The sequence below is a fragment of the Dreissena polymorpha genome, chromosome 12, assembly GCF_020536995.1.
Source record: "Dreissena polymorpha isolate Duluth1 chromosome 12, UMN_Dpol_1.0, whole genome shotgun sequence".
Lineage (NCBI taxonomy): Eukaryota > Metazoa > Mollusca > Bivalvia > Myida > Dreissenidae > Dreissena > Dreissena polymorpha.
The window spans coordinates 55,797,224-55,869,312 of record NC_068366.1 but is presented as its reverse complement, the minus strand read 5'-3'; the positions used below and the strand labels follow the sequence as shown (position 1 = coordinate 55,869,312).

General features: G+C 34.4%; 5 protein-coding genes across 7 annotated transcripts in view; 3 read left to right on the top strand and 2 right to left on the bottom strand.

Moving 5' to 3' along the window:
* LOC127853191 (testis-expressed protein 11-like) overlaps positions 1–25,076 on the bottom strand; it is a 199,511-nt gene extending 174,435 nt beyond the window's left edge. The window contains exon 1 of the mRNA XM_052387464.1: positions 24,998–25,076. Coding sequence (XP_052243424.1) covers positions 24,998–25,037 — 40 coding nt within the window. The 5' untranslated portion in view covers positions 25,038–25,076. The remainder of the gene's footprint in view (positions 1–24,997) is intronic.
* Positions 4,358–7,400, top strand: LOC127853205 (gastrula zinc finger protein XlCGF26.1-like). Of its 2 annotated transcripts, XR_008036525.1 has the most exons (3): positions 4,358–4,446; positions 5,255–5,401; positions 5,936–7,400. XR_008036525.1 is itself a non-coding variant. In XM_052387493.1 (2 exons), exons 1-2 carry the CDS (start codon positions 5,259–5,261, stop codon positions 6,210–6,212), a joined length of 420 nt encoding a protein of 139 aa, XP_052243453.1. In that variant the 5' UTR covers positions 4,513–5,258; the 3' UTR covers positions 6,213–7,400. The 2 variants fall into 2 exon arrangements, 1 of the variants encoding a protein (XP_052243453.1); XM_052387493.1 differs by lacking the exon at positions 4,358–4,446 and having other exon boundaries at positions 4,513–5,401.
* On the bottom strand, positions 7,827–15,896 carry LOC127853201 (uncharacterized). Of its 2 annotated transcripts, none has more exons than XR_008036522.1 (3): positions 15,865–15,896; positions 8,935–9,072; positions 7,827–8,381 (listed from the first exon to the last, which is right to left on the bottom strand). XR_008036522.1 is itself a non-coding variant. In XM_052387482.1 (3 exons), the coding sequence occupies exons 1-3, from the start codon at positions 10,350–10,352 to the stop codon at positions 8,207–8,209; spliced, it is 1,230 nt and encodes a 409-aa protein (XP_052243442.1). In that variant the 5' UTR covers positions 10,353–10,359; the 3' UTR covers positions 7,827–8,206. The 2 variants fall into 2 exon arrangements, 1 of the variants encoding a protein (XP_052243442.1); XM_052387482.1 differs by lacking the exon at positions 15,865–15,896 and adding an exon at positions 9,436–10,359.
* Positions 25,077–37,270: 12,194 nt separating the features above from the next.
* LOC127853193 (hormonally up-regulated neu tumor-associated kinase homolog A-like) lies at positions 37,271–54,988 on the top strand. The gene is made up of 10 exons (XM_052387470.1): positions 37,271–37,474; positions 42,003–42,295; positions 43,051–43,106; positions 43,892–44,045; positions 45,181–45,308; positions 47,467–47,559; positions 49,353–49,642; positions 49,909–50,095; positions 51,211–51,255; positions 52,249–54,988. The coding sequence occupies exons 1-10, from the start codon at positions 37,286–37,288 to the stop codon at positions 53,193–53,195; spliced, it is 2,382 nt and encodes a 793-aa protein (XP_052243430.1). The 5' UTR covers positions 37,271–37,285; the 3' UTR covers positions 53,196–54,988.
* A 4,946-nt stretch (positions 54,989–59,934) lies between these two features.
* On the top strand, positions 59,935–65,813 carry LOC127853196 (baculoviral IAP repeat-containing protein 3-like). The gene is made up of 8 exons (XM_052387472.1): positions 59,935–61,837; positions 61,974–62,125; positions 62,340–62,418; positions 62,536–62,664; positions 63,192–63,373; positions 63,619–63,769; positions 63,867–63,959; positions 64,731–65,813. The coding sequence occupies exons 1-8, from the start codon at positions 60,772–60,774 to the stop codon at positions 64,919–64,921; spliced, it is 2,043 nt and encodes a 680-aa protein (XP_052243432.1). The 5' UTR covers positions 59,935–60,771; the 3' UTR covers positions 64,922–65,813.
* Positions 65,814–72,089: the final 6,276 nt, after the last annotated feature.

Here is a 72,089-nt window from a genome sequence, read left to right as displayed (position 1 = left end):
TTTCCAATGCGGCATTGGTCTTAAGGATGTCAGTCCTGAAGACGATCCAATGACAGAGCACATACGAAATGCTGAATCATGTCTGTACTTAGATGCTATGTTTGGTCCCGAAGGATTGAACAAAAAGCGGGTATGTAATTGCATTTTAATGTTGTATTGCCTTCGTTGTGATTGTTTTGTTAGTTTAGCAATATAATTTGATTAACTTGATAAATAATTATATTATTTATGTCGGTTAACAGACAACATCACTTCAAAGTTGAAATCAAGTCGGCTGTACGTATTTTTAAATCATTATCTTGAAGTACGTCTACATCACCTAATTTTCAGAAAGAGCTAGATCGATCCAACCCAGAGAACAATCGTCAAAGACAATATGCAGAATTGCAGAGGAACCTTGGAGCAACATGTATGCATCATGAATCTTTAAGTAAATACATTATCCAGTACTCTGAATCGTCTTGTACTTAATTATTTTAGTGCCATGATTTTGGTACGTCAACCCTTTGAATAAACTTTCAGCAAGCAGTCATTCTTCAAGAAGTCCCCATTATTCAACATTCGAGTCTCGCCTACTAAGTTACGAAAGTGATAACTTTCGAAGCATAAAAAGTCCAGAAGAGTTAGCTGCAGCAGGATTGTTCTACACAGGTTTGTGTACAAAATAGAAAATATTGTCTAGCGAAGACAAAAAAACTGCTTACAAATAAAAGTACTATTCATTCTATCAGTTTATGAATACAAACAACATGAACGTCCGCAACATAAACACTTTAACACACTCCATAATTGCAATAGTTTTATTAGTCGGTATAATATTAATTCAATATCAGCGCTAATATTCGAGACTTTGATTTAAACGCCCACTTTTTTTGCATTTACCGTCCCAAGGCGACGATTCCACTTTAGATCATTTTTAGTTTATAGTTGATGTTCTGTTATATAAGCATCGGAAGAGAACAATCCTTTCTCGCCTGATAGAGGTTCTGGAGTTCATTTTTTGCTGTATTAAACATTTGGAAAAATCTTGATTGTGATTGGTAGTTCGCGATTTCAATTTTCTCCCCAGAAAACATGTTGCGACAAATGGAAGAGATGACCATGTCTTTATGCATAGGTTTTACAAATTTTGCAAGGTGTAGGAGACGAAGTTCGATGTTTTTCGTGTAACGGAGGTTTAAGGAACTGGGAGGGACATGATGACCCATGGATAGAGCATTGCAAGTGGTTTCCCGCATGTACATTTGCAAGAGAAACAAAAGGGGATGCATTCATTGAACAAATACAACACAGTGCAAACGCGCCGACAACTATGCTGGTAATGACCGGTTCCATTACAAAGCAATATATCTTCATATATCACATTAGATTAATCAAAAATTGATACAGTAAATAACACTAATGATTCAATAAAGTTCAGCAATGTCAATTTTGTTTCGGGATTCTTATTCTTTTATCGTAGTTACACTCTATATAACTAGTCGATTAGTTGTATTAAATGAACGCAATTCACATGCTATATCCAATGAACCACATAACACTAGCTTTACATATCATTTTTATTATATTTCACACAGAATAACGCATCTTATCCTCCGGCAGAAGTTCATCATCATAATGACCTTGATCTTGATATGGATCTTGTGACGATGAAATCTATATGCATGAATGAAATGGGGTTCACTACGGAGATCTTTGACGAAGCAGTTTATCACCTAAAGCTTGATGGTAATACCATGAAGAAATTCGGTTAAATGTGCTAAAACATACAGTTATGTCGCGTCATTTCCAGGTTTCTTTGTTTTCTCTTGTCAGGTAATCACCATCCGAATATTGAGGACATCATTAACCGTATAGACCATATACAAAAGGAAACAGCCGTTCAATATACATCGGCTAAGATATCAGGTAATATAATTTCTTTGCACAAGTAAATGTATATATCCAAACATTAACACATTATATGCTAATGTTATATATATAAATATATATATGTGAGGAAGATTGTTATGTTTATAAACAAACATTTATCCCGCAGTTGAAATAATTAAAACAAACTATTGGTTTATACAATGAGATTATATCTTTATATTATAACCATATCCGAATTAGGTCTAATATTCTTTGTAACGATGTGTTAGTACTTTTGCAAATAAGATAATAACGCGATAGGAAATGAAATGTCCATTCGAAGGTGCACGCGCAGCATCGAGGCTGTCTCAGATCATCGATCTAGCCAGTCAGTGCATTGTATCATATTTTATGTAGTGGGTTTGCATTTTAGCATATCATTATTTTGAGAATGTGATAACAGTATCTGCAATGGTGGCAAAAAGTACCGTGCTTTTCCTTTCGTTTGTTGATACATGTATAACGTCTAGATTCAACGTCTTATATAGGGCTATAAGTAAATATACTAGCGTGTGTTCTTTTGCGGAAAATTTTACCAATCAAGAACAGTTACTAATTCCTTTCTATTATTATTATTATTATTATTGTTGAAAACGGATTGTTGTTATTAAAAAGCATATGGGTGTTTTGCAATGTTTGTAACTAAAATGTATAACCAAGGAAATCTAGCCGACTTAACAACAAGAAGTCTCATGGGTCATTGTTTTTGTTATATGAACGTGCCACACTTAAATTAACATAAATATTTTCTTCTTAAGAATCGTTTTACGAAGAGAACCAGCGTTTGAAGAGTATTGTGAAATGCTCAAGATGCAAAATCAACGATTCAAACGTGCTGTTCCTGCCTTGCGCCCACCACGTTATGTGTATCACCTGTGCATATGACACAAAGAGGTGCTCGGTCTGTAACAGAGGTGTCAGTGATGTTGTCAGGACTTTCATGGGATAGATAACATTTGAATATAGTTGGGAAAACGAAATTAAACTTAATCGGAACCTATATCCGCTCAAGAAGAGAAAATAAGGAATGTGATCTCAGCAAGTCACTTTTTGGAACATATTGTGTGTATTTCGTGAAATGTTGTGTGAAAGGTTGCTTTCATTCTTTTAACATATGGTTACGTTGACGACGCTAAATAAATGCATCTTGCTAGTGATATTGTTTCATTCTATGAATGCAAGTTGCATGACATGTAATATGAAAAATACTTTTGAACATGTAATGGTTATCAATGCATTTGTACAGAATCAACATGTGTATGTTTCAGAATACTGTGTGTATTTCACGAAGTGAGATAATACTGTTCTTATTCATATACATTTGTATACTTAACACAATAATATGTTTACCATATTTTATTAGATATATGTACTGTTTCGTTCAAGCAAATAAACAGTTTTCAAGACCTGGGATTAAATGATTTTGCTTGTGTCCATAATGTAGATCATGCACTTATTTGTTTCTGGGTTACTTGCTATTATTTGAAGAGTAGTTAAGGAAAGGATGACTAACATATCGAAAAATATTTCCTTAGTTCGAAAGCCGGACACGAATAGCTCACTTTGTAGAGAATTTGCCTGATAATCAGCTGTTTGAGAGTTCAATGTTTAGCAGGAGAACATACACTGCATTGGGGATGCGTTGAGACCTAATTTTTATAACCATTCTCTCGTTACCTTTGATTAAAGTTTTCCCCAATTTGAAATAGAATGCCAACAATACTAAACTGTCCATAAAAGCTTATCTTACCCAGGGCAAGTATGTGATTGGTTAGTAGATTAACTGATTTTCAACAACGAAAGAAAGTTCACGTACGTTTTGATGTATTTCTGATGGAAATCATGGATTAGCAAAATAATATCGATATATAATATAAACTTTGCTAACGTGCTCAATAAGAAGAGTACGAGCGACTTAAGGGAAATGAAAAGCCGGTTTTATTACTTGAAGCATTACGATATTTACTGTCATAGAATAACTAATTATGAAATAACTTAACCTTGAACTTATTTGAAATAAAATCTGAAAACCGCATCACACTAAAAATAGAATGAGGAGCCATTCCGCCAGAATGAAAATACGTATAACAATACTCTTATTGGACAATCTACCGGAATTTCATGCGATGTCCTTACAATCGTGTCCATTTTGTGACCTCGTTCAGTACATTCTCGCTTCTCCTTAAAGTATGGACTTTTGAAAGGCAGTGGTTTAAGTAAATTGAACCGAATTATTTATTCCATTAACAAAGCACTTTCTAGTACATTCGGGTAGATTACATTGCGTTGAAAGTACTTATCAAGTTTTTGAGCTGTATTCTTAGTAAATGAACGACAGTTTCATAGGAATTCAGCACGATTCTCGTGACGTTTCGACTGCTCTAGGATTTGAAAATACTATAGACATCGTCTGCCAAGACTTGAGACGATAATGCGACAGCAGTCGCTTGATACACCGGGGATGAACAACTTTTGTCACGTGACCGCAAAAGTCAACGCCGGTTGCAGAAACAGATTGTAATCTTGTACATTAAGGTAAGTTTTGTTGTTTTTTCATATAATCAAAATTTCAGTTTTTAACAAGTGATAGCCTATGACACAGTATACTAAATAAACTTTTATTTGAAATGATTCCATTGCCTTTACTGTTTCCACTTTCCGAGAACACTTCGACACAAAATTCTGAAATGCATTGCAAACGCTGTTTGTTTATGTGGTGTTGATGATTTTCTTTCAACAATATTGGTTTAACGACTGAATTAGTATGATTTTACACTTCATTTTAATATATTTAATAAGATTCATGACAAAAATAGCGGTGCAAATTGAAAAATATCTTATTTTTTTGTTTTGTTTTGTTTTGCAAACGCAGGTTGGTATTTCTTGAGCAATAGGAAATGGCAAACGCAGGTTGCGAGAATATTCAAAGGATAATGAAACGCACACTGTACACATTTTTGAAAGTCTTCTAAAATATGATATGGTTACAAATACGAAAATATTAACTATTCAACACAATATATGACTACGGAACTTCAATTGAGGACATTTAAACAGAGCGGAAATATGCTTATCAACACATTAAGTACTGTTACAAGTATATTGAACCACAACGTGCGTTGCCTCCTTTAAGCGGACCTCGAATGACGCTAAACGCGCCAAAACTCACGAAAATCCCGTGCATTAGTAAACACGCATGTTTATTGAACTGTGACGAAAAGAATAGCAGATAGTGTGTCACATCCAATCACTTGCGTTTCATATCTCTTTTGGTGTAGTCTTTAAAACTTTATAAAAACATTTTAGAAATATATTTTAACAAAAAGTAATTCTTTCATTACAGAAACATGACGCTCGTGTGTGAAATCTGTGGAAAGACATTTAAATCGAAGTGGGGGTTAAAGCTTCATGATAAGCGCCACAGAGGGACTGGACGATTCGCCTGTTGTGGAAAAACATTTTACACAAAACAGGCGTTCAACAGACACAGGTTTGTATTTTTTTGTTTTTAGTACAATGCTAGGTTCTGTCGGTTTAAAAATCAAGATACAATTCAACATAGGTCATTGCATTCTGAGCGAAAGTATGTTTTTATAACCTAGTTGCAAAGCACTATTTAAAATGTTTTGAATGGTGTTTTCGAAAAAAGCCGGCTTTAAAACACTTAACACATTATTACTAGTGTGGTGCATATTGGTGTGCTCATTATAGTATTTAGTTTTTAACGACCATAATTGTCCAGATAAATTTCAATGCAAATTGTCACTGAACAATTGGAATTTACACCGTATAAATCCAGAATGTACGCGTTCCGATACTTCACGTATGTAATTGGACCCTTAAACATATTATTTAATGCGTATTTTGGATTTTGAAATGCGTAAATACGCGTTAACGCGCCTTATCTGGAGCGCTTCTGACGACCATCATTTTGTTAAGTTCCACATTGTTATGGATAATATTCTGTGTGTATTTTTCTGTATTGAATAATAATTCAACAGTTCCATTTGTTTTTGTTATATAGATGCAGCATTCATGGTGTTGAAAAGCCGTTCCCCTGTGAACAATGCGGCAAAAAGTTTTCAACCAAAGATGACCTGAATCGTCACGTCCGGAGGGAGGTTGCTGCAAAGCAATTTACCTGCTCAATTTGCAATGCAACGCTCCGGGAGAAAATTGACCTTCAGGCCCACCTTGCCACCCACAATGGAGAGAAAAACTTTGCTTGTGATATGTGTGAAAAGAGGTACAGGCACCGCAGTAGTCTATCAAAGCACAGATCTGCAAAGCACCGGGCCTAGTCATCTGTTGCATGACGATGATAAGACCAAGAATTATTTTTAATTCTTACCAATGTGCCGTGGTTATTTTCTTAATTATTGAAAATACAGACTGTCATACAATAATATATAGTATTACGCGTGTTTTTGCGTCTTAAACATTGTGTTTCATATCGTTTATCTTGTGTTGTTTTGTTTGATATTCCTGTTTTTAATAAGATTATTGTTGTAATATTTATCATTCTAATTTAAAATGATTATGATAATGGTTGATCTCATACAAATTATTGTGTTCATTATTGCTCATCTGTGATTACTGTTGATATCAGCCCATGAATTGTGATTTATATTGATTATCTGTGATTATTGTTGATCTTATCAAAATAATTGTAATTTATGTTGATTATCTGTGAATTTTTTATCTTAACCTATTAATAGTGATTTATATTATCTGTGATTATTGTTGATCTTATCAAAATCATTGTGATTTATGTTGATTATCTGTGATTATTGTTGATCTCAACCGATTAATTGTGATTTATATAACCAGTGATTATTGTTGATCTTTTCAAAATCATTGTAATTTATGTTGATTATCTGTGATTATTGTTGATCTTTTCGAAATCATTGTAATTTATGTTGATTATCTGTGATTATTGTTGATCTTTTCAAAATCATTGTAATCTATGTTGATTATCTGTGATTATTGTTGATCTCACCATATCCGCTGGAATATACATTTGAGCCGCGCTCTGTGAAAAGGGGGTTTAATGCATGTGCGTAAAGTGCAGTCCACATAGGCTAATCAGGGACGGCACTTTCCGCTTTTATGATATGTTTTGTTAAAAGAAAGTCTCTTCTGAGCAAAAATCGAGTTTATCGGAAAGGTTTGTCCCTAATTAGCCTGTACGGAATGCACAGGCTAATATGTGACGACACCTTACGCACATGCATTAAACCCCCTTTTCACAGAGCGAGACTCATTTGTAATCTGCGATTTTTGTTTATCTATTTCGAATCAATATGATTAAAATATATTTTTGGTGAGTTAGCTTTTTGTCTCATTGGAATCATTGTGCGAATTGTCAACAATTACATGTAAATCTGTAATTCCTTCTCAAGTTGCACATAGGCCAGTTTAATGTTTTGCGTATAAGCTATTATTGCGATACGGGATATTCTTTGCAGCAATAAAACAATTAATCTGCATATGTTTGGTTCGTTTTGTTGTTAAAGACACTGATCTTGTTTGCGTTCAACCGCTGGGTTTTTCAATGTTTTTCACAGTATAGTTAGACTTATCTCGGTGAAGTGTACTTTGTCATGGATGTAGTATGCCTTCAGCTTTATTTTAAGTATTATCTCCAACAATCATATTGTAAGATTGTCAGGATTCTCACGTTACACATAAAGACATTATATTGTATGACCAATATGAAGACACTAGTGATTTGCAAGGCGCCCATGTAAAGGTCAATAGTTATTATTATATTTAAAGTTTCGGATCAAAAGATAATGGTATACACCTAAAATGAAAACTATGTCTTGCAGAATAAGAGGAATCGATTGTTTTATTTGCTTCATGATACCTCTCTCCTTATAGGTCCACATTATTTATCATTATGCAACTAAAAGAAAGATACCTTTTTTTTAATTAACAAGATACAAGATACATGGCATTTTTTAGAAACTGTAATTTTAAAACTTGAAACAAATAACAGCAAACAAAATAAAGTTAGATCCAATATGTCTGTTGTTGTTTCAAATCCCCCAAAAAGGTTGAATATACCGGTAGGCCTCGTTAAATGAAGCATCCCACAGCGTCAATATAGGCAGCATATTATACGGCCCCAATATTGGTAGCTCCTCAATGCATAAACATAGAAAGAGCAACACAAAATCAAATTCAGTAGCATTACACGGAATCAATATAGGTAACGTTGGTTAACGAATATCAAAAATGACAGCTGTCTTTTAAAGAACTACAAACTGTCGTATGATATTATGATTTCCTTTTACGGGTCAATGTCAATTCCCATTTTTGATGTTAGAAGCATTTTGCTGTCATTTCGTCTTGCCCTCTCCCATCGGACACCCAACGTTCCCTTCTGGAGAGCGTTTCTGCTTGTTGACACGGTGTCAAATTTTCGTTTAGGTTCCTTCCGTTTTGGAATGTCAAATTCGTGGTCCCTGAAACATGATATTTGTTATCGAAAACTATTTATTTTACAACATTTACCATCTTATTTACTGAGAGCGAGTTTTTCAGCTTGACATCATCCGAAGCAAAGACAATAAAATGTAATCACATTTTATGTCGAATCATGAATTATTAACAGTACTGAGTATCATTTTCAGGCAATTATGACCCCTGTACTCGTCGACGGTTCGAACCCGTGTCCTAGACTCTTAGTGAATACATGAAATTGATCTTCTTCAACTTGGCAATTAACCTTTTTGACGACAGATGCAAATTAATCCTGTTGAATATTACGTATTGATAAGTTTATATAACGAATTTCACATTTTAGGAAACATCTGCATTAGACACATATAATCCTCTTCATTACAATGCATTTTCTGAGCACGTGCCTCAGTGTACAAAGCATACCTTTAAAATAAAATAAATGTTGACTGTCTCCTGGCAATTAAATAATGATTCATTTTAAAAAGACTTTTGTTGTAGACATCTCTAAACCTAAAACATTTTTAAATAATTTTAAATCACAGGATCTTGGCTTACTTTAATCTTATTTTTCGAATGATGTCATTCTGCTGTTGCGTATTGCATCCGTCACTGTTGGTCGGCTGTGCAGTGCTGCTCTCAGTTGATCCAGTCAAGCCATACACATGGGAGCGACTAGTACGGTAAAAAAACTTCCTGAAATCATAAAATTTGATTTAGATTATTTTCTGAAAGCCAATGTGAACACAATCGGTTTGAATTATATCATACCTATATATTTTGGTATGCAATGTAAACGATATTCTTCAAATACCTGATTATTGATTGTAACAATTACCTACTTATTTGGTAAATTATTATATAGAATGGTGGTACGGTAGTCGAGTGGTAACACAATGGTCTACGAATTCAGTGGTCTGGTCCCGGTTCGATCCCTGGCCGGGGCAATCGAAATTTCAAAAATGGCAATAGTATTTCCAACCCAACTAGAGATGTACTGGTAAGAAACCACATACACATACTTATCTAGTCATTAAATGTTTTCAAATATAAACTTACCTGTCTGGGTCTTGACGCATATGCAGCTGCTCTGTTGCTGTTCCAATGAAACGTCCAAACTCGGCAGCAGAAACAGTGCCGCATCCGGTCTTGTCATGGAGAACAAGTTCAGAGAAAAATGTTTCTCCAATTAGACTACTAAACGCTCTAACGTTGTAACAGCCTCCATGGCAAAGTTCGTACAGCATGGTTTTGGCATCGATATGTGACAGTAGTGCCTCCCAGAGCTGTATTGGCCATCCTGCAACGTTCATTGTTGGTGGTGGAAATTTGCAGAACTCAACATGAGACAAGAGACGTTTTCGAAGACTCTCTCTCATTCTGAACCTTTCAAGCGCCGGGATTCCCGAACAGTCCTCTGCCTCCCACCACATTCGAATGTCTCTGCATAAATCTGCTGATTCGATCTCCCCCATTTGACGCATTTCTGATTCAACTTTGTCTGAGAAGTGGGTTGCAGCCATCGCAGATGACATAGGATCTGTAATGTCATCCACCATGATTGGAGTCAGCAATGTTTTCCCCGTTCTTGCAACTCTTTTCCAAGCACTATTGCTTAACCCATCAAGACCACCTTTACAACATTTCCTTCTTGTTCGTGTAAGCAAATGTGTGGCATCGATACACTTCACTTCCAGCTGATTTCTGGCTGTACTGAACTCTGGGTGGTAGAACCATTCTCTAGAAATGCCAGTCTCATTAATACTAATTTTGTCCAAAACTGGAGCTTCAGATTTCCACTTGATATACTGATCGTTCCAAATGATCTCTGCGTAAGCACAGTTTAATGCTTGCTTTGAAACTTTAGTTGTTAGTACTTTGACTGCTAAATCACGCAATGATTTGGTGTGATACTGTTTTTTCGAAGACCTTTTCGAAGATCCTTTTTCCGTTTCAGGCTTTGATAGTCCAAGCATTCCTGAAAGTTCTTCTAATTTTCGAGTTTTAGTTGCCGTTTCGTTCAGTGTCAAGTTTCGCGTCTTTCTAAAGTACCTTACAAGAACTTTAAGCTCTACATCTCGCATGCATTTAAGTTTCATTGACATAGACATACTTTCTTTAATGTGATCTTCTTCTTTGTCATCCCATTGACCTTTGTTGTTGCTTGCTTTGTCTGACTTTAATAAAGCAAGTAAGCAACGTGCATCTTTGTCGGTGACACTATATGGAGTTGTCAACATTTCATTCTCTACTACGTCTTCTTCCGTTGAGTTTGTTTGTATGTCCGAGTTATCTCTAACATCAATACATGCATTTGAATCTTCTCGAATTTCGTGTGTCCCTCCTATTGTATTTTCTTTTGTTGAAGGTTTGTTTCTTTCAAGTTTTATTTTTGGCACATCCGTTATGTAATTGCTCACAATTATTCGTTTGAACTTGTCATTTTGTGCGACAAACCAAGTTGGACAGGTATTGATTTCTCGAAACTTATTGATTATTGTCTGTTTTCGCATTTGCTCAACTTCTCGCCATACATCTTTCTGGAGTTGAAGTATTGTCAGAGGCTTATTGTCGATTGTTCTAGTAACAATATTGTGCCACTGGCCATCAAAGGATTGACATGGAATGTGTATACCAGCTGCATGACACTTCATATGTACTCCCTCTGATATTTGTCTCATTGTCTGTGTGTCGAGACTGTAACCCTTTGTTAACCACGCAACTGGAACATTATACCTTGTGTTTTTATCCCAACTTCTATTTAGGTCAGAACAAATAAACACAATCGATTCTGATGCCTTTTCTCTTTTAAGTTCATATCTTCTGGCGTGAAAGTCTTGTACTGATTCTAAAAGGCAAGTCATATCATATACAGTTCTTTCTTGGTCAGAGCATGTTTTAGGGTTTCCAACAACTGCAGATGGAAAGAGTCCAATCAATGGTATTGTCTTGCAACATGTATGCATTTCTTCTTTGAGAAGTTTTATTTGATCCGGCAACCTAGTTGGCATCTCTATCTTGGAACCACCAAATAATGAATTTGCGAGCTGCATCGCCTTAGCAAACAAAGATTTATTCCTGTCAACGATAAAGACAGAGGTAAATGTGTCGGTCCAGGACAAGTATATAAGTTTTCCGACATCAAGTGCCTCAATTTCAGATAAACATTGCAGCAGGTATCTTTCTGGCAACTCATAATGTACGTCACGTATTGGGCATTTTATTTCGACTGCATATTCTGAACTTTTCATCGATACGTCTCGTCGCAGACTTCCGTCTGGTGAAACAACTAAAAATGGGTTTAGACATTCGTCATGCACCACGACACAGCCTTCTTCACAGTAAACTAAATCAGGCAAAACGACAGGCAAAATCTTGCCAACAAGTGTTGCTACGGCATTGATTTCATTATCTTGACCATGCTTCATTGCATTAGCTATGTATTCAGATGGTGTTTTGCTGGGGACGCCACAGAACTGACCTTCAAAATAGTCTTTCTGATTTTTCAGACCATCAAACCCAAGCCCTTTGTACAGTGTGCTGCCGGTAATCTTGGCTGATGCACGCAATTCAAACCACCTTTCAGTTCTCTGCTTGATTAATCTTGTACTGTAGTTTTCGTCCACATTTTGAAGTTCATCAATAGCATAAAATGCACTGTTGTTTTCTAAGCTAACGTTCCTATCATCCACAAACAATTTTCCATTGAGTGAAGCCACACACACGCATATTTCTCGAATAACTTTCTCAGATTTCCCAACAAACGTGTCAATGTCATAGATGTATGCAATAATGGCACTTATCGCATAACCAAACTTCCCATTTCTCCAGTTAGTTTCATCACTTCGTTCCATTAACTTATCTTTGGCATACTCTTTTTTCCTTTTTATTTGCTCCATCTCATGTTTTCCTGTTGACACAGTTTTAAGCATATTCAAGAGAAAATGCTTGAGTTGTGCTTTCAGCTCATCTGGCAACCTTTTTAAAGGAACTTTCTTGTCAAATTGACTCCGGATTTGTGAGGATAATACACTTAAGTCTTCAGTAGTCTGCTGCAAAATTGATCTTTTTTCCATTAGTGTTGGTCCGTTTTCAAATCCAATTAGATCAACGTCGCCAAATTGTTGTGTTAAACCTTGTTTGAGTTTTTTGCCATCGAATGTAAGACAAAATGACATGTGACCTGCATTCTGTTCGAGCAATGAAATTACATCATCGTAAATCCCAGGGTCACGTTGGCTGTCACACTTAAAACGATCAAAAGAACGAAGCACTTTGATATCTGGAACAGCAAAGTTTATCTTTGAAGTTTTTGGACTATATTGACTTATCTCAGAAATACCCAGCGAATATTCAGACTGGTTTTTGAATCCAGCCATAAAATTTACAAATCGACAACCAAACAAACGCCACCCTATTTTCCAAAACAGTTTTGTGTCCTCACTGTATCGCATATGTGTTGTATTTGATGTATCAAACCATCGCACTACATCGGACCACAACAGTAAAGCAATATTATCAAGTGGAAATAAATCCATCACAATCAGTTTGAAGAAAGTTAACAGTGTTAAATGAAGTTTTGAATGTAATGATAACTTTTCAACAACAACGTCCACCATTTCCTTTAATTCTTTTGCGATGTTATTTGCTATATTAGGGTTGGTAAGTATATTTGATGCATAATCATTTTCCGTTTGTGTGCAATTTTCAACGGTAACATTCTGTGTTTGTGTTGCACTGCACTTATTGTTGTTCTCCTCTTTGTCAAAAATATCATTCATTGGATTTGGCGCGTTGTCACTTTGAATTTGAGAGTTCATATCAATAACCCAGTTAGTATCGCGATTATCATTGTCTTTAAATAGTTCTCGGTGCGATTTTCGTTTTGCTTTATACAAAGGAGATCGAAAGGGTTGCTGAATTGGAGACTTCATTGGTGTTAATTTTCGTTTCATTGCTGTTCGAAAAGGCGAGGTTGTTGGCGGTAGGAATTCAGAAGTGTGATGCAATCCAGTCCTTCGTTTGGTCCGCCCGAGGTGAGACTTTTTTCGTGTCATTCTGAAAAGGAAAATGATATCATAGGAATAAGTACAACATTCAAAATTGAAACAAAATGGTATTCAATATTCAATCAACCGGCGTATACCACTATCTTTTACGGAATCCGGATAGTGCCATCTATAATCTTGCCCTTCTTTCATCAAGGGGGACACACGAAGCGATACACGATATTTTGCGCGACAGTCGCGGCGACGCACGATATTTTGCGCGATACACGGAGCGACGAGCGAGAATGTACCAGGAAATATCGCCCTTGTGTAGGTAGCCCAAAAGGCGATATATCGTGTTAAATATATCGTGCGTCGCCGCGACTGTCGCGCAAAATATCGTGCGTCGCCGCGACTGTCCCGCAAAATATCGTGTATCGCTTCGTGTGTCGTGTCTCGCGTTCAAAGGACCACGCACGAAACACGAAGCGACGCACGATATTTTGCGCGACAGTCGCGGCGACACGCGATATTTGTACTGTTCAAGTTTCGCTATAATCATATCGCCTGTCGACTGTCGCGTTTTCAAAAAATCAGGGGAGACAAAAAGGGGCTATTTTTACTGCATTCATAATCCGAATGTCAATTTCAAATGCTTCGATTGGTTTTATTGCTCGTTTGTGTTTTCTAATTGCATAACAGTGCTTTCGAAACATTGATTTGGCGTGTTATTATTCTGATTTTATTTTTGGTTTTACAAATGGGCAACATTATTTGTGTTTTCAATTTATTCATTAAGAGAAATAAGATAACATTGGTTGTTATATTTATCCTCATCTGATGATGCGGATGGAATTAAATTATGTTCATATATTGTAATAAGTAGGTATGTCTCTTTTTATCATGGTTAGGTTAAAACAAACAAGCAAGTAAGTTTATCTGGACGAAGCGGGTACAGATTTTTTATTCGAATGAGTGGTGTTGCTCTCAGTAATTTTAATCAGGCTGACAATATATGAATGTGCTAATTAATATTAAGAATGGGTTTTAATATTCTGAAACTTTTTAGACTCGGAAAATTGGGCGTCGCTCTGCGAAAAATGGGTTTAATGCATGTGTGTAAAGTGTTGTCTCAGATTAGCCTGTGTAGTCCGCACAGGCTTATCAGGGACGACTCGTGCCGCTTGTATGATTCTTTTCGTTTCAGAAGTCTCTTCTTAGAAGAACGCCCAGTTTAGACGGAAAGTGGCGTACCTGATTAGCCTGTGCGGACTGCAAATGCTAATATGGGACAACACTTAACGCACATGCTTTCAACCCCCTTTTCACAGAGCGAGGCTCAGTTCAATTTTGCTATTATATTAAATTTATACTGGTACGTTGCTAACGGAGACGCCGTGCTACAACCTGTAACTCGAGCCCATTGTCGTAAAGTGTCTCAACATTCAGGTGTTCAATACGTTTTCCCAAACACCGTATATTTTGTTTTTATTAACTTTCAACATTTTAGTAAAATGCTCGTGTGCCGAAAATATAGTATTATGAATTGCGGAACAGTAGCAACACTGTAGAGATGATTCTCACAGTTCTTCTATAAATTGTTCCCTCAATCTTCACAGCTGAGCAAAACATATGCATACAATTGTGTTCATTCAAATTGCATTCTTTAACTACCAAATCTTAATATTAAGATAATATTTAATATTAAATATATTTGGACAACTAACAAAACAGCATGAGAAAAATAACATTCCGACAAATTATTTTTCAATTCTTTTGAGATCTTCATTTTACAATACTCCGCTCCGAATCGCGATTTATTTTATGATGATAATGGCGATGAAGATGGAGATGATGATGATGAAGATGTTGATGATGATTTGATTTGAACAGTACATATCGAGTATCGCTTCGTGTGTCGTGTGTCGCGGTCTGAAATTAGACCGCGTTACACGAAATTCGGATAATATGGGCGATATTTGAATAATAAAATATCGCGCGTCGCCGCGACTGTCGCGCAAAATATCGTGTATCGCTTCGTGTGTCGTGTGTCGCCCTTGATGAAAGAAGGGCAAGAATATAGATGTCACTATCCGGATTCCGTAATCTTAACCAACCTGCGTTTGCCATAATCCAGCTTCAGCAAACTGCGTTTGCTCAACCAACCCGCGTTTGTAAATTTTTGAAATAGCAAGAACTGCCCAAATTAAATATAACAACAACAACTTATATCGCAAATACAATAAATCATCAAAAATTAAGCATCGTGTGCTCTCATTTTTCTAGAAATATGATTTATTCGTGAATGGAAAGTAAAAAAATATAAAATCAAACTGCGTTTGCATCGAAAATCTAAAGTTTGTGTCGAAGTGTTCTTAAAAACTGCAAAGCTTCGAAACAAGTGCAATGCGTCTTAATATGCGAAAAGGTATGAAGCATGTCATAAGCTTTGTATTGTCCAGAAATTTTAACATATTCTCTATAAAAAGATGAAAATTACCTGACGGAGCGGGATTCCTGATGAAATTCAACAACCTGCGTTGACTTTTGTGGTCACGTGACAAAAGTTGTTCATCCCCGGTGTGATAGTTGATGTACACTCCATACATTTCTGCTGCATGCTAACAGCGTTCTCCACATTTCCTCCACGTGCTAGTTCCATGCGAATGATATTCAAAAGCGTATACATGTACATCTTGAAAAGAAAAGATCTATTGGAATACGAACAGCTTTATCCAAAAACATACTTTTTGTCCAGAATGAGGCACGGATTTTATCTTTTGTTCGGTCTTGCATGTACGAATTATTGCATGGTTTCAACAGCTTGATTTTATTCCAATTTAGTTCACGTGACATTTTGCTTAATTAATTTAAAATGTCAGTATCGGGTTAAAACTAGCACACCGACACTGTGCAAAGAATTGCACGCGTTGTTTTGTTCATAAACCTGAAATATAATCAGACTTGTACTATAACCCAGTTACATGCTGCGATTCTCTCAACCTAAAGTTAAACCGCTCGTTAGAGATATTGCTAAATATGTTTCGTACAATCACAAAAGCGTGCACAATGAGACATTTGTATAATGTGAGATTCGAAATATATTTTCCTTGTGTGATATAATTAATAGCTAATTCAAAATAAATTGTTTTGAAAGAAACGTTACGTATTGAGCTTCGAATATAGGACAGAATAGTGAAAAGTTGTGTCGCATTGTTTTGTATGAGTTGAATTTTCAAGTGACTGCAACTTAACAACACAACCTTTAAATGCATATTATATATATGGTATAAACTTGGCATGGTTTGCGCTTTGGATGTAGGGTAAATAAGAAAACAATAACAACAGCGATTCATTGGAACAGTTTTTAATCGACATTCAATATGGATCACACACAAACACATATTTAAAATTGGACATAATGCGGCTTACAATAATTAACGTTGATGCTGGACGAGTCGTTTTTTATTCGTGCCGAGCCTGACCCCGTGTTCAAAAATCGATTTTAACTGACATTGATTTTCATTTTTGCCTATCATCTACAATGGAATCCATTTTTAATGACAAGCAAAATTGATTTTCGATTGCAAAAACTGTTTTGTGAACACGGGACCTGATATATTATTAAAACATAGAGTAGTAAAAAGTGTTTCAGCTAATTATACCTACCCTTACCAAGTTTTAAAGGAATAATAATATATACTCGCTCGACTCTGCAGGAATGAATATGTTGCATGACATGTTTGAAGTGTTCATCATAACTTCATTAACTCATGCAATTGATGTTGTAAATAAACGTTTTTTTTTTCTGCTGTTGTTATAGCTTTTTTTGTCTAAATGTAAAACATTTGGTATTTGATTGTTGTTATGTTTACTCTGATTTATTTGTACAAAAACTGATAGCTCCATACGTGATTTCGAGTATTATGACGAATATCCAAAACATCGACTGATATAAACCCCAACTGAATTCATAAAACCATAATTCAGGACCCTTTGTGTCAGGTCGAATTAAGCGTTATGGTATGATAAATGATTGAGATCGAGACTCACATTTCAAGTTCCGATTTTCAAAGTTAAATTGATGTACAATTTGAAAACACGCTCAATTCAAATTAATGTGCATGCATGGCACTGATCTTAACCAATGTACAATATGCATAGGATATCTTGGCAGCACAACTGAATGCATTAGCATTTGTAATAAACTAGGTCAAGTAAACTGTGTTTCGATGTTGAAAGATACTTATACCGTGATTCATATCGATATAAAACGGAAGTTATTGAAAGTACTTCACTATATATTTGATAACAGTTTGCAAATACATATGTGCGTTTATAAATACGCCGACAGACAACGTGCATGACAATAAAAAGAACATCAACCCTTGTTGAAAAGATAAATATTCAGTTTAAATTTACTGCGCTTTACACGCGGATGAAGCGACATTTTACATGCATCATAATTTTCGCGCGGTTTTGAACTTATATTTTTACACGTATTATTTGCGCAAATTATATCGCAATCATTATTATAGAAGTACAAACTCATTTAAATCTTTTGATTTTGATCTTATTGCCGGATCTGTTGGATCAAGGAATAAGTTATTTTCTATCATTAACACACTTGTTTTCCTAATTCGATATTGCATTTGACTACGAACAAGTTGGCCGAAAGAATCGACTGATCCGATGCTTAATAACCCGTTTCGAACGAGTCGGGCATAGTTATTCCACAACACAGGGAAAGAAATTATGAAAGCTAAAACAGAAATTGATTTCAGGTGATTGCGATATGCTTAGATTTATTCAATGTGGTATTGGTCTGAAGGAATTAAGTCATGAAGAAAATCCAAGGGCAGAGCACATACGAAATACGGAATCAAGAAGCAACATAGAAGCCATGGATAGATCTATTGGCGGATATATGGTTGGATATTTTAGTAATTGCGTTGGGATTGCATTGTTTATGAATAGCTTGATTGTATAAATATGCACGAAATAAAAGATGTAAAATAATTTAATGTTACAACATAACTTCGAAATCGCAACCCAACGCCAGTGACATATTTTGCCGTGCCGATATATCATTATTTTTATGACCAACTATTAGATCAACTCAAAGAACAATAGCCGATTCCTGAGAAACCGTGCAGCAACATGTATGCATAATAAATATTTATCTAGTATATACATGATCTAAAGATATTTACTTCTATAAGATTTAAATCTGATTCGTCTTCTGTTTCGGTAATTTTTGGTTTATATTAACCAATTGAATTGCTTTCCAGCAATAATAATATAAACTGGTCACACTGCCAGCATTATCAAATATATTTGAAATGCGCGTTGGTGTAATTACGGGTCCTTTGTCTATCTTTCTACCGGACATCTTCTTATAGTGCCCTTGACGAGTCAAAGATTTTGCAGTAAACTGTCCTCTAAAGGTCCTTCCTTTTTCTTCAAATGTGATCTTCTGATACCTGCTGCTCTTGTCATTTTACCGTTTAAGGTCACCGTCAACGAGTCTGTGGTGTCTTTCTCCATTGTCAGATTTGATGTCATATTTATCCAGCTTGATCATTACGCACAGGGTCGTGCTGATTTTGTTCTCTTGGCTGCGGTTGTTATCTGACTCCTCTATGGCTCGGTCGGGTTGTAGAATGCTTTAAATAATTATTGCTTCCAGCATAAAGAGTTCTTTCCGACCCCCCAATATTTTGTTTTCGTTTATTACCCCCGTACTATGGTTTTGACGTTTCTTTTTTCTGTGACAAGGTTTTGTGTCAGTCCGGATGCTTAAGCAACCCATTGAGCCATATTTTGTTGAATGATGAGCTGGATGTGGTAATGCCACATGAGGTAAGTAGGACAGGCCAATGTTCACGAGGAAGTTCTCCAGTTTGAACAGATTTTTGAAATATCGATGTAAATGCTGGTGCATGATGCTTTAAATAGTTTTTGAGAATAACATTTGAGATGTTATCTGGTCCAACGGCTTTTAAAGTGTTCGATACAAGTTTTGTAACGCCGGGTACCGTGATATTTAAATTCGGTAAAGAATGTTTATAAATCTTTTCTAGCGATGGTAACTTGCGCTTAGAGCGTTTCGTGAACACAGAACTGAATTGATCAAATAGTATTTCTGCTTTGTCCTTAGCATCATTCAACAGTTTGCCCTTTTTCTTTAAAGGAGCTACACCAACACTGTCTTGTCGTTTAGATTTTACATAACGCCAGATGGGCTTGCTATTATAGTAGTAGCATTAGAAGTAGTAGTAGTAGTAGTAGTCGTGGTAGTAGTAGTAGTAGTAGTAGCAGTAGTAGTAGTAATAGTTATAGTAGTAGTAGTAGTAGCAGCAGCAACAGCAGCAGCAGAAGGAGTAGTAGTAGTAGTAGTAGTAGTAGTAGTATAATAAATTTAAATTAATATATGAATAATAATAATCTTTACATAAGTAAAGATGCTCAATTTTTACGTGTATTCAACTGACATATTTCATTCAAGCCGATGGTTAAGACCGAATGGTGAATAGTTTAGCGATATACTATAATAAATGCATCGCAGGTGTATAGACAACGCTGGCATCCTGTACAAAACGCAAATAAATAACCTTCAGGTAAACTCTTTCATTAATAATATCGACAAAGTACAACAGCTTGGCAGTAATCATATGTACAATACTTGTGTGTATATCCTTTAAACTTTGTTTTAAATCAAACACATTATTAAGCAGCAATGACCCGCGTCATGCGAACATGTGTTTTATGTTATTTACGGCCAGCGTACAGTGTAGCTCTATTCTAGCTTGTGTAGTTTCGTCAGGAGCTACGCTATCCGCTATTAAGTCACGCACTGTTTTCTGGACTAATAAGCGGACGTGGTAGCTCCTGACCATACCGTGCGGATGCGCCAGATGGGCTCAAGCTATTCTACGCTGGTCGTAGATGACATAAGACTCATTTTCGCATCATGCGGCTCATATGACTTTGGCTATTAATATTGTATTAACAATTTTATTACACTACCATCAAGTCGATACAATTGATAGGATATATATGATTTTTCGAAACACCTGTTTCTGTTTGTGTGAATATAGCTACGGTTTAGAAAATGCGGTAAACGGTTTACAAAAATCACAACAAAATGGGATACCCGGTAACAAATGTTGCATAAATTTGACATATGAAACATTTTATTAAGCGTGCTTTATGACTTGTTCACGCGATATCAATTAAATACGCAGTTGAAAGCTATGACGTTCTCACGCTATATCTATTTCGTGTTCATGCAATAGCTATGACGTACGCTCGCGATTGCTATGACGTTCGCGCGCGCTAGCTATACAGTGCGAACGGGATAGCTATGACGTGTGCACGCGATAGCTATGACGTGCAAATGCGATATCTATGACGTGCGCACGCGATAACTATGACACCAACACAATTTTCCTTGACTGACTATTATTTATTTGGCATAATAGCTAAATGCGATACACTGTGCGATTGGCTTAACACTGAAGATAATACGTGTTTACCAAATATCAGCAGTTTTTGAAGAATAGCGTGCGGCGACATGTTTCTAAAAATCAAACTTGGAAATCGAACACAACTGCTATTTATATATGAATGTAATCATCCCAAATCGTCTTAAGAGCGGAACTTAAGATTGACCTTTGACCTTAAAGTGTGACCTTAACCTTTGAGGTAAGGAGACAGTGTTACATCAGACACATTGTCTTATGCTCGTTGACAGTTGTATCAAGTTATTTTTACATCCATCAATATAAGGAACATTTGTGGCTGTAACAGGAAGTTTCAAACAGACTCACAGACAGTGTGAGTATGACTGCTATATGCCTCAAAGGGGGACACACAAATGATCATCAGAGGGGTTTGTACCAGTGTCTTTTGGATTATTGTTTTAACCACTGGTCCATTCTTAAAGTTATATTATAAGTTAAAAGCATTTATAATAAGTGATCCAGGTAACACAATTTAACAAAATAAGAATAAACATTCATAATTATTTACTATTTTTGAATTGTTAACACTTTATATACTGCATTACAGTAGTTTAAGTGATGATCATTCATAAGGGAACCTGTATTTTTCAATTCAAGTCTTCGTCCTTAGTGTTGTTTTACTCCCTGATTTTCAGTCTTCTATTATTTTTTAATTTGTGACAAAAAGTAATCAATCTGTGAACATGTCCTTTAAACCATGAGTAAATTATAAAAGAATCAGTACCTAACCAGGCCCTACCACTGTTAAGCCCCATCTTAAATATTGTAAGAAGATAATGTAAGTGTATGACACTCTTTAACAGCACCTTGTTTTCATTGCAAAATTGATATAAACAAAACCACCCTCAACTCAAACATAATGATAAGAACAGCGCAGAAAAATAATTCTTAAAGTAACTAAGGAACACAAGCCAATATATACTCTGTTAATTTTTTTTATACCGGTTAAGTTTTTATGAATGCTGTTATTTAGGAAATATAAACAATTCACGGCTTAATTAATCCTGAGACTCTGTTTTAATACAAAATTTAAGGATACAATCTTGTAAAAAGATTCTTCATATATCAACATAAATTTTGATATAACTTATAATATCAAAACCATAAATTATCATTAAAAAAGTAATTTTCCCTGCGAATAAGTTTGAATATGATATGTGTAATGTATAAGAGCTCACTTAGTGTTTTATATTACGGAACATCAGCTGTTTAGGCATAACAAATAATGTTTGTGTCATGTAACTTGACCAACTTATTTAGGCAGGTACTGCTTGGAAGAAAATGTAGAACGAAGCCAATTTTCAACTCGACAAACTTGGAAACGTATAAGTAACATACATTAATATTGTTTTTAAGAGGATTTTATAAAGACACACCACTTTCTAACTCAAAACCCATTTACAGCGGAATTGAAGCGCAAACAAAAGTTCAAATACAACATATGGCAACGGGTGTTTCTTGATACATTTTTTTGCATTGAATACATTTAGTCTTAACAATTTCACTATACACATGTATATCATTGATACTAGATACATTTATTCATATAGTGTGACTGTTATTAAGAGCCTTCTTAGAACAAGCAAGAACGAAAAAAACGTAATGGAAAAAAAGAAATGACAAACTCAATAGCATTTTGTAATGTTGGGGCATTTCTATGGTTACCCAAAACGATCCTATTTGCTGGGCCTAAATAGAATGAAGTATTTCTAGAACATAATTATTTAATAAAATAACAATATTTTAAAGAGGTAAAATTTAATAATTGAAAACTGACAATCATACACATAAAAAAGCTATAAATATGTAAATAATTTGTTCATAAAATGCAATAACAGAACAAAATTATAAAATATTTCACAAGTATCTTTATTTATTCTTTAACAATCAGCAAATTAAGAGCCAATAATTTTCTAAGAAAAAGCAATTTTTTTAACTTTGTAAATAATTTTATTTTTTATGCATATAACCAGGGTTGGAAATAAAGCAAAAACCCAGTACCATCCAATGAATCTTAAATGCTAATAGTCCAAAACTACCTTTATTACGTTCTTTAATAAACTCTCCTTAGGGCCTTTCATTTTCGGGAGATGGGGAGGGGGAGGACATTATTTTACATATATTACTGGCAGAAAATTATAGTAATTTGTCTGTAACACATTATTGAAACATTACTGTCAAAGAATTACAGTATATTTGCATTGACAAACAAAAGCATAAATTTGGCATGAAATTCTTTGGTGTTTTTTAAACATTTAAAAAGGGTAAGGTGATTGTGTACTAGGGTAGGGGCATGTTTAAAAAAAAAGGTCTGTCCACTGTACAATTAGTATTGAAAGAATAACTGTTTGCAAGTGCTATCACAATCCTAGGTCCTAACTCTGTGTTACCGCTACAGACTCTTGAAAAAGATAACAGCGTTATTATTTGAACTTTGTACTCAAAACTTCTGAAACTTATTTTTAAAAGCTATCTTACCATAATGAGGCTATTGCCATTGTGGTCACTGATATCCTTCTGTCCACAATATTCAAGGACCAAAAAGGCCACGTGGCGAACTTGAAAAATACACATTTATTATTGTTATGATTAAATTTATCTGAATAACATTGTTTTTAACTCATCCCGTTATTCTGTTTGCAAATATAGTAACTTAAGTATGGTGTTAACATGTTGCCCCTGCCAGACCTGTCTGGCTATCGGTTAATAAAGATTTGAACAATTTAATCGAAGTAATTGGAGTAAAATTACCGCATTTTGCGAGATTTATTCTTTCTCTAATTATAGCAATATAATTGATGAATCAAAGGTAAACGTTGCTTCCTGCGTTAAACCATGTTTCTTGGATTTAAGGATTTGTTAGAGTGAACAGATAAACAGATTTTTAAACCAACATTTCCTAAATTCAAAACGACTTTGAAGATATTAAAATTGTGTGATGCTTTAATAAAAGCAGCAGCTATTAAATAACTATTATACGTATTTACATATACACTATGCTATGATATTAAGAATAAGGAATATTGTATAATTTTTGAATTTGAAGAATTTGTGACAGCACCCTTGGTGTTTATTGCAACAGAGTAGTTCCATAACTCCACTGCAAGGCCTTCCAGCTGAAAAACAGACACATACAAATAGCTGTCCAATACAGCATTAAAGACCAGTATTTAATTATTAATAGGTAAATACATACTTTTACATGCACATATTTTTTTTCTTCCAAAAAAGGATGATGGATTCTGGGTTCTTTAAAACAGTACATTTAAGTCAGTTAAAACAAATGTGGACTTAAATTGCAGTTGCACATACACTTGCATGGTTTTAAAACCTTAGGGGATAATGATACAATGAATAACACAAAAGATAATGCATACTTCGCTTAAAACTTTGTTGTTTTCTGGTTGTGTTGCCTCTGGTAATGGTAGTGACTTGCCAGAGAGTTTGACACAGCTGTCCACACAAACAGACAGAAAGTTATGGTAAGCAGAACCACAGGATTTTTACAATATATATAATATGTATAATGGTTACGCGAAACTGAATGGTATACCTGGTTCTTATCGGTCCAGACCTTCGCATCAGTCTATGAGTTTTAGTAGTCCACTTTATATAGTTATAAGTTTTAGCCGTTTTAATTTTTTGCTGTTTATTAATGATTATTACGAAAAGCGTCCTAATGATTTCCAGTTTACATTGGAAAGAAGTTCATCTTTACCCCAAACTTATGTCATGATTATTTAAATCACATTGCACTTAATTGGAAGTGCTTTCTTCAGAAATTATTTGTGGGTTTAACAAATGCGCTTTGATTAATTCTTTAAATATATTTTAAGAACAAACCTTAGCAACCAAATTAAAGGGCACGACCAATGAGAAACATGGAATATATACATATTACCACAGGGGGCTAAATGTAATTTGCCAAATATTGATGATTTCAATACAATCTAAGAATAAAAATTAAACTATAGATTGACATGTCAAACATGTACGCATTAAAATCTGTTCATTTGCAAATCATAGGAAGTTAGGTGTATTTATTGTAGCAGCATGGGCTGCATCAATTGATACATGCTAATGATTCTATATTAATAAAAAATATACGTTTGAATTGAGCCAAAAATGTGACTACATCTATTTCCATTGTAAGTTTTGTGACAGCTGAACTGGTTCAACCTAAAATAATATGTAGACCTTTTTACTTAAATGAAAAAATAACTTTCGCTTGTACATCCGAAAGTATGAATGTCCGAAACCATATGGTCATACGAAACTATACAATTCTATCGAATACATTGAACATCATGTGAAATTTTTGCCAAAATCGTAGAAATATTTTCATTGAAGTTGAACAAAGCAAAATAATAAGCGCATGTCACGAATAAACTTAGAACATTACGATTTGGATTTATTTGTGTTTGTCTTCTGCAAAACTGACACGAAAACGACTCCATACTGTAAGCGGCGACAAAACACCATATAAAAAGACGATGCAATAAATTGTCTGGTACCCAACACGAGTTATAAATATCCAGGTACCACTGAAAAATGATTCGAGTTTCTTTATTCATTTGCTAGCCATTTTAATACAATTATATAGTAAACAATTTCACATTTGCAAGCGTAGCAGACATAGGAGAGGACCTTGCAACAACCATTCTTGGTGAATGAAAGGGTTATACGATGTATAATCTTCGAAATCACTATATAAGGACTGAATACTGGGTTTAGACCCAGATTCTTAGCTTCAAATTACTATACATAATATTTCGTTTAAATGTATTTCCCGTATTTAAGTTTTTCTGTCAGTTTCGTTGTTTACTGTATTGTTTAGCGTGTGCTTTGATTTTTGTGCCTTGATATGAAAGAAATTCAATAATTTTCTATTTGTTTCATTCAATGCTAAAAACTTACAATCACTAAAACAGATCGGCTATATATCGTAGCCCTGTCATATAGAACAGAAAATGTGCCCTGTACATATTACTTGGGTATCGAAAAGTGAATAGTGGAAGTGCCAGTTGCATTATGTGTACTTTTTCTTGGAAAACGACAACGTTTGTAGGACATCTTTCCAAAGGAGATTGGTAAGTATAGTTGCTAGCGTTTCAGAATAAGAATTTCCTCATTTTAAGTGCTTTTTAAAATTTGCAATGTGTAAGAAATTTCCATATGCGGCATATACTCTTTTTAGCCATCCTAGTTTAATTTCATATAAAAAAAGCTTCGATTTTTATCATTTTAGACCCTCACCAACCATTCAAATACTCTTAACAAAATGTTTTAAATTAAACCTACTTTTGTCATACCCATTATAAAGTTTAGAAATAGTGTGTTTGTGTTTTATTTTGTAATAATGTTTTTATTAAAATAAATGCAATTCCGCGTCTTGATGTTATATTACGTTCTTTTCCAACTTTTATAAGTCTTTCAGCTCCATTTTAGATATTAAATTTGTCTGTATAGTTAATTTCTTAAACAGTGTGTAGATCTAAGTGATAATGAATGCTTAGCATCTGAATACTGTGTTTGTTCCATTGAAGTGTCCATTAAGTTTTTTACTTTCGGAACTTTTTTCTTCCCCATAGGCGGATCCAAGGGGGAGGGGGGGGGGCGGACGCGAAAGTAAAGGCTATATCCATCCGTATTATGTATAAACTTTTTTGGCATTATTAAAAGGTACTTATATGAAAGAACATAAGGCGTGACATGCTCGAGAAGTGGTTGTCAAAGCATTCAAAATCACTAAAATCTTTGCCCTGCACCCACCAGGGGCCCTAGCGGCCCCCAGAACCCCCAGCAAATCTGTCAACATCTCACCCCCACTAACCAGAAATCTTTGATCCGCCCCTGTTCCCAGTCTATACTACTATTGTATTATCATACGCAATGGCATAACCAGTGGCATATCGGTTGTTAAAACTATTCATGATACAATAATATGGCTTAAACTAGATAAATCGTTTTTTAAAAATAACGAAGATATATTTATTGCAGCGGTATATATATGGGGTAGTGATTCTCCGATGGCCAACTTGATAGATACGGACCTGTTCGAAAGTCTCGGTAACGATATTAACCATTTCCAATTGTTGGGCACAGTAATGTTAGCTGGGGATTTTAACGCTAGAACAGCGTGTGAAAGTGATGCTATTCTTTCCGATGCATATATACACGATATCGACCCCGACTTCTTTTTAGCTGATAGCACGTTACCAAGATTTTCAATGGACAACGGAAGTAACTCTAAAAGAAATAGTTTACTTGATTTATGTAAGGCCACGGCACTGAGAATCGCTAACGGTAGATTTGGCTATGATTTTAGCATTGGTAAATATACATGTTTTAATACTCATGGCGCAAGTGTCATCGATTACCTGTTAATAAGTGAACATCATTTTAATACCGTAGATAACTTCTTTGTAAACGATTTTAACAATTTCAGTGAGCATGCCCCGTTGTCTTTCAATGTAATATGCAACGTGCGAGTTACAGTAGAAGAACCATATATATGTGAGTACGTTAAATGGCGGGATGATGAAAAACAGCATTTCCGAGAGGGTTTAATAAACAGGGCTCCGGATTTTAACGATCTACTCCAAAGCCATATCGAACAAAGCGACGCAAATATTGACACCATTGTCAAAAATTTCACCAATATTGTATGAGATGTTGCTGACCCATTATTTATCAAGCACGTTAAAAAATATCCACAATTTGAACGACACACTATATCGGATAGCGATAAATGGTTTGATCAAGAATGTAGAGTAGCGAAACGATCGTATAAAGATGCATTGTATATATATAACAACTCACATAGTGATACAGATAGAGAAAAAAATGTGTCAATTAATAAGTACTTTTAAATTAATCACAAAAAATAAGCGTAAGGCGTACAATCTCAAACGCTGTAAACAATTCGAAGATCTTAAACGGCACAAACCCAAGGACTTTTGGAAGTACTTTAGATCACATAATACATCAGGTTGTACTAGCAACACGTCACTTAATGATTTTAAGAATCATTTCCAGCAAATGTTTGCAAATGAACATTTAAATGATAATGCTAAGGCAGAAGATTTTAATTCAAACCATGACTTCGATAATTTTGACAACGTATATGGGGACCTTGATAACCAAATAACGTATAGTGAAGTAATTAAAGCTATTGCTGTCTTAAAGAAATGTAAATCACCTGGCGTAAATAAATTGCTTAACGAATATTTTATAGAAGCCTGCGATATTTTGGCAGGCTACATTACAACGATTTTTAACATCATTTTAAATACAGGCATATTCCCGTTATCTTGGACTGAAGGGATTATAATCCCTATACATAAGAAGGGTGATAAATCTGACCCTAGTAATTATAGAGGCATCACCCTATTAACTAACTTCGCAAAGTTGTTTACATGTGTACTCAACCAGCGAATAACAACATGGTGTGAAATAAACGATGTTATATCTGACGCGCAGTTTGGGTTTAGAAAAGGCAGGTCAACAATAGATGCAGTTTTCATACTCAACTCAATTATTCAAAAATATGTTAATATGAATAAGCGATTGTATTGTTGTTTCACAGATATGAAACGTTGCTTTGATTCTAATTATTTAAATGCACTGTGGTTAAAGTTATACAAGTCCAATTTGGACGGCAAAATGTTGCGCATAATACGCAGTATGTACCAGTCGGTCAAAGCATGTGTTAGACATTGTAACACATACATAAAGTATGTTAATATAGAGCCATCGGACTAAGACAGGGGGAGGTAACATCGCCGATCCTTTTTTCTCTTTTCGTGGACGATCTTGAAATGTTTTTACGAAATAGACATAATGCTGGAATAAATATACAAGACATATGTTTAATTCTACTTCTGTTTGCAGACGATATGGTTGTCATAGGTGAAACGCCGGAAGACCTACAACAGTCTATCGACCGTTTATATGAATATTGTAATACCTGGGGTTTGCAAGTTAACATTCCAAAAACCAAAATTATTGTTTTCCGCAAACAAGGAGCTATCAAACGTAATAAGCGGTGGGTATATGGTAACGAAAACATAGACACTGTAAACACTTAATTATGCAGGGAACTTTAATCTCAGTACTAATACTTTGCGTGGTAAGGGCTTAAAAGCACTCAACGTATTGTTATCCAACTTGAAAACTTATAGTTGTAAACCAAAGGTAGCTTTGCAGTTATTTGATGCTTTTGTGTCTTCAATTATCACATACTCGTGTGAAATATGGGGTTTCTCAAAGTGTAGCGAGTTGGAAAAATTACACCTTAAATTCTGCAAAGCTGTTCTTGGTGTCAGAAAATCAACTTTAAGTGTACCCGTTTACGGTGAACTTGGTAGATACCCGTTGTATATTAACAGATATGTACGTATTGTAAAATATTGGTTTAAAATAACTAGAAGCGAAAACATTATATTACGATATATATTGGAAGATGGTCTAATTGCCGTAAATGATAATACATTGAACTGGTTTGGGAAGGTGAAGGAACTTACTATCTAAATACGGATTTAATTATGTTTGGTCTAATAACTCACAAATCAATGAGGTTAATTTTTTGTCTCTGTTTAAACAAAGAGTTATCGACGAATACTTACAAGTCAGAGTGGAATCGAGATATTAACGATAATAGGGTAGTAATTTTATACAAAGCAATAAAAACAACATTTTCGTTAGAACCATATTTAGAGACGATTGTTTCAAGAAATTTAAGAACAGCTATTACGAAATAACGCATCTGTGCACATAACCTGAGAATACAGACTGGAAGATATGATAGATTAGAACGAAACTTGCGACTCTGCCAATTATGTGACAGTAATGAAATAGAAGATGAATACCACTTTTTGTTGAAATGTTCTAAATTTGCCCAAATCAGAGAAAACTGCATTAAAACCTATTATAGAGTCAGACCTAGTATGTTCAAACTCACAAAATTATTAATTACAGAAAATAAAAAGGAAATGCTAAAGTTAGGAAAGTTCATTTCAGAAGCACTCAAGATTCGCAATCGTCATACCAATACTCATGTATATTCATTCAATGTATTTGTTTCATAGTTTAAAATGTATATTGAATACAATATGACATCATGTGATATGCTTTATTTGAACATGTATTGTTTTTAGTATATGATGATATAGATGTTGCATTCATATTAATTATATGTATTATCCGGTACTGTTTCGATACCTGATTTTGTGATTGTGATTCGAATGTATAAAGTGTTATGTGTTATGCCAATAACAATGTATAATTATTTAATGTATTTGTTTTATAGTTTAAAATGTATATTGAATACAATATGACATCATGTGATATGCTTTATTTGAACATGTATTGTTTTTAGTATATGATGAGATAGATGTTGCATTCATATTAATTATATGTATTATCCGGTACTGTTTCGATACCTGATTTTGTGTTTGTGATTCGAATGTACATGTATAATGTGTGCTCCTTCGAAAGTGTGCTTATGTATATTATACAAGTTCAACTATAATTTGTAATCGTGCCGTTGCTACTTAAATGTTGTGGTTTGGATGCGCACTGTTATATTCTATGCTCCTTCAAATTACAATTAATATTTTACCTTAATGCTTATAAAAGTAGTAAAAGCACCCATATGTAGCAATATACACTGTTAACATGTGATTTAAAACGAGTTTTGTTCAAGTTAAAGTTCATCCATAACTATTTTATAACATTTCTGCTAAATCCACTTACTATATTCATGTATTTTGTATTATTGTTTTTGTTTAACACTAGGAACTGTAAAGTTTATGTGTAATAAAATTATGTTCTGTTCTGTTCTGTTCTATTATCAAATTTAATGTTTATTCCAAAATCAAAACATGATAAAGAATGCGATGTCTGTAGCGTTTGATCACATTTATAAGCTCCATCAACATAATGGTTGTGTCATCCGCAAGTAAGCAAAGTTTGTGTGCGTTTTTTTTTGTCAGTGATGTTTTTTTACCATTGATGTCGTTATTATTTCGCAAAGAATACAGATGTAATAACATACTGTGGCTCCTTCACGATATTAACGATAAATTCAATATAAATTCAATATATGCATCGATACTATTTCATTACATTAACTCTATCTATGACATATTTATTATATATTTTACATTTGTTTTTTTACTTTATGAAATTGATTTTCCTATCCGTTTTATGAGCAGATTCTCTAAAAACAGTTTGAAAATTAGGTAATGCAGAACAAGAAGAACTTCAAGAAAAAGCTAATACAGTTTTAGATTTTACATTAAAAATGCACATACATTTCCGTTTTAGTTTCATGTTTGTACGATTATGTACTGATATTTATAATTTTAACTGATCAGGTAGAAGTATTTAAGGTTTCCAATTTGAATCTAAGTAAACATTAATATTAAAGTAATAAGCTATTCCCATTGTGTTAATTAAATTACACAGCTAAAGATTCATTAAAAAATGAATCTTTCTATTCATTTCCAAACTTTTCAGAAACATTACATTCGTATTTAGGACTGAAAATATGACCTTATATGTTTGGTTTGAAAAATGCTCACACTCTTAAAAGCGATAGCAGTTACGAAAGTTTTGTACATAAATTGTGTCAAAACGAAATGTGGACACATGGGAACATATCAAGTTCTTTGTAAAATACACCTATATCGGGTTATATCAGACTCTTTTGATTTCTTTTGACCTTGAAATTGCTTTTTTTAAACTTTACATTTCAAATAATTGATTTTAGAGCAAAATTATACTGTACATCAAATCGTGATCGACACTTCATATAAAATGTATCAATAAACCATGCACAAATAAAGTTCGAAAATTTAAATTTTTCATAAATTATTGATTGAAATGTTTTCATCTTATATCGCATGTTCAGCACTTTATACTTGATCATAATTTAGGTTTTATGAAAGTGCAAATATATTAAATAATATTATACAAATTGTCAACTATAGAAGAAACGACTAGTGTTTGATTTTCACTCCACGACTGTTTGCAAAGTTATTGACATTGGACCGTTACCGACTTAGCTCACAATACCGCCTTGCTTATCTTTACAATTATACTTATATTCGACTAAATTGGATGCGCAGATTTATTATCTGGCGTTTAAAGACAGTCGGGACTTCGATATATGCCGTTTAAAATAATGTGGTCGGATCTGTATGTCATTCCTTAATATTTATACTGATAATTCGATGTGGATTAATAAATCGATATTTGTAAAATTCAAGTCTTTAATATAACAGAGACTATTTGCATAATGGAGTACGGATGCAATTATATATTGATCAATGCATAATCGCTGTTGAACGTAAGTAAGTTTATGAATATTTTCATCCTGTAAGTTATCATGTATGAAAATTGTACACACTCAGGCAAGTGAGATATTTATGTAACAGATCTACATGGATATCCACTTTTGTTTTTGTAGTTTTTTTAATGTCATCTTTATTTTTTGTTATTTGTTTCTTAAAATAGCATTTTATTTAGATCTAGTAAACTTTACATAAAATAATGTTTTTACATTTAATCTGCCTGAATGAAATGTATATTTTGATATATATTAATATTAAATAAATTATCTGGTAAACGATGTCCATGTTGGAAGGATATATAAATTGAAATAGGTTTTATGATGATGATGATGATGATTATTTTTATTATTATTATTATTATTATTATTATTATTATTATTATTATTATTTAGTAATTTTTTGTTTTGTTTTTATTAATATTTTTTTTATTATTATTATTATTATAATAATTATTATTATTTTTATTATTATTATTATTATGAAGAAGAAGAATTATTTGAAAACGTGACACTGCCTGCAGATACTTCAACATAAAAAACTGGTTTCAATACAAACTTTATTTACACATCTTTTGCTTTTAATTTACCGATAGCGCAACGTTATACGTTACACTTATCATTTCAAAAGATACACTTTCAAAGAGACTTAAGTCGCACTTTCACTTAATTAAATTGGAAATTTATCACGAGCGATCGGTTAGAAGCACAACCGCGAAAACATCCACTGTTCAATGGATTGACAGATCTGTGACAAATGCGTACATGACACGGGCGTCTATTTCGCGGGCTGACATTCACGTATTGCATTTCGCTTGCGACTGATTGCACCTAAGTTGTGACAAATTTGGTATTTTGGATTGGATTGAATCAATTTTGATATAGGATACATTTAAATTTTGTATTTCGTTTGGTTTTTGTTTGACCAGAATTTGGATAAGCGAGCTTTATACAAAATATATTAATACGTGCGACGGTATTCATTGTGCAAAGATGCGGATTTATTGATGTGTACGGGATAATTTTTATTGGGTATGTATTATAGTATTGTGCTATATTAAAATAAAGACGACGAGCGATGTTCAAAATGCAATTGACACGAATATGAAAGCGGGGCGTACACATGTTCAGCCCAGACATCCTAGATGAACTGTGCTTGTTTTCATGAACTCCGCAACACGTGAAAACCATGTTTGTCTATCCAGTGGCTACCAAGTTATAACCTGTGTCAAATATAGTTGCTCGGTTTTATATCTCTTATGGCATCAAGGAAAAAAATTCTTTTAATAACATGTGAGTAACTAAACCGCGTGGTGATCCTCCCATCATACTGATAATGACTGTATAAATTCTTGTTTTTAATCGTACGTGTCGTCGTACTAAATTAACACGTTCTTAATGGATTTTCCTCAATACCCACGACTAAAGCAACATGGCAACCTTATGATTAATGTGCACGCAGGGATATGTTCGTTTACAAATATCATGCTATTAAAAAAAACTGATGTTGATGGATAATCCTTTATTTGTTAATTTCGATGAAGTACTGGACATGCATACTTTATAGATGTCCATTTTCCATATGGAACGTGAACATTTGATTCCAATTAAATTTGATAAAAAAGACGACGCTTTAGTGTGACATATAGTCGTACAGCCTCCGACAGAATTAATCAATTGTCGAACTATTATATATAAATGTATCAAGCAAGACTATTGTATCTCTGGTATTTGACTTGGTGTTTCAACTGCACCGTGCAAACAATTTGGCGAGGCAACTCGGTTTCTGCGATGAAGGTCGTTGTTGAGAGAACCAAAATTGACGTGAATGATTTGACTAATACTAGGTTTTCTTTTTAACTTAAAAGAGGACAAACTTTGTTGATATCATAAGGAAGCATGTTCCATTGTAGGATTAATAATTAAAAGCAGAAGTTTGCACATGATTGTGTATTTGCATTAACATGGGGAATGCTGATACCGGATCAAAGCTCATTTGGCCTCAAACGGTTTCATTTGATATCTGCTAGAAATAAATCCAAACGTGTATTTATATATTGAATTGCACGGACGTTGTTATTTTAAACGTTTAGACGGTGTATCTCAGATTTTCAACATCAACACATCTTCTTCGACAGTTTTAATCGAGTTCTATTTTTCCATACACGTTTGTTTAGCGCGGGTAGATACATGAATTGTTAATAGTTTCTTTTATTATAGACGCACTGCATAATTCATTACCATTTACCTTGAAAACCAGAGACGAAATTTTATAATATACGGGCGATGATGAAATCGATATCGATTACACCTATTAGTAGAAATGGCCGGAAACAGCCGCTGTTTTTTCCTGATTTGGTTTCTGTTCGACATCACATTTAACACCTACTGTGCCATGGCAAAGTATCACGTGTACATGATGTCAAATATATCACCACATCGAAGGATATAGCATTAAGTGAATTGCACGTGCTATTGATTTAATTGATTCGATTGTTAAGGCGACGTTTGAATAATTTTGTCGAGGAAAAGTTTTACAGACATGAGAAGGACCGTGGGGGTATGAGAACAAGTTATATAAATATATGTTCAACAAACAATACTCGCTTAATTTAGAATATTGTACCAAACCAGTGAGTTGTAAACGCCTACTAGATTATATAAATGTATACACAATGGAAGAACGATATGTTTAATAGATAAATATCTGTAAACCGGAAAAATAATATCAAATATTAGTGGGAAGCATTATTGAAAAATATAGAATGCATGTGTCGCTTTTATATTGGAAAATAATGTAAGGTAAGAATTAGCTGTCAAAACTCATTACAGAACAAGGTAGATTTACCATGACAACCTGTTCTTGCTGTTGCATAAATAAATGTTTATTGGGTGAGAAATAGATTTGCTGAAAGGAACTTAAAGCACTAAGAAGTAAATATCCAGGATAATCGAGCTGTGAATGCGTGACGGTTGAGCATTCATTGAGTCAAGATTTGCATCGTCTCCCTGCGGCGCGGAAAATCGAATTAAATTGAAATACAATGAGCTTTATTTCAGGCACGTAATTCAATCTTAATGAAGCATTTAATGTGACTTTCAACTCATTACCATTTAAGGGGGGAATTCATCGATAGGCGTCAGATTCAATATCTGATAAAAGTCATTTAAAAATGGGGATATTTTTTGCATATACATTATTTGTAGCGCATAATGGAACTCAATATCAGATTCTGAATGTTAAAGAAGAAATTAAAAACTGGAGACATAAATATACTTGCTCATTTTAAGTAAAATGGATTTGATGTGAGGTTTAACATAAAATTGTGGTATTTAACAATCGAAGAGTGATGCTTCTTTAGATAGCGTCGTAACGATTGTGTTATAACATAGGGCGCATGCTGACATTTAGTAACTAGAATAGGTGAAATCTATATCAGGTTTATACTCACAGAATACTGCAATATTTGTTTTACTTTATTACTATATATTTGTCTGGTAGACAAGTACATGGCTACCGGCTATGAAATGATTTTAACCGGCAGCGGCATGTTAATAGTTTCACAGAATAACACAGCAACAACGGCAACAAAAACAATGAAGACCACAAACATTCATAATTAATTCACAATGAACACAATAAAGCTGATTCATGTAAACGCGTTAGCAAATACTGCATTTATAGGAGCTCTCCTTATACCTAGACAAAACGGATCTGCAAATGTATCAAGGAAAGCTTAACTGGTTTGTAATGGATTTCTTATTTCAAAACGTCGGGCTAGCATTTGAAAACGTATCTCCTCACTTAATGCACGTGCATACTGCGTACACTTAATGGATCAAAAGGCGTTTTGCAAATGTTTATCTTCGCCACTCCCAATAAAAAGCCTTAATGGATGACAAAGTACAAATAAGAAAGTAATACATTGTGTGTATCTATTCAAATTGGATGATTCTTCCTTCAAAGGATTTTATGTAAAACAACGCTCAGCTTAAAAGACCTCTAATCAGTAAAAAGGTGTAGTCTTCTTCTTAATGCGAAGTTGTAAAAGGTGTACCGGAAACAACAACAAAAATGAAACTAAATTAATTACTGTTTTTTAATTGATTTTTTTTTGTTTGAAAACTGTTAAACGTGGCATTTCCAATCAAGGCCATATTTATTAATGATACAATTAAAAAAAATCTTTTTATGTTTGCGATTGCAAAGCACAGTCGTTTTGATTGTTTATGCATTTTGCATCAAAACTGCGTTAAAAGGTTGATACGGATTTGCTTTATAATACACGTGTTCTCGTGCTCATTTTAAAATATCCACACAAGACACGTGCTTAAAGGGATGCATGCTTATACCTGAACATTTCTACAAACTGCATTATGGTACTTAAGTGTGAGCCATTTTCTTAGAATAAAAGTACAAATAAGAGATACATGTACTAGTAATTAATATGCTTTCTATAAGTTGTATACCAATGATTTGTACTAAAAAGTATATTTTGGTAGAACAATGAACTTTGAAAATTCATATACTTAAAAGTATTATGACCGTCACCAATGAATGGTCAACGTGAAAACTTTTTGATCTTAAAGGCGTTTAATAGCTTTTCTATTTACCATTTGTTTGTATAACAGTTCGGCGATAAGGGTTTACAAATATGTTTATGTAGATTTTGGAATAGACTAAGGGGTTAACGTTCTCAATAAAGGTGCGATTATAGCCGTCAATGTCAACTAAATTCCGCGACACTGTCATATGTGCTCAATTCGTTTGAATTTCATGCTAATACACACGTTATATCTTTTACTGGTTCATAAATTTAATGAAATTCCAACTGAACAGGTTTGTAGGTTTGTTAAAAGAACTTCTTTGAGAAGATAATAGTATAATTTGAGCCTTCGAACACATAGTTGGATATTGAAACAAATATAGAGTTACGAAAATATAAAAATGACAAGAGGATTTATATAATCATAGATAAAAAACAAACGTTTTGGACCTATTTTTTCAGAAGTGAACCGGTCTGTATTCATGCGCTGGCAAAATGACCGTACTTTCGATGGTTCCGAATGATACGCCACTCCTGCCCGCGAAAGTCATCGATGTACCAAAAGATGTACTGCGCAACTTCCCGCACTCGAAGAAGGTCGGGAACTACCTTCTTGGCAATACGCTCGGCGAGGGATCATTCGCAAAGGTTAAGGAAGCCCTCCATATCCCTACTGGGGAAAGAGTAAGGGATACAAATATTTGTGTTATAACATTTATCTCACAGTTGCAATTCCTGTATAAAGAGCCTAGAAATTGTCAAAGTGAATTCGATGATCCAACCCAAATTACGGTCTAGTGGGCTCCTGTTTATTTACAGCCCTCAATTACAAATAGACATGAAAAATTCGATGTAGATACCGGTAATTTAGCCAGAAATAATTGCGTCATTCATAGAAATCTTTAGCTGATACAACAGTATTACGTCATGGGTCAACGTATAGGTCGAGTCTTGTCGAGCCTATTTGGATGTATAAAATGAGGTGTCCCTTGTCGAAAAAAAATGTATTTATATATATATTTAATTCATTTCAAATACTAACCATTAAATATTTAAGTAGGGTATGCATGTGACATGTATATTGTTTTCTTTACCACAGCCATAACCAAACAAAACAATACGGTGAACGTTTTTTATGTTTTTTTTCATCTTACTTTAACAATTCATCTTTGATCGATATTTCCCGTCAGTCGTTTTTGTCTAATGGCGAGAGACAGTTAATGTATTGTATCCAATAGAAAGACCGAAGCGTTAGATTTGTTTAGCTATGTCACATCCTTGTTCCCTCAATAATAATCGTAGCCTACCCGCTAATTTCCTACATGAAGGGCTAATTTCATCGTATTTGTGATGTAAACCTATCCAAAGCTATTTATTTAATCGTTAAACAAACTCTTTGCTTGCATTCTCCCAAGTGGGTTGTTGACTTTACAAGAACAAAGCTGTACCCTCGTCTAGTTCCACTATATATTTTCGTTTTATGACGATTATAAAATCATGTAAATATGACGGCACTTGAATAAGAGAGTCGTATTGAACGGTTAAACGGATTGTCGCAAAATATGAACTGAACTGATAAAAATTTACATGGTTTGTTTATAGTTTTATTTTAAAACGTAAACTTACGTTTGCTTGAACGTAATCTGCGTACAGACGTTCCGTTTTTATTTCACCAATTCTTATTCAAACCTTTTGAGACGACCCTAAATATGTGTATGTATTCCGTGTTGAATGTTCGATTTTTGTTTTTACAAATTCGATTAAATTCATTGAATCAACATTTTGTTTCGATAAGGTTTGCTACATTTGATAAAATTAAATAAACAACAAGCTTAAAATCAGCAAAAAATAATTAAGAATATTACTAAAATTTCTTCACGTCTTAATATACTCATATTTAAGAGGTGAATCGTTAAACATTAACGTACAAGAGTTTAGCGGACCCACCTACCCTATTTAGTGTTTGTATAAACAAATAACTGTTTTGGTCTTCATTGAAACATAGTAATTCCAGTACATTTTCATTTAAATTTATATTAACATACATATATATGCATATTATAAGTCGAAATCGTTCAATGTGGTATCTGCATTACACTGTTTTCAACAGCGGTTATATTACCTCCGACTTAACCCATTTATGCCTAGTGGACTCTCCCATCCTTCTAAATTGGATCAATTTATTTCCAAAAGTAGGGATGTCTAGTATATTTATTTCTACATTTAGAATATTACTTACAGAAATTCCTTTAAGCAAACAGCACAGACACTGATGAGACGCCGCATCATGCGGCGTCTCATCTGGGTCTACGCTGTTTTACAATGCCTTTTTTCTAGACGCTAGGCATACATGGGTTACTAAGATGGGTCCCTTTAGTATCAAGTTAATAGTAAAACGTTAACGCTATGTTTTACATTTGATATCGATGATAAATCTCCAACTGACTGTCACATTGACCCCGTCCACTATTGATTACCGAGTCAACATCAGAAGTTTTCCTGTCGCCCTGTTCACTGACTTATTTCCCTAACAGGTACCCGGTTACTAGGAGAGTAGTAGAGAGGGTAGTTTTTGGCCTAAAATTTTATGTTAAGTTCCAAGGATTTCATGACAATGCTAACTTAAATATGAAATTGATATTTAGTTAAGAAGTTTTGATAATCTGGTCCCTGCTGAGCCGTCTCTTGAGGTAAATGTCCTTGCACACTGCGTTTGCAATTAAAAACCCAATTGAAGTAATCAAAACCTTCTCTTAAATCTAGCAAATGAACACTACAACATAAAAGACGTCTGCTCTGGATAATAACTTTTCAAAATTGTGAAAATGGTGATTGACTTCATGCACACGTGCAATCCCATAACATAAATCAAAGCGCTGAAGGCACTGGAGGTGTTCGCTGTTGTAAAATGTCGTCCTTGATTAGCTTGTGCGCATTGCACAGGCTAATCAGTATGCACATGCTTATCTTATTTGACATGCATTAAGCCCCGTTTTCCCTGAAAGCAGCCAATATGTACAGATCTCAATGATAAACATTAGACTGGCCAATCTCGTCTTACAAGCTGTTAAACACTATTAGTCATATAAATCCTCTGCGGTGTACCAGTGGTGAACTATAAACATGCAAATGTGGTGGTTACCTTTCCAAGCAGACGCTATATATAGCATTTGTCGTCTGCTGCAACAGGCAGTGGTTGTCTTTCCATACCGTACCTAAGGCTTCTAAGCACATACTGATTTGCAAAATATGGTCTGTAACATAAGTGTGAGCACTAAAAAGGACTTGCGACAAAAGATTAATCTTTCTTGATCTTTTCCAACACTTCTACGGTAGTAAATAGTCTTAAGTATGTTGTTTAGGTAAGTAAACAACAACAACGACAACGTCAACAACAACAGCAGCAACTGCAGTAACAACTTTAAAAAACTACACTACCATAACATCTACTACTACTACTGCTACTACTACTACTACTTCTACTACTTCAACTAGTATTTCTATTTCTGCTGCTGCTGATCATCATCATCAGCAGCAGCAGCAGCACCACCACCACCACAAGCATCATCATCATCATCATCATCATCATCATCATCATCATCATCATCATCATCATCATCATCATCATCATCATAATCATCATCATCATCATCATCATCAACAACATCATCATCGTCCTCCTCCTCCTCCTCCTCATCATCATCATCATCATCACCATTATCATCATCATAACTTCGTCTTCGTCGTCGTAGTTGTAGTCATAGTATCAAGACACCAACGTTTATTACAAAAAAAAAATAGTTTTAGGCCATGTAGTATTTAAGCCTAATTAAGTTTTTATCACGCTTTTTATATCGTTAATCGCAGGAAACACAGGATAAAATTAACAGATTTTATAAACATCACAACATATGTTTAATAAGTGAGGATACATTTTGTTCTGAATTCAGACACTCTGTATCACTAATTATACAGCCTCATTAGCTGCTATCAAATTGGATTAGGTCCTCATTTTAAGGTTTTAGTTTTAAGACTTTGTGCTTATTGCATACTTTAAAAGGAAACTTGCAATTTTAGGTTAAATTTGCGTTTAACTTTGCGGTTGCACTGGTTGACATTTGGCATTTTATAGATTTTTCCGCTGAATTTGCTTGTTATAATTGTTTGATTCGTTATTGCTTCAGCGGCAAATATCTAAGCTTTGTCTGGAAGCCTAATTTTAGCAGAATAATCGTTTTAAAATAAGCCATAACCCGCGCGAACTTCATCTTTCGTTTGTGTAGCTTTAATAAAATCACATTGTTTTTCTAAAATATCGATGAACTCATGGTTTTCAGATGTTGTTCTTCGCGTAAGTAAACGGATATTTACCTATGGGAAATTGCACGTTCAATGAGAGAAAATCTCAACGGTTGTTTGAAATACAGATTAAGAAATTAATTTAATTTTTCCAAACTGTTTTTGAAATCCAATATGTTTGTTTTGTTTTTGATTGTTTGGAAATGTAAATTTAAACCATTCAAGCCCTCGGTCGGAGATGCCTGGAAAGCACAAAGCAATAAACACAGTCGCTAATTGGGAATAGTACCAAGTGAATAGTACTAAGTACCATGTATTTGCATGTGATATTTGCGTGCAAATCCATAACACATTGAGTAATAGTCCAACTTTTGATTAAGACTTCTTTATAATCAAGAGCAATCAAGACATGTTTTTCAAAATTTAACTATAGTATTAACCTTAATCCACAAAAAGTGCAACCGTGCTGTACTTCCTTAAGGCATACATAGCTCTTTTCCGTGCCTCTCAAAAATGGTAGAACCAAATATTACTTAAAAATGCTTACCTGAGTTCCATGGACAAAATAAGTAACCCGATGTTCATATAGGCAACATATACAGAGAAATGATAATCGTAGTCTAAAAATAGCATGAAATTCACTATAATTTGAAATGATGTTGTTGTTGACATGTCCGAAATGTAGGGTATAATATTTGTTTGTTTAGTTTTCATTTGGATATAGCGTTCGCAGTTCCAGAACATAAACTAAGAACGTAGTTTTACACGAAACAACACATACGACCTATTACCTCATACATTTGTCAAAATAACGACACTCGAAACCTGTTCGCACTGAGTGGATATGATTAATAAAAAACGTGTTTTAAATTGTGAATCTGTTTTACTTTTTAATGTCAACTTAATATCATAGGTGGCCGTGAAAATAATCGACAAGAAGAAAAGTCGCGAGGACTCCTATGTTCGGAAAAACTTACGGAGGGAGGGGAAAATCCTGCAGATGGTTCGCCACTCGAACATTGTACAATTACTCGAAATTATGGAGACGCAGAACAGCTACTATCTCGTAACCGAGCTGTGCAGAGGCGGGGACTTGATGGACTATATTTCGCAACGACGAAAATTGCCGGAACCGGAAGTTAAGAAATACATTCGCCAAATTGTGTCTGCTGTGGACTACTTACATCGGCTGGGAATTTTGCACAGGTTTGTCGTTAACATGCCTCTGTCAAATTTGAAACAATATTTAATGTTATAAATAGTAAAATTAAAATCTATATGGAAATGTGTCATTTGTGTGCGGAGATTACTCAAAATGTATCAACAATTTAGTTCAAGTATCGAACTTAAATGACCCTCTTTCTATGTTGTAACCAAATGATACTTATTATATATAAAATAATGTAATGTGTCAATAACCAAAAACAAAAGCAGAATGAGAAATGTTTAAAAAAATGTTTTGACAAACAAGTGCAATTATAGCTAATCTAAGCTCATAACCATTAAATAATAGTATGTCTGGCGTCCTTTATGTTTTATTTATTGATTAACTGATCTATATGCGATACGATTTTCCAAGTTTGTAAACCAGTTACTTGAAGATTCACCAAGGCTATGCCGTTTGCTGAATACAAACTTTGCCATTATATTACTGGTATATAGCATAGACTTAAGAGTATTGTTTGCGCTGACACATTGACGCTCATTTCTATTTTCTTCATCTAATCGAATATGTCCTTCATTCTAGTTTTCATGACGTCATCTCCGCCTTTGAAACCGTGCGTGTGTGTCAATAAAGTTAGATTGTATTCCAAGGTGATCAAATACCTTGATCTCTTACTTACAAGCACTCATTGAAGTATGTCGTGAAGTAATAGGATTTTCCCATTGTTTTTCGTAATCAAAGAGGTGTTTTTATCGTATCAGCGTGCTTAAATTAATTAATTGTATGTTGTTTTCAGGGATCTTAAAATAGAAAATCTTCTAATGAACGAGTTCAAGGACATGAAAATAATCGGTGAGAATTTTTTAGGCCGTTGTTTGAAGGATTATAAAGATATTTTTAAAACTATGACCTATTAGAACTTTAGATCTCCAAATAAGAGCCTATTTTTGTGTAACAATATCGAGTCATGTGTGTGTCAAATACTGTATATCGAGTCATGTGTGTGTCAAATACTGTATATCGAGTCATGTGTGTGTCAAATACTGTATATCGGTGCATCAGTAATGCTAATGGTAATAAGTTTACAGCTGGTGCATCAAAACTCAAATCATGTTATGTAACTCACACACTAGACGTGCACTGGTCACCATACTGCGAAAGTATTCGACATCGTGAAGGGATTTATTGAAATTCATTAAAATTTCATTTAAGGTCTCACACATCATAGACACAGGATCAATACTTTGGTAATTATAATTATGGAATAGCCAGTTATATTGAAGTGTATATACTATAGACAATATGTGCAATACATTCAGAAACAACATTTATTACATATTTAAATAACGCTCTGGGAAACGAGGCTTTATGGAAGTACGTAAAGTGTCGTCCCAGATTAGCTTATTAGGTCCACACAGGCTAATAAGGGGCGACACTTACCACCTTAACAGGATTTTTAGTATGCAGTGAAATTCTGTAAACGCAACATACCATACAGTGAAAGAGTCATCCCTGATTAGCCTGTGCACAGGCTTATATGGAACGACACTTTTCGCACATGCATTAAGCACTTTTTTCTCAGAGCGATTCTTTACATTTTCATATCAGGAATGTTTTAATAAAACATTGTCTTGCAGATTTCGGCCTGAGTAACTGTGTGAAGCTCGTACCCACGAAAGACGGACCGAGAATTCAGGATTACTGTGTCACCCAATGCGGCAGTCCAGCATACGCAGCGCCGGAACTGCTCGGCCGCCGGAAGTACGGACCGCAGGTGGACATCTGGAGCATGTGAGTAGGGAACGATGTCTCCGCACAGTCGTTGAACAACATTTTCTTATATCTTGAAATTTCGATTGACGTACAGGAGGACTACGGGTTCATTTGTTGAAGGTTGTTTGCTTAATCTTTTCATAACTTGTTTTAAATATTATGCTTACATTAATTTGATACGGAAGATTAAAAATACACACACATTTTAAACGGCGGTCGTTTGACAACTTAACACGATAATACATATTTCTTTCCCGTTAAAGTGTTGCAAAGAGAACCGATCAGAATCAAATGTGTGATGCTGTAAAACATACATTGTTTATTTCGCTGCTTACTCCGAATTCCATACACACCGGTATCTATGCATACTTTACTGATTGGTCATTTGGGGTCCGGTGATTCGCGCGAAACAAACGAACTTTCACGATATGTTCATGTGTCTTTTTCGAGAATGACGACGTCTTTCAGCGCCTTTGACTGCGTTATGTGAAGACCAGGGTCCCAGCATGAAAATAATGAACTGTAGTTAACGTAAAATAATAAAACTGCTTGCTTTCAGTAGAATAACGCAGGCGTTGTTTCGTACTCACCGTCACAATCTCCATAGGTATGGAACAAATAGGGCGCGAAAACTATTCCATACATGTTTAATAGTGCGTTCTCATGGGGCGTGCTCAGTCAACAAGACAGTATTGTTATTCGATTTTCATAAATACCCGATAACTTCCCAGAACAAATATTATTCAACGTAATGGTTCTCCGGGGGGGGGGGGGGGGAAGGGGGGGGGGAGACGTAGATAAAGGCCGCTGTTTGAGATATTTTAGAAAAGAATACAACCGACGGTCATTATTCCCAATGTAAACGTCCAACAGCATCAGTTTGTATAACAAATAGTTTTTACTGTATATTAGTCGTTCCAAAGACAATGCTAGCTATTGTCAAACATGAAAATCAATTGAATCAGAGCAGCAACCGGTAAAAACTTTGCACAACCGCATTTTCGCAAACGTAACAACTTTTTCCTTTGAGGTTTGCATATTTTAGATAAAGTATGCGATACAATGCTTCTTTTATGAGAGTGTATTGATGGTTGTTAGAAACAGGCGAAACCTATTTAATGTATTATCCTGTTGCATTTGACAAATGTTGCAGTGGCGTGAACATGTACGCCATGTTGACTGGGAACCTTCCTTTCACCGTGGAGCCATTCAACATCAAAATTCTCCACCAGAAAATGATAACTGGACAGATGAACCCACTTCCTGATGGGACAACTAGAGGTAAGATAACAGGCTACATTCTACCCAATATAATACTTGCGCCTTTGTGTATAGATACGTATTATGTATTGCCTTCGTTGCTAGATAATAAATTGTAATGTATGCGTTTTCATCAGTCTTAATAATTGTACTCAGAAGAGACCTTTGACAATTTGTAATTATTGAGACTAGCATTAGCAGATACATGCTTTCAAAGATTATATCCCGATTATATCCCTAAAATAATAAAGATACATTGATGTATTTCAAAATGGAATACAAACAAAAAGAAACGAAACACACAGTAGTATATTTAATCATTTTACGACAAAAAAAATCTTATTCAAGTGTCCTGTTATTGTATGACTTAAAAGCATAGATTCAACAAAAATAGTATGAATAATGTTTCTTTTATTAATCATAAAGAAGTGTAATTATGCGAGTCTGATTATGCTTGTCTCTTGTTAGCATACGCGGCGAGTTTGAATTGTTCTGTGTTACTGCTAACCACTTATTTCTCTGATGACATAACCATTAAGTGTGTTTAGTTAATTCACATAAATACACGACTATTCTTTGTACATGCTTTTGTAATAATATTAAAGAACGAAGCATACAGGCCTTTGTGTCACCGGAAAAAGAGTGCATAATAATTACCAAAGACGCATTGCACCGAGGAAATACAATATAACTCATGCAAGATGTCCTCCCCCGAGGATTATTTTATCACATGAAAACTGCATAGTAGTGATCAAAGTAAATGTTGGCAGATTTAAATCATTAGCAGAAAAGCAGACTGACAGCAATAATAATTGCTCTGTTTATTTCGGAGATTTCTATTATAAGATTAAGTGTTACAGATTTATGTGATTCTAAGTTCATTGAACACAAATGTCTCATGGATACCAGATAAATAGTTGATTGATCTTTTCCTCCGTTTTTTATACGTTAACATCTGTTTAGTGTGTCTTTTAACTACTCTGCATCAATTTTTAAAGAACAGCCCTCCAATCTGAACAGCTACCATACCCAATCATCACCACAAACGCAGCATTATCAATATCAGCATCCGTTTCATCAGCAGCAGTAAAGGAGTAGCAACAACATCACAAACATATAATATATCATAATCTTTCCCATCCATTATAGGTTACAATATACTAAATAATCGTTTAATGTAGGGCTGTACTCTCTAAAAAAATATCAGAAAATATCATAGTTGACTCGAAGGCATGTAAAACACGTTAAACTATTGTTCGGGTTTTATCTTTCGGAAATATTGGTGGGACATGAATAGGTGTTCATTACTGAATGACTGAAACTTGGAAACTATAGTAAAACATTGCACTGAATAGGTTACATTCCACTAAGAAACGGCCGAAAAAAAAGTAGCAAAAACAGTCGATTTTGATTAGTGTCAAGTTCTTTCTTGCATTGAACATGACATATCTTTTTTATTGCATAAATCGATTCCGCTTAAAATGGCCTTTTAGACAAGGTATGGTTATGGGGGTCTCTATGTGCAAAATGTTGCATTTATTTTCGCTTAAAGTTGTCGCTTTTACATTGAATTATATAGGGAAATTATTTGGTATATTGTGACCTAAACGCAAACCAGGCCCAGTCACAAAGGAGCTGTATTTACAGAAAATCACCATTTTTTGGGTGGGTTTTAACGCGTTTTGGCATGTTTCACGGAATAAATGCGTTTGTTTCATGAAATTTAGGAGCATTGCGAGTTTTTAAGAAAAACAAGCGTTTTCAGAGGAAAATAAGATAAAAAATCGTACACAAACTAGTCTTGAGCATCTCAAATCACAACAATTTGAGCTGAAAGAACTCATAACCCGTTTTTATAGTTTTTTACGTGTTTTTCTACATAGCTGGTAACAATATTCCAGTATTTTGACCGATTGTTATTATTTAGGGTAATATTTTTTTACTCCTAAACGCCCTTAATAAATCAAAGCTCCGACCGCGAAAGCCAGATGGCTTACCAGGCGTTATAATAAAATGCATTTTCAAGCATTTTTACGTGAAAGATCGGTCTGAAATTTGGCATGCACATAGAAAATAGGTTTAAAAGTATCGAGAAGTGCTTCATTTTCGCGATGTTAACAGTAAATGTTGTCTTATACGCTAAAATGAGTTATCCGCCATACCCATTTATCTTCTTTAGACTGCCGTGACCTCATTAAGAAATTACTAAACCCCGACCCCGACAGGCGAATCACGATGGAAGAAGTTTTGCGACATGCGTGGATCGCAGAAGGTAAATTATTTGTTTGCGTCCCTGTCTAGCACAGTTTTTCACTTTACTTGGGCTTTATCAACAGCCAATAAAATGCTGTTGAAATTTTCCGCTATTAGGCCCGAATGAATAACTGGCATTTTCGCAATTGCGAGAAATAAAAGCCAAGTAAAATAGACAGCATTCAGCTTTAACTTCTAAAAGTGTTAAATTGTAAAACGAAAACTGGTGTACTATCTGTGTTGTGCGGTATTAAGTAACTACGGAATCCGATTAGGGTCAAGTTGATTGTTGCTTGTCGACCTTCGAGGTCGATGCACGACATTCCAGCGACGCACGATATGACACTCGACATTTGAAGTCGACATGCGACAATAATCAAGATTTGAGTGTCGAATATCGCGCTGGGTTTTAGAAAAAAAAATATTGCAGAAAATCTTGACTGTCGACTGAATTGTCGACTATCATATCGTACGTCGCGATGAATGTCGCGCGTCGCTGTGCATATCGACTTCAATTGTCGTGTGTCGACCTTCGAGCGCGACACTCGACATTTGATCGACGCACGATACGACGCGCGACATGTGATATGATTATCGATAATTTTCACTGTTTACTGTGACATTACGTCATTTTTTTGACGAAATGACGTCATTATCCCAGCGAAATTTTTTAGTTAAACTCTTTAACAATGTTTATAAACTGTGAAAAAAAGCATCAAATAAAAAAATCCTTGGATTCGGTGGAATATCGATTTTAATTCACTCGTGAATTCGCTGCGCCACTCGTGAAAATATCATTTTCTATGATCACTCGTGAATTAAAATCGATAATTCACCGAATCCAACAAATATCCTCTATATCATCCGTACCCCAATTGCTGGACACATCAATAACACTTCTTTAAATAATATATGTTCTGTTAGCAGCTTTCGTCCTCAGGCCACGTTGTTCACGTTTCATGATGATCGCATAAACAATACCTTTTATTTGGTCAAACGATATATAAACGAATTATATCCGCCATACGTTATCGTTGAAGATCGCGTTTGATAGAGATGTAACAAAACAGCATTGTCGACCGGCGATCGTAAATAAATAAATGCCTTTTTTCAATGACATAAAGAAAGGGAATACAGAAACCTGTAAACGAAGTGCGTGAATAAGTTATAAGCACTTCTATTTTTTCGGATTCTAGATAATATTGACATTGTGGTGTGTTCGTAAACACGTCTATACGATTATTTCGGGGTGTTTTTCTCTCCCAAGATAGTTTTGCATTGAGGTGTAACGCAACCTTGAGTTATCGGTTGTTTTTACATACATTATTTATACAATCATAAAATGATTACCTTGTCAATTGTCTGCACGCGAGGATGTGCTCCGTAATTATTACATTACGAAACGTACTTGTAATGTGTTCGCTGTAAATAACTTCATTTAAAATAAAGCGATTTCTTTAATAGACCTTATTCAATGCCCACTGCATTATATTTCTCTGTATTTCTCTGTCAATTTTTAGTATCATGTCACATGTGCAAATGATGTAAATAAGTAATAAGCTTAAATACATTTCATTCATTTTTTTGTCCTTTCACGCGGTCGCATGTTTAATATCACCCTTAGTTTATTAGGGATTTATAACAGAAATATAGTTCAAATAATTAAAACCTTTTCTCTATATAAAAGCCTGCAAATGTTTAAGAAAGACATAAAAATGTTTTAAACATAAATTATGTATTATTAAAAAGAAATAATTTATAGTTATTGTTTAAAAAAACAACCCTACACAGACGTCTTATTAACATTTTTAGGATCCGGATGTCCGCTACCAAGAGCTCATTGCCCCAACAAGATGAAAACAGATGACATCGATAACAGTATAATACGTCATATGAGTGAAAATCAGGGATTTAGAATAGGGGAGGTAATCCGTTATGTTACCGGAAATGTGCCGAGCAGTGCAACCGCAATGTATTACCTTATAAACCGGAAGTTGCAGAAACATTATGGGCATCTGCGCGCGAGCGGGAAAATTGCAGCCGACAATCGACTTGCAGCTGGAAATAGGAATTCAACCAGGAATTACCATCTGCTAGAATCGGTAAACACAATTATATCAGTAAAAGGTATCAAAGAAGAGATTAAATAACAAAGTAAGAGAACACATTATGGAGCAGAAGAAAAACAAGTGGCAATTAAAAGAGAAATAAACAACCACACGTTAATTATCCAATAAATATGTGTTTATTATCCATAAAACATTTAATAAATCAAATGATATAAATGTAAAATGCAAACACATAATACGAAAACACATACATAGAAAATAAAGAATACTTTCATACTGTTTTAACTGTTTTCCGACAGAGACCTGGTACCAGTCTTCAACGGAAAACGCCCGTTCCCGCTGCTTCGAATGTCGTGACGTCACCATCTGGCAGCCCCATCCGGACCCCTGTGACGTCAGCAGTCAAGGTCAGGGACACGGTCGGGAGTCAAATCGAAGCCGAAAGCACCGGCGGGAGCAGTAAAGACACCGAATGTGAGAAATCAGGTAAAATAAATTATTGTGTTATATTGTAAGTTTTAATATTTTTTTTATGGGATTTACTATATTGCGTCACATGACGTTTTAATATAATATGACGCGTTTTAATAAAATAATCCATGCTCATTAACATTATAACAAATTTATCGGATACATAATATTTACAGGACGAAAAACTATACGTAAATCGGTCTCGTCTAAACACTGAAATAGTTTAATTGTCTGAAAACATAACAGTGGATATAATATTTACATATGTAATTATATATACAGTAACCTAAATGTATATTGACTTTTAACGGAAGGTTTATATAAAATAGTATTATGCGCTTTCATACTTTCTATTACTTATGTACAAACGTGTGTAAATATCTGGCTATAAAAGCGAAACTAAATGAAAATAGTACTTTGAAATTCAAGGAAAACCTTTTCTGAACCAGTATATGCAATTTGAAAACCACACTTTACAGCTGCTATTAAATTACCTATGTTTTAATAGGGTTTGTCATAAAATCTAAGAGTAAATCTTATTCGTGATACGAATGAGATATAAGAAATACGTCTGGTGTGTTTAATACTACTATTTTAAATGACGTCATTAGTTCAAATAATAAAACAAGTATTGCGCCAATTATGGCTGGTTATATGAATACTTTATACAATACCTTATGGCACTACACATGAAATACAAACGGCTCTCCTAAAGGAAATAAATGGGTTAATTGGGTATAAATAATAATGAGAGGCAGTCCACGATGTTCTTAGACACGTGGGCATGTTTTGCCTGATAAAAATAACTCTAAGCCTCAAATGTATGTTCTGTTTTTAATGTAATTCAATTAAGCGGTGGTTTAAAACATGAAACAGTGTCTTATACGGAAGTAAAACATATCAATGACTGCATATAAATCAGTCGTGTGTTTCTGATTGATTCTATATGATTATTTCTGATGCAGATAACAATATGTTTATATGAACTACTGATACATAACAAACATGGTAGTATAAACTAAGTATAGTCATATCTGTCTTTGTAGACTGTTTTGCGTGTATTATTCTCTAATATATAGCAGATCTACAACGTTGGCTAAAAGACAAATTTGTCTTGCATTTTCATACAGGATATCTACGCAACTACCACCGGCGAAGAATCCTTGTCCGGAAAAGTAATATCCGAATTGTATCGCAGTACATTAGATTACCCCCTTCTCCCCCATTTTCCGCTACGTAGCAGCCTTTTTCTATCTTTCTCTGCATGCGACATAATGGTTGTGATGTACATGATATTGTTTTGAACGCAAATAACAGCATCAAGTAAAATAGTGTATGAACTTTGTCATTAGTCATAATTGTGCATGTTTGGTGTAAAATGAAGCAGTAATTATAAAGTAAACGTTATCAAAGAAACGATTTAAGAAAATAAATCGGGACGCATACAGTTTCACAAATTTCACCAGGGCCTGGAGGTAATAATTACCATAGTTTTGAGTATTTATATTATACAGTTGCCGCTATAAACAACTGCCGTGTTCCATTCCGAGAAATATTAATGGCGATTTCATTGAATGCACATACATGGGCTTGTGATGGATAACTTTCTATTAATTCAGCTCTCCTTTATTCCATTGCAAACACCAAGAGTCAGACACATGTTTTCAAGCATGTTGGGTCCGTGGTTTTTAATCATGTTCAGTTCATTATTTGCAAACAATATTTTTGTTTACAATGAACTACTGCGATACATCAAAAACATCCAATTTGAATCTTTTTGCTAACACACACTTTCTCCTTTTCATACATATACACTGTTTATACATATAACAGTCGTTTCGATTGATTCATGCATGTCCAACGAATAAAAACTATAATGTACATTTTGTTGATGTTTCATACTCTGTATTCGTGTACTTTTTGTAGTGTTTAGTTAATTACAATTATCAGATTGTTTTTGTTATGTTTTTATTAAATTATTGCCCGCATAAAACGTTAGAAACAATGTTTTATTTTTTCGAGCTTATAAAATGTAATTAAGGAGTCAATGATTAGCTATTGAACCTATATTGGTATGCTAGAACTCTCTGTATAAATCATTTTTACGAAGCAAACGACGTTTAAAAAAACTACACTAGAGCCTTGACGCATGCGTTCTTTGTTTCCAGATGCAGCTGATGACGCTTTCTCAGATATTATGCAGACAAAGGAAACCAACGACATATTCAAGATTCCCAGAGTTCAATCGCCCATCAAGAAGCCCAAAAATGACGAGGTTGTTGATAATCAGCATGTCGATGCGGAACTGAATCAAACCGTGTTGCCAAAGGTTGCAAACAAGTATATGACGAATGGTCTATATTCCGCGACTTCAAGTTCCCTCAAGCCTGCTCTTGCAGCCAGTGAGACTGTTGAAATTAACGAGACCGATGTTCACCTAGGTTCTAGTCTTCAGCATAAACCTGGGAAGAGCTCGGCAACGAACGCTGTCAATGAAAGCGATGAACCATTTCGACCACGAGCGTCAACCTTTCCAGGAAAAGTCCAGCGCCCAAATGTTAAAGTAGAAAAAACATTACCACACACAATCACCATTGATAGCGGTGAAAATAATACAGTGACCTCACCTCGAAGTAGATTATACAGGCCCCATAGAGAAAATATCGGCTCTTCTCCTATTCCTGTAAGTATGAGGGGGAGCGTACCAAACAGGGACCATTTAAAGTCTCCGACGCATATGATAACAGGGACTAGCTCCAATAAAGTTCAATTCAGAAAACAATCCGGCATTCAACGAAGGATCGCCCATGTACAGAAAAGCAAGGAATTACAGGATGAAGCGCATGATTCAATTCAAGACGAGCTCGCAGGAGGCATAGGAAAACATTTATTATCGCGGAAAACTATGACAAATCGTTTTGTAAGGTTGTCAAGAAACGGTCCTAATTTTAACCGTAGAGACAATTCATCGGTTGTTGAGCATTTGACTGATCTAAACCACGCCCACACATATCGCCCAAATACCTCACTGAATGTAACTGTCAATAACAACTTTCGTTCTGCTACGCCGATGTTGCCATCTTTGACGCCTTCCATTGAAACAATCAAACGATAGCCAGATACTGGTACTGTGAATGTTTTGAGTGGATTATAAATTCTACTTTATTACAATTCTTGATGTTCTTTAATCTTTCGAATTTGAAATAATTTAATTCATAATCGTGAACAACGTGTTTTCACTAGCATGTAACGGTTCTTACGAAGCCTAATGTGTAACTTGACGACTTATTTTTAAGTCATTTTAAGTCGCCATCCAGGTGTGTGTATTAAGCCGCGAGTCTTTTAATTGCATCTTATTCTGGTATTCTATGATTAGGCTCGGATTTCATCCCTGACGCACATTTCTTGCTAACACATGGACAAAATGGATTACATTGTGACGGTTCGTTAACCTTTCGAATTAAAACCGAAGCTGTTATATGCACGGTACATGTATATGCGTTAACGTAACGTATAACGGTTTTACTAACGTTCTATTATATACTTTTGTAGACCTTATCCAAGGGACTTGTTTAATTGTAAAGCTATGAATTCTTTATATTTACGAAACATTTCATATTCCAACCTTAAAGTGTTTTCCAAATTTATGAACTCATAACTAGGCATCGTAACGTGTTAAGAAACTCGAGGTTGCTAAACGATATTAACATCATTTTCGTTGAAGCGTCTGTAATCATCATTTTATATAAACTGGCAAGCTCGAACACAACTTTAAAGTATGCAGTTTTATAGACGTATCCGGGATGGGCCACGACGATTTTAAACTCTTCCCCAGCTGTTGTTTACGCATTACTTGCAATGAAACAAACAACACAAACACAACCACGTGCTCTTTTTTGAAAGCAAAGTACCAAAAGCTTGCGCCCGTTTTAATATAACAATAGATTGACATGTGTTGAGGTGTCAATGCAGGCAAGTGCTTTCTGAGATTAAACTTTCTGTGGAATGTTTTGCTATTTTATAGTTGGATTTAGACCGATGACATTGACACGTACATTTGTACAAACGAAGTGCAGTTATAGTTGTGACAAAGCATAACATACATCTCACTTCCTACACAAATTACCTAATCCGATTGGCTTAGAGCGGTCACGCGCCCATGGTGTATTTTCCATATATCCCGAGTAATTTCCATACACCCCGAGTAATCGAGTAGTCGGTTGCGATATAATCGTTACTCAGTTAGTAACTGATGGTGTATGGGATATACAACCTCAGTACTTTCATACCAAACGAGACCATCAGTTACTAACAGTGTAACTAAAAATACACCTAGAGTTATATCTATTACATTTATACGTATGTATAGTGCATTATGTAAATTCTTACACACAAATAAAAACCGTCAGTCTTTTTTTTAATTGTCAACGTTGAAACATTTACTAAAAGCAACTATCGTTTGGAGGCGTGTGGTCTGTTCAACGGAGTCCTATATATTCTGATCTGAAATTAAACGTCATTTTCACTGTCGTAATATGTTACCAGATTGTTAAAAAAGACCAGTTGACACCTGTCAATCAAAAACTAAGTTGACAAATCATGCTTTTGTATATGTAGTAGTAGAACAAAGGTGAGATGGCTTTCTGACGTCTGCTTTTTTTAGTCATACTTTTGCTAAATATTTTATTTTCTTACACATCAAATATGCTGATCGAATTTCACGTTTGTTTCAAATAAATTTATTACTGTACATATAATGATCAATTTGGGGATGTATAGTATTCAAGCGCGTGCATTAACTGTGATTGACATTATAATTTATACGTAATTATATGTTATTATGATTATTATATTATGTACTTAATATTGTTAAACTATTGTTTTATCATTTCACGTGTTAAGGTTTTTCTCGTGAGAATATACAAATACAAATAAAAATGAATAATTGAATATTGTTTTATTACTTAATAAAAACAAAATTAACGTTGACAAACCGATAAATTGAAAACAAACACACCACACTTGATTTGCTTCTATTTCGTTCTTCGGAATTGTAAAGTTTTAAAAATACATTTCCATGTGCAAATCATGGAATCATGAACGTGCTATTTATGGGGTTGTGTGTATGTTCATATCCTTTAAGATATAAATGTAGTAGATATTTGATACAAATGTGACTTCATCATTAACCAAAAATATTTAATTTATTCACAATATGTATACCCAGCGTCGTAGTATTGAAACTTTGCTGCATATGGCTGCACTTGTCGACTGTGAGCTGCTATGTGAAATGCAGGAAGAGCAACTGTGGGATGCACACAGGTGAACATTCAACCTCACGTTTCTTATATATAAAATGTTAATTATTATATTGTCAATAAGTAAACAATAACAAATCAATTATGTTAAGTATTCGGTGATCGCAACTTTATTGATCTATGCATGCAGTGGTCGGCAAATACCTACTTGGGATATTCTCATAGTCCGATTTCGCCTTGATATTGTATTTGTTCTTATACTAACACCAACAGTACTATGTGCTTGTTCCACACGCTACATGTGAGTCGATTCTGAAATGCTGTATGTGTGGGAAAATGTAACACTACACAATCTGTGGAAAGGCTTCGGCTCTGTCTACATACACAAGTAAATAAATTAAATCAAACGGTTTGTCTATACAAAACAAAAAATAAACGTTTGGGTAAATCACAATTTATTTGACAATAAACTTGTTTGTAATATTCAATTTTTGGTACATTTCTGCAAATTCAATGTGCATTTCCCTCTTTGGTTTGATACACATGATAAGTTTAAGTTCACAGAAATTGGGTTGCATTCAGCATCAACCGAAGTGAATGAATATCAAACGACGTGAAAAGTGTTTTTAATATAATTCTGACTACATTTTTGACGATGCTGCGAAGGAGCTCGTCTAAGTTATCATACCATGAAAAAATTCTTCACAATGGCGACCTATGTAAAAGACCAAGCCAGTCCGATTGAGATAGCTCGATTTTTCTAATCGGCATACCTCGCTGATTATCATTGATAAAGGTGAAGGAAGCTCAGCTATAAATAGGACAGCATATTCTTTGAACAAGATTTAATAATAGTTTGAAAACGTTAATTTTAAATCAGTTATATTCAATCCATTATATGTTTATAGATCAATGAAACAACTATGCATTTTCTGTATTGTATTTGACATTTGTCGTGATTCTGTAAATAAATTGCGAATGAAAACGTGTATAATTAACGTTTAACGCGATCATGTGTGTAAAGAAAACGAATTATTTCGAACCTGACATTTGTACACGTTAAAGCGAGTATGATATATAAACAGCATAATAGCCGTGTCACATATATGAAACTCGCTCTTATGCGTGCTCTCTCATTTTGCATATCTTATATACTTTTCAAACATAAATTAAAGAGCCACATCAGTGCACACACTATGTTTGATAATTCATTCGTTTTTTGGATATTGTTTTCTGTTTTAAACACATATTAGGTCATATCGCGGAGATTTAGTTAACCTTACCATGTGTTCATGGGCGAACTCACGTATTCAAGTCGTATTCGACTATGTGCTCATACCTACTTTCGGGAATCATCATGAAATTATTGCCGTACTTAACGAACAAACATGCCTAAGCTTATTGAACTAGAGAAAAAGCAATAGTCATAAGAGAAAAATTATATGTTCATGCACATGGGCATGTGAAATCACGTCCGTACACATAAAATCATTAACTTAGCAAAGGAAACAACGAAATATAAAGTTTGGTATGATATACATGTGAAATTAAAGAGCATCGTGTAATTAAAGAGCATGTCAAGTTTTGAATATATCTGCTACATAACGTAATGTTATAACCCACAAACATTTTACTGTAACATAACGTTTTTTTAAGATAAGTGGTACAGAAAATACACGTCGAAAATCTTTTTAAAGATATTTCTTGTTATATTTGATCGAGAATGTAACCCGCCTACCAGTTTCGCTGAATGGGTCAAGTTCCCCACGGACACTACTTCCCCGTACCCCCTATTTTTTTTTTATTCGTACCCAATTTGTTCATAATGTATATTACATGCCTTTATTACAAGTGTTTGGAGATTCTTAATTCAATTGCAGTGGAATATAACATTTTGATCGATAATATTCACTCTAATTTACGTAATGCTGATATGTAATACGCTCAAAATCATGTTGCAACTAACGCAATTACTTGCCTGAAGGAAACACAATACTTACACAAACCGTTTTATTAGATGGTCGCTTAGCGACCGTCTAAGATGGTTAGTCTAAAATTCAGGTCGATACGCCTTAGCTACTAGGAGCCCAATACCCGCTTACTACGCGTATCCGCGCGAGAAAGAGTTGTATAATTTATGCAAGAGGTTTGAGTTTTCCAATTATATTCATTCACAAATAAAAACATTATATTAATATCGTGTTAAATGCAATAGTTTCGAACGGTGCTTTTATAGAAAAGAATCAGTAAATAATGATCTTATTGTACGTGTCGCGGAGGAGATTGTTTATGAATGAATAAAATAGTCCACTTTTTGAAGCGTCTTCATGACGTAGTATTTTTGCTCAGTCCATTCATAATATGAGGCTATTAATAGATGCGCCTGTCGATAAACAAAGGAAAGTTCACGGGCGATAACAACGCAATAGGTTACGCTCTCACATACACCTCAATGACGTAGTACAGGTCATTTGTAAATTGAGGCTATTTATAGATTCGGGAAAAAGTTTACGCTTATTTATATTCTCAATTTATAAAACGTTGAACAAGTTCAACAATAACTTCAGCGATACGATAGACAAGAACAAAAAAATATTTCATAATCGCTTAACCCGAATATAACAAACAATTTATAATAATAATACGAATGACCTGTTTCGTAACTTCGTTCATGATACTACAGCGGGTATTTCTGGAAAACGTTCTTTGGTTCTCAACAGATAGCGGCGATCTTTTGTATTTATTGGTGCTAGCAACGCATTAGTAGAAGGTTAGTAGAAGGTTTAACTTGTTTATATTCACAGTTATCAATACATAGACAGTTGGATATGAGTTCATCAATTACTACAGGCATACTATAAGCAACCTCGAAAATGCTTTATAATCGCTAAAATCGAAAACAACTAAATATATTATATTAAATATATTTATAACAATAAATATCTTTTAAAAATGTAGTCGGCGTATACGCTGACGTTGAAATAAAGTTTGCAATTTACTTTTCTAAATAAATAATTACAATTAAACACAAGTTAAACTATTGTGTTGTATTTTTCACGTGTAAGTTGCATATTCACCACATGAAATGTGTGTTAGCATTGTCAAACCACACATTAGTGTGAGTAGATAAAAATATACTACGGTAGAGCACTTTATATGTGTCCTCATATGCCTTGTTATGAGTATCTTTCTTCACTATCGAAATATATGGTATGTTGATATTTGATTTAAACGCAGTTTTCTTTCGACACTTTTAAATCACACGTCCATAGCGCCGTCATGCGAAAATGGGTCTTATGCGTTTTGGCAAGCGTTTGTTAAACCCAACATGTGCATTTGCGCAGTCAGGCCATAGACGATGCTGTTCGCTATAAAATCACTCAATATGTTATGTTTCTCCTTACCAGACGGAGAGATAGCTGAGTGGGCTTTTTATGTGACGGGCGCATATGGAATAAGACCCATTTTCGCATGACGAGGGTCATTACAAATCTCATTGCGAATTGAAAATACCACATTTAAGAACAATGCTTTTTGATACAAAATAAAATTCAAAATAGCAAACTTGTTAATAATGGCAGCCTATCCACACATTTAGGAATGATTTCCAGACGTGCTGACCAAGTACGGCAAACATTGTGGTATGATAATTAAACGATTTTCTCTTATCGTGACTCTATACTATTTCGCTAATGATTGTATTCTCATCTTGGAGGCGAAAGTGAAATTCTGCGAGATGAATTGTAACGCGTAATTGTAACAGGGCCACAATTTGTGTCGTTTGAGCATACAGAGAGTAGTCCGGAATTCCTTACACTGAACAGTGCTACATCTTTTGAATTGAGCACATACGCAGTGATGTAGCAAAATTCAGAGGTTGTATCTCGAATCAGCATATTACATATTCGAAAATATTCATGCGTGTCTGTTGGCGTTATGTAAAATTCACTTAGATGAAAACTGAGTAAAACAGCTACGCCTAAAAAGCGCATTAGTGCTCTATACCGATGTTTATGTCAGCGTTGTTGACACCGTGTGAACTGCTCGGGTAACAAGTAAAGCATAAACAGCAATGTGTATATACTTTTATTCCTCCACATACATGATACGAAGATTATTGTATATTTTGAATTTGTATATGGTGTCAAAAATCAAAAGTTTTGTACACGGAACTTTCATTAAGAATTTATATTCTTGGTGAGATAGTTTTTTGATATTCCAAAAATATTCCTTTAATATGATGGTGACTGCAAATGTTCTTTATATTAAGTTTTCATCACCATTTTCATCATACTTTCTGTGCTTTCAGAACGTCCAAAAAGCCATGTTGTTTTTATTTTGTCTAAGTTATTTCTATGAAATAATAAGGATGATAAAAAGTGCACACAATACTCGACCCGTGCGCTATGACACACACTTTATAAATTTGAATGGCGTGTGTTCATTTCAAACTTGCGATTGATTTTGAAAAATGAATTGCGTGTTAAATTATGCAATAGCGAACATCTTCAGTGCCTTCAGCGCTTTGATATATTTTATCTAACCGGTAACTAACAAATCTATTTTTACCGCAGTGTGCACAGTTATACAACTACGTATTAACGAAGTATATAGGGCACACATTGTTATCTCAATGTGTTTGTTAAACAGTTCGTTTCAATTACTGGCTGACTGTAACTGTACAATAATATTAGGGATATTAAATGAGTAACTTAATATGTGCAATCTGCATTGGATATAGTATAGTTAAGTGATTTTGCATTCATTGTTGGATTAAATAGAACATTGAAGTATCAGTTTCGAATTTTAAATAGAAGCGAGAACAACTTTGTCCCAGTTTTATGCGCGGATCGATAATTATACTTCGCTTTAACATAACGACCTTCAAAAGCATATTTGACTTTGCAAACACTTTAAGTGGTTGCACGTTTGTTGACGAGATGATATGAGATAAAATAACACATAACAAGGTTTTGGTTATGAGAAGACTATGAGAAACATGGGTCATGTGATTGATTTAATATTATGTGCGTAGTTTGCAATATACTGTGCACTGTAGTGCATTGATATTGAATGTGGATCATCACCACATGAATCACGGAATTAAATGGATTAAGACTCACGTTTCGCTTTCCATTGATTAAAGTGCAGCGTGTTTCTAAGTGGTTACGCAATTTGAAAAATACGTATAAGTTTGATTGCACTACTACGTGTTTAAATCTCTTATTGGTTACTTCAACAATGGAGTATGTTTCATTGATAACTAAACGCGGCAACGTTATGCATTCGTTTCAAAGACTTAACAATGAATATTTAATAAAGTAGGTCAAACAAGTTGTATCTGCCTTAAACGTTGTGATTTAACGCACGACTAGATAACATATATCAAATAACAGTGTAAACGCTTGAATACGTGTTTATTAATAAGTAAAGATGTTTACACACGGCAAGGCCACGGAATTAACAAGGCGCGTCATTAATAAAAACATCAAACCGGAGAAAAGAAGCATCAAAAGTACGTTAATAAGGACAAACCAAATAAGAAAACAACCGGAACATTCACTTGATACTGATATCAAAGATGACGACTCTAGTGTAATCCTTGTACAATTTGCGGTAAACCGCTGCGATGGTATATACATAACAGGTGTTATAAAGACTCTCTTGGAATTATTTCCAGATTGTTTAATGTACTTTCGAAACAATGAAACATTGGAAGTGTTCTTGTTACCAGAAATACCTACACTAGTAAAAACGATGAAATACAGAGGAAGTTTCGAAGAGAAAACGTATGATGAATGCATACCAAGTTCGGAGTTCATTGTATGGGAATGTAACAAAGACGCGTTTTTAATAGTTATGAAATCAAGTAACAACGAATTCTTGTTCACTGATCTGTTACAAAACAATTTGCTTTACAGCAACAGAAAGGTGCGGTACGAGAAACTTATCAAACTGTTTGTTAGGAGAATACTGAATGCTCCAGTCATATCGTTGCAAAAATACACCATTTGTCCACTTGATAAATATCAATACGCATTATCAAGTTCTTTAAATTCAACGTATGGATTATTAGCTACACAGAACGCGGAACTGGCTCCATCTGGCGCAATGTTTACTAACACAAAACACGGGGCTATCAGCGCCCATTCAAGGTCTGTTCATGCCTCAGACAATGCATCAACACCTTTTCAAAACGCAGTAGAGAAATCCACACAAAGGTGCAGTAGTGCTGAGGATGTAATGGTACAAGGAGTAATTTCATCCCAAAACTTCGTCACTAATAACATTTCTAGTTTGGCTTCAGCTGTTCCTATTAATGAGACATCTTACTCATTGACGCCTATATTAACAGGCCAGACACCATTCAAACGTCGCAAAAATTTGCCGCGATATCCTCGCTATGTTACAGAATCATCCAGACATCAGTCATATTTCAACTGGTTTCATGTAATCCCGACTGAAAAAGAATGTGTTATTGCTGGATTCTTTTATACAGGTATACATTTTTGTTTTGTAAATACAATTGTTAATAAAATAAATTTCTGCAGGATTAATTTTCTTCAACACCACATGAGCATACACACGATAGCATTGATGAATAATATTCTTTTTAAATACACGTTTGATTTCAGGTGAATTCGATCTAATCAGATGTTTCCAATGCGGCATTGGTCTTAAGGATTTCAGTCCCGCAGACGATCCAATGGCAGAGCACATACGGAATTCCGAATCATGTCTTTACTTGGAAGCTATGTTTGGTCTCGAAGGATTGACTAAACTACGGGTATATGGTTGTATAATCATGTTGTATTTACTTAGGCTTGCGTTGAGATTGTGTAATTAGTTAAGTTATACAATATTGATAAACTTGAATATTAATTTCATTATGTATGTCGGTAAAAAAATGTGACTTCAATATTTAAACCAACACGGCCGTACACATTTCGAATTAAATATCTTAAGAACCGTCAAGTTTTTGCACATAACATTATTTTTAGAAAGAACTGGATCAATCCAACCCAGAGAACACTCGTCAAAGACAGTATACGGATTTTCAAAGGAACCTTGGAGCAACATGTATGCATCATAACTCTTTTATTGTATACATCATCCAATACATGGAATTATTTTGAACTTATTATTGTATTTTAGAGGCCTGTTTTAGTTACGTTAATCCATTTCATAACTTTTCAGCAAGCCATCATACTTCCAGAAGTCTTCAATATTCGACAATCGAGTCTCGCATTTTAAGTTACGAGAGTGATAAGTTTCGAAGCAAAAAAAGTCCAGAAGAGTTAGCTGAAGCAGGATTGTTCTACACAGGTTCAACTAGTATTTTACATAATAGAACATGTAGTTAAGCAAAAAATAATCTATTTCTTGCAACACTCACGCGTCAGGTTTTTACTTTATAAATTCAATAAAAAACAACACGAGCAACAAAAAGGAATTTTAAAAACACTAAGTAATTGTTTTATTTATGAAAGTTATAATAATTGTTCAAATTTTTTGAGCAAGTATAGTATGATATTCAGTCTGTATAATACAATCATATTCGAGACAAAAGTGTGTATTTACAATCTAATGCTTTGCTTTGACCGTTAGATACCAGTTAGGATCCGTTTACGTTTATACTTGATGTTCTGTTATACACATAGCCAATGGGAGTAATAATTTCTGAAATTCTCCTGAAAGAATCTCTGGAGTTAAATATTTGCTGTTTTCAACATTATGAAAAATCTATATTTTAACGCGTAATTCGCTATAACATTTCCTCCCAACACAACATTTTGCGACAATTGGAAGCGTGACAATTTGTTTAGGCATATTTGTTTTACAATTTTTACAAGGTGTGCGAGACGAGGTTCGATGTTTTTCGTGTAACGGAGGTTTAAGCAACTGGGAGAAACATGATGACCCGTGGATAGAGCATTGCAAGTGGTTTCCCGCATGTGCATTTGCAAGAGAAACAAAAGGAGATGCATTCATTGAACAAGTGCAACACAGTGCGAACGCGCCGACAACTATGTTGGTAATGACAGGTTCCATTAAAAACGAATATATCTTCATTAATCACATTACAGTACTGATAAAGTGCTACGGTAAATACAAAAATCTAAAAAGTGTAGATATGTCAATTTTGTTTCGCGAGTTTTATTCTTTAATCGTAGTAACGCTATATTTAACTGGTCGATTAGTTTTATAAAATAAGTGTAAGTTACATGTATCCAATGAGCTGCGCTATTCTTGCTTTACAATGTGTATATATTGCAACAGAATGACGCAACTAACCTTTCGGCAGAAGTTCATCACTATAACGACCTTGATCTTGATATGGATCTTGTGACGATGAAGACCATATGCATGGACGAAATGGAATTCACTGCGGAGATCTTTGACGAAGCAGTTTATCACTTACAGCTTGATGGTTTGTACACTTCCCTTGAACAATTTAGTTGACTTTGCTTAAACATACATTAATGTGACCTCATTGTTAATTTGATTAATGTTTTGTCTCTTGGCAGCTAATCACCATCCAAATATTGAGGACATCATTAACCGTATTGACAAGATTAAAAAGGATACAGCTGTTCAATATACATCAGCTAAGAAATCAGGTAACATATTTTCTATGTGCAAAAGGAAATGTCTATCCAAACATCAAAACATTATTCGCTTATGTTAATATATAAAAACACCGTGCAGAAGATTTGTTCTGTTTATGAACATAACATAAATTCCGCAGTTAAAATAATTATAAAAACAAATATATTTGTAAATAAAAGGAGAGCGCATGTTTTTTAAAAATAATATTAGCATATGTGAATAAAGTCAAATGCTATTTTTGTAGCGATGTGTTAGTACTCTAAAAAAATGATGCAACCTTAGAGATCTAAATTGCCATTTGACGACCGTTCCAACGCCGAGATCCCACACGCAGCACCGATGCTTGCTCAGATCATCGATCAACGTAGTCAAATGATTGTATTTTAACATATGTAGTGGGTTTGCCTTTTAGCAGATAATTTCTTCCGATGATGTTATAATAGTATTTCTACAACGGTGCCAATGAAGTACCGTGCTATTCATTTCTTATATTTATTCGAGATAAGTCTAAATTCAAAGAGTTATATAGGGTTATACATATTAGACTAGATTGTGTCCTATTCAGAGAAAATTTTCCTAATCACGAACACTTATTAAGTTCTGTATTATAATAAGTGTATATAACGCATTGTTTTTATAAAAGATCGATTTTTTATCAACTCGTATATCTTATATTTAAAACCAAGGAAATCTAACCAACAACACTACAAATACCATTATGGCCATTGTTGTACAATACAAACGTGCTGAAATAATGTTAACGTAACGATATTCTGTTTAAGAATCGTTATACGAAGAAAGCCAACGTTTGAAGAGTATTGTGAAATGCTCAAAATGCAAAATCAACGATTCGAACGCGCTGTTCCTGCCTTGCGCCCATCACGTAATGTGTATCGCCTGTGCGCATGACACGAAGAGGTGTCCGGTCTGTAACAGAGGTATCAGTGATTTTGTCAGGACTTTTATGGGATAGAATCCATTTGAAGTAAAATGAAATGAAACTAAACCAAAACCTAAAAAGATCAAATGGAGACACATACACAGACAATTGCTAAAGAATGCGTTCGCAGCAGGTCGCTCTTTGGACATTGTGTAGGTATTTCGAAAAATATTCAAAATTCCACACGTGTAAAAATTTGCTTTTAGAGTACATTTACCATGACAACGCTAATAAATTAATCTCGCAAGTTATAATGTTTCATCTTTGAAACGTCCGATTATATACTCAAAACAAAACACTATTTATCATGTACTGGTGATCAATCCATTTTTACAGAAACTATCTTTTAAAACGTAGTCTAATTCACAAAGTGAGATAATTACGTGCATATTGATACAAATTTCTATACACAACACCATACTATTATGAACACATTTTAGTAGATATGTGTGAGAACAATGAAGCACTGTTCCACTGACGCAAATAACCAGTTTTCAAGACATTTGGACTAAATGTTTTCGCCTGTTTCAACAATGCACATCATTTTCTAATTATGTTAATGGGGTTCTTATTTTTACCAGAACTGCAGAGTAGTTCTTAAGCTAATCTTACCCAGGGCAATGCATATACGAAGTGAGTAGATTAATTATATAAAGAAGCTCACTTATTAGTAAGTGTAATTTATTATTTACCTTTTAAATTTTTTGTGTGCAGTTTTTCACTATACATACACATAAAACATTGCTTACGTTCATGATTTATAATTACTGTTGGAAACACAATAGATTGTAAGTTTAAAAATTGCAAAATAAGCAACTGATATAATAATACCGTAAATTTATTATTTTATATTGATGCCCTGCGTCTTTGTTCAAACTAAGCGTAAGTTATGTTATGGGTGAAATAAAATAACACATCTCGTCTAGACTTGTATATTGTTTTATTTGATCGGTAATGTTTATATATTAATAAAAAAATCGTGATCGTTGTGCGACATGTCTGCTCGTAGGTGACATATTTGTTTTATCTTGCTTCGACACACTATGTTCTAGTAAGTCAAGGATTCCGAAAAATTTAAGAAAATATCTCAAAAATTCACACTTCTGATTTGTCAATTAAATAATGTTGAAAAATCAAGCGTTACTATAGGTATTGTATATTCACAAAAGCGCATAACTTACAAGATTCACTGCAAACGTGTGTGCAATTTAAAAATGAAATACGGAACGAAAGGGCACTGTCTGCGGGTTTCAATTACTTCACACAACTTATTATTATTTAATTTCATACCAAGTAAATTTGCTGTTGGAATCAAACATTTACTTTTTCTTCCTGTATCAACATACTTGCATGTTTTTAAATGTTTTTATGAGGACGCTTTATAAATTATGGCAATCTTATTGTTAACACGTGTTTAAGTTTTACATGTGTTAATGAAATTTTGTTGAAAATATACAAATAAAAACGAAATTGTATAGGAGTATGTTTCATCACTATACAAGAAATCAATCAGCAATGACATTTCGATTACAACTGACGATTCGCAAACTTGAATAGCTTTATCTAAATATTTGGACGTATTCATATTTAACTGTACATTACCATTTGCAAATAGTATAAGAAGCAACAAGTTCTCAAATCTATTAAACCCGCTATGTTGCACCTTTGCCATACTCACTTATTGAATCATAGAGCTGACAGTATTGTTTTGGGAAAAAACTCATCTTGGTTGTCTTTTAAAATGTTTATATTGTAAATTTAGGACCTTTTTGATATGAAGAATTGGATTGTATTTAATGAAAGCTTTATTGTTATTTTTCAAGTTTTTTTTTATTGTATTGCAATTGTCACTTCAGTTGGATGTAACATCGAATCCAACAAATTACTTTATATCTGTCAGTATCGGGTAATAACTAGCACAGTGACACTCTGTAAAGATTGGCACGTGCTGTTTCAACGCATTTTCTGCCATAAGTCTGACATAAACAGATCAAGGTAGTACAACTGTAACCATTTCCCGAGTTTTTTTGTAAGATCGGTTGACATCGGCTTATGTCGGTAAATATCGTACCTGAAGTCGTGAGATGTTCGTTTTGTTCGGTTTATTATTTGCAAAGTATAAATCTTAAATAAAACATGTTTTATATAATTCCATTATAGATTATATCTATGATATGCATAGTTCAATATATTAGGTCGTCAAAATAGATTTTTCTTTTAAAATTGTGTAAAGTATGAACCGGAAGTTATATATTTTCGCGACAACATAAATAACAATCGTGAATCGTAACCAAAAAGACGGTTAACGAGTAAAAAAGAAGTAGCAAAAAGAAAAGGTATTTATTATCATTCATATTCTGGGTCTTAACAAAATATTGATAGCACACCAGCGTCTTCATCGAAGGAATCGTGGAAAACAGGTCGGCGATTAGTGGAATGGGACGTGATGCTGAATAGATTAATGTATTGTTCTGCATGTGGACTTGGACCTGTTCCACTGACATTAAAATCCATAAAAGGCGAATAACAGAAAGGACTGTTAGGGTATATGTACGTAGAGTGAGGTAATATTGACTGCCAGTTGGTAAACACTGCAGCGTATGGTAAAACCCACACAGTCAAAGACAATGGGAAAATGGATCTGGAAAAGTGGAAAACCATGCTTTGTTGTCAACACAAAACTTGGAACAGGTAAGGTCACAGATACATGATCAGAACATTTATATGAAATACACAAACGGTAATCATTTAGTTCACAGATGTAAATTACCGGCATTATTATGATTATATTATAGTCTATGTATATGCTCTGTTTACCGTAAACATCGAGATACAGTAACCAGAAGTAAATGTATTTGTTTTTTATGTCATCTATTTTTTGAAAAAAAATAATGAGGTATTGTCATCACCTTTGCGTCGGCTTCAGCGTCGGCGTCGGCGTCCGGTTAAGTTTTGCGTTTAGGTCCACTTTTCTCATGAAGTATCAATGCTATTGCATTCAAACTTGGTACACTTACTTACTTACACTTATCATGAGGGGAATGGGCAGGCAAAGTTAGATAACTGTGGCGTGCATTTTGACAGAATTATGTGCCGTTTTTATACTTAAAAAATTGAAAATTTTGGTTAAGTTTTGTGTTTAGGTCCATTTTATTTGTTAAGTATCAAAGCTATTGCTTTCATACTTGCAGCACTTACTAACTATCATAAGGGGACTGCGCAGGCAAAGTTAGCTAACTCTGGCTTGCATTTTGACAGAATTCTGTGCCCTTTTTATACTTAGAAAATTGAAAATTTTGGTTAAGTTTTGTGTTTAGGTCCATTTTATTCCTTAAGTATCAAAGCTATTGCTTTCATACTTGCAACACTTACTAACTATCATATGAGGACTGTGCAGGCAAAGTTATGTAACTCTGGCTGGCATTTTGACATAACTATGTGCCCTTTTTATACTTAGAAAATTGAAAATTTGGTTAAGTTTTGTGTTTAGGTCCACTTTATTCCTGAAATATCAAAGCTATTGCTTTCATACTTGCAACACTTACTAACTATCATAAGGGGACTGTGCAGGCCAAGTTATGTTACTCTGACTGGCATTTTCACGGAATTATGGACCCTTTATACTTAGAAAATTGAAAATTTGGTTATGTTTTGTGTTTGGTCCACTTTACACCTAAAGTATCATAGATATTGCTTTCATACTTGGAACACTCGCAAACTATCATAAAAGGACAGTAAAGGACAAGTTGCATTACTCTGGTTGTCATTTTTACAGAATTATGGCCCTTTTTTGACTTAATAACTTTGAATATATGGTTAAACTTTGTATTTAGATCCACTTTACTTCTAAAGTATCAAGGCTATTGATTTCAAACTTCAAATACTTTCATGCTATCATGAGGGTACTGTACCTGGCAAGTTGAATTTTACCTTGACCTTTGAATGACCTTGACTTTCAAGGTCAAATGATTAAATTTTGCTAAAATATCTTTATTTAAGATTAGATTTGATTGATACTTTGACAAAACAACTCTTACCCCCCAACCCGATTCCCCCCCAAAAAAAGTTTTTTTTTCTTAAAGATCATCTTATAAATGACCACCACACCCTGACACTATACCCCCCCCCCCTAACCCATCCCCCCCAAAAAAAAATGTTTTTTTTAAACATGGTTTAAAAACACAAATATTTTTTTGTATTATTTTATTTTTGAAATACTTTCCAACCATCCCACCCAAGAATTCCCCCCTAAAAAATGCATTTTTTGCATTTTTGGAAGAAAATGTAATAAATGACCACACCCCAACACTATACACCCCCTTCCACTCCACCCCTCCATTCTTTGTGATTGAAATTGAGATAGGTCCCTTCACCTTTATAAAGAAAAATAGATGAGTGGTCTGCACCTGCAAGGCGGTGCTCTTGTTTAGATCTTGTGCTTACTTGTATCTTTGCTATAGTTATATTTGTTTCTGCATTTAGCAATGGTGGACCATTCCGTGTAAACAATATGCTGTCCACATTAAACCTGATCAAAACAATATCGGACACCAACTTAAAAATAAAGGAACAGCCAGCTGGTGAAATGATAGAGCAAGTTGCGACCGAATCAGCTAGGATTGCAGCTAGCGATGCTATCTAAAATGAAATGACGTAAGACTCTATTATTTGGAATACCAGCGGTAACAATAAAGTTTTTACATCATTACATGGAAAACATCAAACTATATAAAATGTGTTGTAAAACCAATTATCTATGTTGACCGGCAATCTCACAAGTGTAAGTTAGGCAACGTTTGGCAGGCCTTTTTATACAAATCCTGCGGGTCAGAATGTCTGACCCATTCCCAATTCAAAATACAAGTATTTTCGCCAAATTAGCTGAAAAATTTCCCAATCCTAGAATAATAGCTAAAATAATATGTCAAAAATAACAATAATCTTCTTAAAAACATCATGATTTTGTTCTCCTATAAACAAATTTCATGGCTGGTAGATCAGCAGTTTTCACATTTTATGGCTGGTAGATCAGCTTTATGATTATTAACCTAATAAGATTCCAATATATTATGTTTAGTTGCATTCTAAATGTGATATTGCATATCAATATTTTACTAGATTGCAATGTCAGCTATGTTTTCAGTTGAAGGAAGGGAACTCCCGCAGGTTACTCATATGCATCGGTGGAAGTCCAATCTGGTAGTCAGTTCGTAACATACGTCACGCCAACTGTTCCAATAAGTCAAGAGGCTTTACAAGTTACAGGCATTTCAATGACTGATGGGACAATGACATTCATTGGATAAGTTTTGCAGCCAGAGTCAATATGAGTGGCTGTCGTAAGAATTATACATTGGCTTTAAAAGTTTCAAAATGTGTGCTTAGTTGTTCATAATGGTCGTCGTTTTGATTTTACAAATTTTGTTTCTATCTTGGTAAATGTTCGTGCAATTGATCAGTGCTATAGATAACTTTTGGGGTATATTGGGTAATCAACTTCCTGTTTTTGACAACAATAGGGCTTTTGTAAATTCAATACAGTTTTAGCAAAAAATGTCACCCCTAACTTTTGAGCTTAATTGGGTTTTTCACTCCCGCTTTTTTAAACTCAGTTGGGTAATTTAGGGAATGACATATATAATATAATAAAAATATACTAAGGTTACTATAATGTTTATACAAATGGAAATAAAAAAGGTACCTGTACATAACTACAAACAATTACTGAATTTTTGTTCATTCATTTTTGCGTTGAATAAGACCGAGTTCGTAAAAATCGCTGCACAATTGATGAAGTTATGGCTGTTCAAAGCGATGCACACCATGTTCGGGTCATTTTGAGTTGAATACCTTGAAAATGAAAGAAGAAATCGGACGGGTCTACGAATAATTACAATAATACCCCAAAGATTGAAAGCCGCTGGAAAGACAGCCTTCTTTTCTTCATAGGACAGCATATAAACTATCCGGTACATATTGTACAGAAAATAACCAGTCTAAACAATACGCCCGGTGTTCATAAGAATTGTGTTTCATGACGCAAGTTTTTTTTTACGGGAATTACGTTTTTAAATATGTATTTGCGTTTGTGAATGCTTTATTTTGAATTTAATTACGTTTTTGGTTATTTTAATTGCATAATAACGCAAATACGCTTGTTATCTATAGCCGTGATTGATATTTTGTATAACTGTGCTTTTATCGATCCTCTAGCAATATTCAGAAAATTATATCTAAAGCAGTCCTTGAAGCAAGTTGATTTAGTTTTACAATTGCTTGGTGAAACATACAATGCACACGATGCTATGTCAGATGTGCCAGCACTTAGAAAGTTGCTCCAATTTGTGAATTTGTCTTCAAAAGATATAATTACCCACAGCTTTTCCCCATTGGCTGTGTAAAAGAAATGCTTTCAACAGTGCTTAAGCCCAGAACTGTCCGACATTGAGCCTACTTATTTCATGAAGTGTAATGAAAAGGCCTGCGGCTGAAAATATTGCTGGGTCAGGGCTAAAACTTGTGTATTTGACAATGCTTAATAACAGGGGTGGAGAGGATGCAATACGTGATGTTTTCATTTTAAAAACTGCTGAAGGCTTATCTAGAGTCACTTATTTAAAGGGATCTTTTCACGCTTTGGTAAATTGACAAAATTGAAAAAAGTTGTTTCAGATTCGCAAATTTTCGTGTTAGTTATGATATTTGTGAGGAAACAGTAATACTGAACATTTACCATGCTTTAATATAGCCATAATATGCATCTTTTGACGATTATAAAACCTAACAAGAGTGCCAAACTGTCACAAGATACGCCCGTTTTAAGGCTTTGGACAATTTGGTAACTTTACCATGACCCATATTTGAACTTGACCTACATATCATCTAGACACAACTTCTGACCAAAGTTGGTGAAGATCTACTTCAATTAGAGAGCGGACACCATGCTAAATGCTTGAAATACACTAAGTGACCTCGTGACCTAGTTTATAACCTGGCATGACCCATATTTGAACTTGACCTACATGTAGATATTGTCTAGACACAAATTCTGACCAAATTTCTTGAAGATCGGATGTAAACTACTTCAATTAGAGAGCGGACACCATACTTAATGCTTGAAATGGTTTAAGTGACCCTGTGACCTAGTTTTTGACCCGGCATGACCAATATTCAACCTGACCTAAGTATTGTCTAGATACAA

Bases quoted from the DNA above. Each gene is read 5' to 3' on its own strand.
- LOC127853205 (XM_052387493.1), top strand. From the start codon at position 5,259: ATGACGCTCGTGTGTGAAATCTGTGGAAAGACATTTAAATCGAAGTGG. The intron at 5,402-5,935 runs GTTTGTATTTTT...TTTGTTATATAG, and splicing joins CAGGCGTTCAACAGACACAG to ATGCAGCATTCATGGTGTTG.
- LOC127853201 (XM_052387482.1), bottom strand. From the start codon at position 10,352: ATGCTTGGACTATCAAAGCCTGAAACGGAAAAAGGATCTTCGAAAAGG. The intron at 9,073-9,435 runs GTAAGTTTATAT...TTATGATTTCAG, and splicing joins ATGCGTCAAGACCCAGACAG to GAAGTTTTTTTACCGTACTA. The intron at 8,382-8,934 runs GTAAGCCAAGAT...ATCATGTTTCAG, and splicing joins ATTCGAAAAATAAGATTAAA to GGACCACGAATTTGACATTC.
- LOC127853193 (XM_052387470.1), top strand. From the start codon at position 37,286: ATGACCGTACTTTCGATGGTTCCGAATGATACGCCACTCCTGCCCGCG. The intron at 42,296-43,050 runs GTTTGTCGTTAA...TGTTGTTTTCAG, and splicing joins CGGCTGGGAATTTTGCACAG to GGATCTTAAAATAGAAAATC. The intron at 43,107-43,891 runs GTGAGAATTTTT...ATTGTCTTGCAG, and splicing joins CAAGGACATGAAAATAATCG to ATTTCGGCCTGAGTAACTGT.
- LOC127853196 (XM_052387472.1), top strand. From the start codon at position 60,772: ATGTTTACACACGGCAAGGCCACGGAATTAACAAGGCGCGTCATTAAT. The intron at 62,419-62,535 runs GTATGCATCATA...ATAACTTTTCAG, and splicing joins AAGGAACCTTGGAGCAACAT to CAAGCCATCATACTTCCAGA. The intron at 63,770-63,866 runs GTTTGTACACTT...GTCTCTTGGCAG, and splicing joins TTATCACTTACAGCTTGATG to CTAATCACCATCCAAATATT.